This window comes from Anolis carolinensis, chromosome 3 (assembly GCF_035594765.1).
Source record: "Anolis carolinensis isolate JA03-04 chromosome 3, rAnoCar3.1.pri, whole genome shotgun sequence".
Lineage (NCBI taxonomy): Eukaryota > Metazoa > Chordata > Lepidosauria > Squamata > Dactyloidae > Anolis > Anolis carolinensis.
In genome coordinates this window covers 282,147,043-282,219,131 of record NC_085843.1, presented here as the reverse complement: position 1 = coordinate 282,219,131, position 72,089 = coordinate 282,147,043, and the positions used below count along the sequence as shown (strand labels likewise).

Sequence of the window (72,089 nt, the reverse complement as noted above, 5' to 3'; positions counted from 1 at the left end):
TGTCACGGAGCCAAAATTGGGAAGCAATCGCAGGAGCGGTTCTGCCTTGTGGGCCATTAGAGTAAAAGCAGGCAGTTTGAGCCGATTCCCGGAGAGGAGCCTTTGTGGCAGATTGGAAGAAGAAGTGGTCTTTTGTTCCGATGCTGAAAGAAACTGCCACCAACTTAACAACTCAAGAACAGAGTGCCTGATATTATAGACATTTGGGGAGTTTTGTGACAACTTAAAGACACGGCACACTTTATTTAACGTTCACCGATGCAAGAAGAGTTCTGCAGATACTGTGGGTTGATAAAAAGGCAAATACAGTAGAGTCTCGGTTATCCAAGCTTCGCTTATCCAAGCTTCTGGATTATCCAAGCCATTTTCGTAGTCAATGTTTTCAATATATCATGATATTTTGGTATTAAATTAGTAAATACAGTAATTAAAACATAACATTACTGCATATTGAACTGCTTTTTCTGTCAAATTTGTTGTAAAACATGATGTTTTGGTGCTTAATTTGTAAAATCATAACCTAATTTGATGTTTAATAGGCTTTTCCTTAATCCCTCCTTATTATCCAAGATATTCGCTTATCCAAGGTTCTGCCGGCCCGTTTAGCTTGGATAAGTGAGACTCTACTGCACATGTCTTCCAGAGCAAACCAAGCCTGAACTCTTCCTATAAGACTGTTGTAGTCTGATTATATCGATATGTTGTTGAAAACTGGACCTCCACTCCAAAAGATTTATAGTTTTTAAAGGACAATAGGCCAGAATGAAATAAAGTGGTGTCCTTTCTTTTGCATGCAATCTTCTCAGTCCTGCAGTGGACCACCAGCAGCTAATTAATTAATTAAGTTATTTACAGTACAGTAGAGTCTCACTTATCCAACATATACAGAATGTTGGATAAGTGAATATGTTGGATAATAAGGAGGGATTGAGGAAAAGCCTATTAAACATCAAATTAGGTTATGATTTTACAAATTAAGCACCAAAACATCATATTTTACAACAAATTTGACAGAAAAAGTAGTTCAATACGCAGTAATGCTATGTAGTAATTACTGTATTTACGAATTTAGCACTAAAATATCACGATGTATTGAAAACATTGACTACAAAAATGCATTGGATAATCCAGAACGTTGGATAAGTGAGACTCTACTGTATTTATATTCCACCTTTCTCACCCTGAAGGGGACTCAGGGCGGATCACAATGTACATATACCATCCATACCCAGACACAAGAGGAACTTTGGCCATTTCAACACTCCTATGGACATATCTTTATTTGGCCAGCCTGAGAACAGACTTGGGAGATCATCATTGTTCCCGGCATCCTGGACTCTCCATTTACATAAGCCAGTCATCTCCATGCCCAGACATCCATTGTATCCAAAACTACTATCTACATTTTCCAAATATGGACTGTTTGTCCTGAGGACTTCCCTCCACCCAGGGAATCTCCTCCCCACGTGAAGGGTCAGAAGGCACGATCATCAAGTTTGCAGACGACACCAAACTGGGAGGGAGAGCCAACACTCCAGAAGTCAGGAGCAGAATTCAAAACGATCTTGACAGACTAGAGAGATGATTGGCCGAAACTAACAAAATGAAGTTCAACAGGGACAAATGCAAGATGCTTCACTTCGGCAGAAAAAATGGAAATCAAAGATACAGAATGGGGGACGATGCCTGGCTTGACAGCAGTGTGTGCGAAAAAGTCAAACATGAGCCTACAATGTGATGTGGCAGCGAAAAAAGCCAACGGGATTCTGGCCTGCATCAATAGGGGAATAGCGTCTAGATCCAGGGAAGTCCTGCTCCCCTCTATTCTGCCTTGGTCAGACCACACCTGGAATACTGTGTCCAATTCTGGGCACCGCAGTTGAAGGGAGATGTTGACAAGCTGGAGAGCGTCCAGAGGAGGGCGACTAAAATTATTAAGGGTCTGGAGAACAAGCCCTATGAGGAGCGGCTTAAAGAGCTGGGCATGTTTAGCCTGCAGAAGAGAAGGCTGAGAGGAGACATGAGAGCCATGTACAAATACATGAAGGGAAGTCATAGGGAGGAGGGAGCAAGCTTGTTTTCTGCTGCCCTGCAGACTAGGACGCAATGGAACAAGGGCTTCAAACTACAGGAAAGGAAGGAGATTCCACCTGAACATCAGGAAGAACTTCCTCTCTGTGAGAAGGGCTGTTCGACAGTGGAACTCTCTCCCCCGGGCATCTGTCGGGGGTGCTTTGAATGTGATTTCCTGCTTCTTGGCAGAATGGGGTTGGACTGGATGGCCCATGAGATCTCTTCCAACTCTACTATTCTATGATTCTATGATTGGCCACTCCAGGGCTCCCTCCGTCCTGCAGCTGTGGGTAGGAAAATTCAAACAGAGACAGTATTAATGCATAGATCTTTTACTGTATAAAAATGGTTGCACCTTCTAATATGGTTATGCTTGTACATTTTGGCATTCTTTGCTGTACATTGCATCCGTTCTGCAGATTGTATATTGAAGGGTTGTTGTGTGTTTTCCAGGCTGTGTGGCCATGTTCCAGAAGTATTCTCTCCTGACGTTTTGCCCACATCTATGGCAGGGAACCTTAGAGGTTGTGACATATATGGAAAACTAAGAAAGGAAGGTTTATATATCTGTGGAAAGTTCAGGGTGGGAGAAGAACTTTTATCAGTTGGAGGCCAGTGTGAATGTTGTAATTAATCACCTTAATTAGCATTGAATAGCTTCATCTCCTGGCTTCTTCCTGCTTGGGGGAATCCTTTGTTGGGAGGTGTTAGCTGGCCCTGATTGATTCATGTCTGGAACGCCTCTGTTTTCAGAGTGTTGCTCCTTATTTACTGTTCTGATTTTGGAGTTTTTTTAAATACTGGTAGCCAGATTTTGTTCATTTTCATGTTTTTCTCCTTTCTGTTGAAGTTGTCCACATGCTTGTGGATTTCAGTGGCTTCTCTGTGTAGTCTGACATGACAGTTGTTGGAGTGGTCGAGCATTTCTGTGTTCTCAAATAATATTCTGTGTCCAGGTTGGTTCATCAAGTGCTCTGCTATGGCTGATTTCTCTGGTTGAGTTAGTCTGCAGTGCCCCTCATGTTATTTGACTTGTGTTTGGGCACTACGTTTGGTGGTCCCTATGTAGACTTGTCCACAGCTGCATGGGATATGGTAGACTCCTGCAGAAGTGAGAGGATCCCTCTTGTCCTTCGCTGAATGTAGCATTTGTTGGATTTTCTTAGTGGGTCTGTAAATAGTTTGTAGGTTGTGTATATTGAAGCTTCTGTTGATTGCCTTCAACTGGTGAGTCTTAGCTTCTTTCAGGAACATTGGAGGTTAGCTGGCCTCACCAGGCATGGACTCTTGGTATCAGCAGTCCTTAGAATTCCAAATTTTGACTTCAAAAGGAAGATATAACTCACTAGAAAAGACAGTAATGTTTGGTAAGGTAGAAAGCAGCTGGAAAAGAAGAAGAATCTGTTCCAGGTGGGTAGAATCAATCAAGAAGTTGGCAAAACCCAGCAGAGCTATTGAAGATAGAACAATTTGGAGCTCAGTCCACGTGAAGGGGATCTAGGAGTCTTAGAAGTCCAAAAGCTTCTATAAGAGGTGTGGAGCCATTGTCTTGTTTGGAAGGGGACCTCTTATGGCCTGGGGAGCGGTTTAATCCTCCCAGGAATGTGTGGAGTTGGGCTGGGGCTGAGATCCAGCTGAGTTCTGTAAAAATATGTTATACACTTATAGTTATTATTAGAGGAGGGAGGATGTGTCAATTTTTGATAACAAAAACACCCTGACAGATGGCCATCCATCCTTTGCTTAGAAATCTCAAGAAAAAGATATTTGAAAGGATGCCACATTGTCCAAAAGCTGAACATGATGATGATCAATAGCAGGGGTCCCCAAACTAAGGCCTGGGGGCCAGATGCGGCCCTCCGAGGTCATTTACCTGGTCCCCGCCCTCAGTTTTATAATATAATATATTGTATATACATATAATATTGATAATATATTATAATGTAATATTTATTTATTTATTTATTTATTTATTTATAGTATTTATATTCCACCCTTCTCACCCCGAAGGGGACTCAGGGCGGATTACAATGAACACATATATGGCAAACATTCAATGCCAACAGACAAACAACATACATTAGACAGACTCAGAGACATTTTTAACATTTTTCTAGCTTCACGATTCCGGCCACAGGGGGAGCTGTTGCTTCACCGTCCAGTAGTGATAATACAATATAACACTAATAATAATACCATATAATAATATTAATTATATATTCTATATTACATATAATATTACTAATAATATTACAGTATAGTGGTATAGTTCAATAAAGTAATATATAATGCTAATATTGTGCTATGCTAATAATATATTGTATGTACATATAATTTGTAAGCCACTCTGAGTCCCCTTTGGGGTGAGGAGGGTGTGATACAAATGTAGTAAATAAATGCAGCAAATAAATAAATAATAAATACATACATTAATTTGACTATCTCATTGGCCAGAAGGAGGCCCACACTTCCCATTGAAATCCTGATAAATGTATGTTGGTTAAAATTATTTTTATTTTTAAATATTGTATTGTTCTTTCATTGTTCTTGTTGTTGTTGTTGTTTTGCACTACAAATAAGACAAATATGCAATGTGCATAGGAATTTGTTTGTATTTTTTTTTTCAAATGATAATCCGGCCCCTCAACAGTCTGAAGGATTGTGGACCGGCCCTCGGCTTAAAAAGTTTGAGGACCCCTGATCAATAGTGTGATGCAGTTGCAAAAAAAAAAAGCCAACGTGATTCTAGGCTGCATCAACAGGAATATAGATCAAAGGAAGTCCTAGTCCCACTCTCTTCTGCTTTGGTCAGACCTCACCTGGGATAATAGTGTGTCCACTTCTTGTTACAACAATTTAAAAATTTGGGACTGTCACCCTATTTTACAACTGCCCCCAAAAGTACAACCACATTTTGTACATCTTGCCTTTTGCTCTCCACTTGGGATGTGCTGTATGCCAGTTGTAAGAGCCAAAGAAGGGTGGGAACAGATGCTCATCCCATAGGGATACCTGATACCATTTGAGCACATCAGCAAAAACAGCCAGCTCCTTTGGCAACATGCCTGCGCAAGCATGTTGATGTGCCTCTTGGTGCTTCAGGAAAGTTTGCTAGGCAGGGATCAAGAGCTCTGGTCTTGAGTTTAGAAACCCAAGGATCCTGCAGGAAACTGAGCTGAATGCAGACAAATATTAATAAGATTTCTGCTGAGCGGGAAGCAGGTGGAAGGTGCTGCCTGAGAAGATCAGTAGACTTGAAAGGGATATAACAACTGACAGTTTTTCTTAAGGCTTATTCCTATGTTGTTGTATTTGGTGATGCTATTATTGTGTCTCTTGCAGTTCAAGATCTTATACAGTCATGCCACATGACCTTGGAGGAGTCTACGGACAACGACGCCTCTTCGGCTTAGAAATGGAGATGAGCACCAACCCCCAGAGTCAGACACGACTGGACTTAATGTCAGGGAAAAACCTTGACCCTTTACCTTAACTACCACCAATTCCTCAGTACTTTATTTCCCATACCACTATACTTCGCCACAGCAATGCGTGGCCGGCACAGCTAGTGTGTATATAGGCATTGAATGTTTGCCCTATATGTATATAATGTGATCCGCCCTGAGTCCCCTTCGGGGTGAAAAGGGCAGAATATAAATACTGTAAATGAAATAATAAATAAAGTTCCTGTTACTTTTTCCACAAAGCTGAGTGGCGCGTCGTTACCCTGCAGGGTGACTTTGGGTTCACAGGCAGATGTAAGAGCTTCCATTTAACATCATCTACAATACGCAACAATGTTGTATTCCAAATGATGATATTAGCTTCCATCCAGCATGATCATTGGAGCATCCCTTTGTGCGTGTTACAGTTCACCTAAACTCATGGGGAGGAAAATGGATACGAAACCCTCCGAGATGTTCCCAAAGGAGTCGATATCTGGCTTGTTTTGCCACCTCGCATCCATCTTGGGGTCCGAAGACGTGAGACAGTGCAGCTGTGTTTCCTTCGTCCCGTCAAAGGGAAAAAATGAGATGTCACTTTGGCAGGCAACGGCCCCAAAAAGAGCCTTACAAGGCTGGCGAAGCAACTCCCAGATGGATGGTCTTTTAATCCCTCCGGCCGAGGCTATCAATCCTCTGTCTGGAAGAGACGTACACACATTGTCAAGCCGATGCATCCAGCCATTCATGTGAAATTTCAAGAAAGAGGTCCCAAAGAGGTCCCCCAATCTCCAAGTGAGATTCGGTTGCCTCGCAGTCATCCATGATGCCCTCCTTATAAACATAACAGGGTGGAAATAACACAATTAAACCCCATTGTTTCTTCTAATGCAAACTCTGACTGTCTTCCCACATATTGCCAAAGCGCAGCCAAGCTGCTGTCTCCGACGGGACATTATTATTTATTACAATTTTCCTGAAAAGAGTTATTTCTGTTTCTATTCTTATTCTGGTCTACTTCATACTGTGAGTCCATCTACACCAAGAAAAGGGAAAACTTCAGCCCTCCCTCCAGGTGCTTTGGACTTCAAATCCCACAATTCCTAACAGCCGTTAGGAATTGAGGGAGTTGAAGTCCAAAACACCTGGAGGGAGGGCCGAAGTTGGCCCATGCCTGCCTTAAAGCAAAGCTTGGCTTTGTAGTGCGTCAATGTTAGTGGCAAGAAGAGTCCATAGGTTGCAACTCCTAGCCATCTTTACTGGCTAAGGCTGCTGAGATTTATAGTCTCACGATCCCCACCCCATGTAACACTCCTGGGCGGCACGAACACTGGGAACCAACACAGAAGCCAATAACAATATAATATCTTTATTAAAGCAAATAAAGTTCCAAATGGAAATAAGCAGCAAAGTAAAAGTAGCAATTGACCTTCCAGAAAAGATCAATTTTAGTCCAATAAGATAAAGTCTTATGTCCAGTATTAGAGTTCAAAATCCAGAAACCAAAACACACTCAAACTCCATCTGAGTTTTGAGTGGGGAAAAGAGCAGGGAGCAAGAAGAGTCCTTTAGAATAAATGTCTAAATCAGGATTTCAGGGCAAGGCAAAACTTGATGTTCAGGAGCTGAAACGCAGTCCCAACTTGGCAAGAAGGTAAACCAACACCCGGTCTACTCAAGAGTAAGCGCACCGTCAGGCCGCTTGGAAATCAGGAACAAGAGATGACGATGCTTCCCAGTCAGAAGTTAAGTTGACACCGCGCCGAAGGTTTTCAGAGCAAAACTTTTATGGAAGTTCATAAGCTCCCCCAGAGCAGGTGCTGGACTCCCCAATTCTTCCCAAGAGAACTGGTCCGCCAAAGACAGCACACCAGGTGCTTGCCTCCCTAATTCTTCCCAAGAGAATTGGGCTAGCCAGAATCGCCTCGTTCCGCTAATCTGGCGCTTCGTTGCAAACCTTGCTTCTGAGAACGGTCTGTTTTCAGAAAAACCCTTCGATCAAACAGTAAACCATCCGGAGAACCCGGGAGAGGCTGTACTGTCTCAAGGGCATCCGTAATTGGCTCTGGCATGGAAAGGTCAACAGTAGGCATCTGGAAAGGAATTTAATCTTGCTGACTTGGGAAAAAAAACCAAGTCTTCTTCAGTTTGGTCAGCAATGGCCGCGGGGTCAGGGGCCAAAGGTGCCTGAGACATCACACCCCATTGCTTTTCATGCCCCATAGAACATGAGTACCAGGAATATGAACTTGCTTTTCTATAAATATGTGCCCAAACTTGAATGTTTCCGCTCCATGAACAATGATTCCTCTACAAAGGAAGTAGCCAGGCTACAAAGTTGCTCTTTGATTGAGGGTGCTACTCCAGCTCGCCAAACAGGGATTCCAATAGTATAACACAGCCAGGCATTGAAACTGCAAGGCTATTCAGTGCAATTCAACCAGACAAAGGATTAATCTTGGTAGAAGGCGGCCAGACTTTGAAGAAGAGATACTACTCTGTACTATTGAAGCTGACCAAGCAAAGATTCCCCTAGGTAGCAAGCAGCCAGGCTTGGAAGCAGCCAGGCTATTCGCTGCAATTCTAGCAGCCCAAAAAAACCATTCCCCTAGAATGCAAGTACCCAGGTGTCCAAGCAGCAACTCTATTCCGTTGCATTCCAGCTCACCAAACAAGGATTCCCATAAGAAGAAAACGGCCAGGCTTTGAGGCTGCAAGGCTATTCACTGCTATCCACCTGACCAACAAATGATTTCCATAAGCCACAGCTACGTGTGGCCAGGCAAAGCTAGTAGTAATATATAATGCTAATATTGTGCCATGCTCATAATATAATATATAGTATGTATGTACATACAATTTGTGAGCCACTCTGAGTCCCCTTCGGGGTGAGAAGGGCGGGATATTAATGTAGTAAAATGTAGTAAATAAATGTTTGATCACCAAGGAGTTTGGGGAGTCTCTTGCAAGGATTATAAATTTGGAGACTATCAGTAAAACATTCCCTTTGGGTATGTTGCCCTCTTCCCAGACCATACTGTAACACTAAGTAACAAAATTTGAAAACTTTTCTGTTCCTGGTTTGAAAGTGTTATTTCGTGTTTCATTGTGTGGCACTTACTTTGAAAGTAGTTGTCCTACTCCAGAAGTTTCGTTTTTGTGGCTGCCACAAACTAGGTTGAATTGGTTGAGACTCGAGGAGACATTCATTGAAAAACCAGAGCCAAATGTGCTGCAGGATGTTCTGCAAAGACAAAGTTTTTGCAGTTTAATAAACCTTTTCCATGTTTTTATAATAGACTCAATTAGGAAACGACATTTATGAACCAGGAACAAAAATCGTGCTACATTGTGTAATTAATCCCAGTTCTAACATGCTGGGTTGCCATGCCTAAGGTTTCACAAGCTATTATTATCATCCCGTTCTAATTGTCTTAGATCATTAGAATTTGAATTTTGCAGTGGTTTTATAAATTACACTTGCTCTCAAATGCATAATTACAGCATCAAATTACAGCTGGGAATTCTGCGCCATCGGAAATACAGATTGAAGCATAAGTGTTTGGGAAACAGGCTTGAAATGCATTTAGCCTCTTTATCAATGATTTGGATGATGGAATAGAAGAGATGCTATGAGCTGCTTTGAGTCTCCTTGTGGAGAGAAAGAGAGGGGTGTAAAGAAACATAATAATAATAATAATAATAATAATAATAATAATAATAATAATAATAAACATTGACAAAATTGCAATCTCTCAACTGCAAAAGACCACCTTACTGGAATCTGTGCGCATCATCCCAAAATACATCACACAGTCCTAAACGCTTGGGAAGTGTTTGACTTGTGATTTTGTGATCCAGCATATCTATCCTGTTTGCTGTCATACTATGTCATTGTGTCAATAATAATAATAATAATAATAATAATAATAATAATAATAATAATAATAAGAATATCATAATCATCATCATAGGGCTGGGCTGTGGCGCAGGCTGGTGAGCAGCCTGCTGCAATAAATCACTCTGACCATGAGGTCATGAGTTCAAGGCCAGCCCATGGCGGGGTGAGCACCTGTCAATCTATATCTATATATATAAAAGAGTGATGGCATCACAGCAATTCACAAAACAACAAAAGTACAGGCCCCCCAACCTCAAAATTTGACAACACAACCCATCATCCACGCCTCAAGGTTGATACAACAAAAAGAAAAGAAAAATAAAGTCCTAATTAGAGGGAGAGCAATAATTTTTTTTTATCCAATTGCTGCCAGTTTAGAGGGCTAATCTCTGCCCACTTGGTTGCCTATGAAATAATTACTGGGATAGAATAATGCAGAACAATATAATCTCTAAAACCAGGACAGTAAATAAACAGGGGAATTCCACACAGGAAACAATCAGGGCCAGCTAACACCTCCCAACAAAGTATTCCCATCATCAAAGTCTGGCAAATCCTGTTTTCTCAGGGCCACAGACAGTAGAAGCACATAAAATATCGCAAACAACATCACTCTGAAAACAAGGGTATTCCAGACAGGAAACAATCAGGGCCAGCTAACACCTCCCAACAAAGTATTCCCATCATCAAAGTCTGGAAAATCCTCTGTTTTCTCAGGGCCACAGACAGTAGAAGCACATAAAATATCACAAACAACACCACTCTGAAAACAAGGGAATTCCAGACAGGAAACAATCAGGGCCAGCTAACACCTCCCAACAAAAAATTCACTCAGGGAGGAAACAGCCAGGCTTTAAAGCTGCAAGGCCATTACATCCTAATCATTTTTCCTAATTTCAGCATTCATACTTGCCTCCAACAAACAAAAAAAACCCAATCAGAAATATTGTATATTCACAACCTTTAGGAAATAATATCCCCTGATGGCACAGCGTGTTAAAGCGCTGAGCTGCTGAACTTCTGGGCTGAAAGGCCACAGGTTTGAATTGGGGGAGCGGAGAGAGCCCCCACTGTTAGCTCCAGCTTCTGCCAACCCAGAAGTTCGAAACATGTAAATGTGAGTGCATCAATAGGTACTGCTCCGGCGGGAAGGTAACGCCGTTCCATGTAGTCATCCCACATGACCTTGGAGGAGTCTACGGACAACGCTGGCTCTTTGGCTTAGAAATGGAGATGAGCACCAACCTCCAGAGTCAGACACGACTGGACTTAATGTCAGGGGAAAACCTTTACCCTTGACCTTAACTACCACCAATTCCTCAATACTTTATTTCCCAGACCACCAGACTTCGCCACAGCAACGCGTGGCCGGGCACAGCTAGTATATAATAAAAGTGAAATGCGAGTATGTATCAGCGTTTTGATTGGCCTGGCAGAATATGTATCAGCGTTTTGATTGGCCTGGCGGAATATGTGCTCGCGTTTTGATTGGCCTGGCGGAATATGGCCCAGCTTTCTGATTGGCCTCCACTTTCACAGGCCACTGGGACAGCTGAGGCAAAAACTACTACCAACTGGCTTCGTTCGGCCTACTTCTCTCCTCAGAACGATGCTAGCTTTGGTACAGTTAACAGCTTTGGCCCACTCACACATTCACAGCATTCTGAATCCAACTAATGATGGGAAATAATTATGTTTTAATGCTTCCTTTGTTTATGAAAACTTCTACCCCCTCACCTCACCCCCGCTTCAGTGCTTCTACTGACAGGTCAAGGCCTTTGGAGGCTGCTAGGCCCTGCTAGGCCGCAAAGGAGGGGGCCATCTTCCCCCCTCAGTACTGTTCCAAAGAAGACAGGTTTTCCCTGGCTCATTGGGACACAGTACTATTCACAGACAACTAAAGAGAAAATAATGACTTTCTTTTTATTCTTTCATTTTAAGGATCGTTTACTCCCCCCCCCCCCCCCAGGTTTTTACTGAGGCAAAAAACTACCACAGAGCAGACTTTGGCCTACTCACTCTAACAGGCCTGACACATACAGTCCCCATGGCCTACTATACATCCGGGCCCTGTTTGGAGTGGGATGGACCATGGATGATGGACTTGCATATGGGAGTTGTAGTTCACCTGCCCCCACTGAACCCTGCTATTTCTTATTTATACTACTACTAGCTGTGCCCGGCCACGCGTTGCTGTGGCTTAGTCTGGTGGTGTTGGTCAGTCTACATTAGGTTGTATTTATGCTGTGACCTCCACCTTCTTTATACTCACATTAGTAGTAGTATTTGAAGTCTGTTACCTTCTTCAATTTTTGTGTTGATTGATAATTGCTTGAGATCCCTGTTGTCTTTGGTTTGTTGTTAATCGTGACGTCTGATTCTGCTGAGTGCGGTTTATATCTTATTGTGGTACAATAGTCTTTTTTTTGTTTTGCCTGTGTAGGTGTTTATTATTATTGTTGTCGTAGTGGTCATGAAGGTGATGCGTTGTTGTGAGTTTTATGGGTCCGGATTGTGGTTTTGTGGTGTGGTTGTGTTGTTACAACCGGGAGGGAAGGCTTTTGCGTTGTGTTGCCATGTTTCGTATTTCTGGGGCGTTTACTTGTGTTGTTATAGTCACGATGCTTTGTTGTGAGTTTTGTGCATCCGGATTGTGGTTTTGTGGTGTGTTTGTGTTGTTACAACCACGAGGCAAGGCTTTTGCGTTGTGTTGTCAAGTTTTGTATTTCTGGGGCATTTAGTTGTGTGCCAAGTTTCGTATTTCTGGGGCGTTTAGTTGTGTTGTTATAGTCACGATGCATTGTTGTGAGTTTTATGGGTCCGGATTGTGGTTTTGTGGTGTGGTTGTGTTGTTACAACCGGGAGATAAGGCTTTTGCGTTGTGTTGCCAAGCTTTGTATTTCTAGGGCATTTAGTTATGTTGTTATAGTCATGATTTGTTGTTGTGAGTTTTGTGGGTCCGGATTGTGGTTTTGTGGTGTGGTTGTGTTATTGTAACCGGGAGGCAAGGCTTTTGCATTGTATTGCCAAGTTTCGTATTTCTGGGATGTTTAGTTTTGTTGTTATAGTCACTGCGCCCACAACTTTATCCTTTTATATATATAGATTGCTTGACGTTACTTTTATGTTTTATTTATATGGTGGATGTTAGCACGTGGCTTAATGACCTTGCAAGCCACTTTGGGTCCATTGCAGAAAGACGGGGGAGAAGTATCAGAATTAAATAAACAAATAAATGTCTCAATCGTATGTCTGGTTGGAATGACCTTCTGTCAGGAGGGCTTGAATGGTCTCTTCCTTTGTGGCAGAAGGGGCTGGACTGGATGACCTTCAGAGACCCCTTTCAAATCTCCCAATCGTATTTATGAGTGGATGGTCATCTGTCAGGAGGGCTTGGACAGTGCCTTCTTTTACAGCAGAAGGGGCTGGACTGGATGACCTTCAGAGACCCCTTTCAAATCTCCCAATCGTATTTATGAGTGGATGGTCATCTGTCAGGAGGGCTTGGACAGTGCCTTCTTTTACAGCAGAAGGGGCTGGACTGGATGACCTTCAGAGACCCCTTTCAAATCTCCCAATCGTATTTATGAGTGGATGGTCATCTGTCAGGAGGGCTTGGACAGTGTCTTCTTTTACAGCAGAAGGGGCTGGACTGGATGACCTTCAGAGACCCCTTTCAAATCTCCCAATCGTATTTATGAGTGGATGGTCATCTGTCAGGAGGGCTTGGACAGTGTCTTCTTTTACAGCAGAAGGGGCTGGACTGGATGACCTTCAGAGACCCCTTTCAAATCTCCCAATCGTATTTATGAGTGGATGGTCATCTGTCAGGAGGGCTTGGACAGTGTCTTCTTTTACGGCAGAAGGGGCTGGACTGGATGACCTTCAGAGACCCCTTTCAAATCTCCCAATCGTATTTATGAGTGGATGGTCATCTGTCAGGAGGGCTTGGACAGTGTCTTCTTTTACAGCAGAAGGGGCTGGACTGGATGACCTTCAGAGACCCCTTTCAAATCTCCCAATCGTATTTATGAGTGGATGGTCATCTGTCAGGAGGGCTTGGACAGTGTCTTCTTTTACAGCAGAAGGGGCTGGACTGGATGACCTTCAGAGACCCCTTTCAAATCTCCCAATCGTATTTATGAGTGGATGGTCATCTGTCAGGAGGGCTTGGACAGTGTCTTCTTTTACAGCAGAAGGGGCTGGACTGGATGACCTTCAGAGACCCCTTTCAAATCTCCCAATCGTATTTATGAGTGGATGGTCATCTGTCAGGAGGGCTTGGACAGTGTCTTCTTTTACAGCAGAAGGGGCTGGACTGGATGACCTTCAGAGACCCCTTTCAAATCTCCCAATCGTATTTATGAGTGGATGGTCATCTGTCAGGAGGGCTTGGACAGTGCCTTCTTTTACAGCAGAAGGGGCTGGACTGGATGACCTTCAGAGACCCCTTTCAAATCTCCCAATCGTATTTATGAGTGGATGGTCATCTGTCAGGAGGGCTTGGACAGTGTCTTCTTTTACAGCAGAAGGGGCTGGACTGGATGACCTTCAGAGACCCCTTTCAAATCTCCCAATCGTATTTATGAGTGGATGGTCATCTGTCAGGAGGGCTTGGACAGTGCCTTCTTTTACAGCAGAAGGGGCTGGACTGGATGACCTTCAGAGACCCCTTTCAAATCTCCCAATCGTATTTATGAGTGGATGGTCATCTGTCAGGAGGGCTTGGACAGTGTCTTCTTTTACAGCAGAAGGGGCTGGACTGGATGACCTTCAGAGACCCCTTTCAAATCTCCCAATCGTATTTATGAGTGGATGGTCATCTGTCAGGAGGGCTTGGACAGTGCCTTCTTTTACAGCAGAAGGGGCTGGACTGGATGACCTTCAGAGACCCCTTTCAAATCTAGGACTCTCTCTATCTCCCAATCGTATTTTTGACTGGATGGCCATCTGTCAGGAGGGCTTGGATGGTGTCTTCCTCTTTGGCAGAAGGGGGTTCAACTAGATGGGCACCCCTTCTAACTCTAGGATTGTATGGAAGCCTTTAAACCAGGCACGGGCCAACTTGGGCCCTCCAGGTGCTTTGGACTCCAACTCCCACAATTCCAGACAGCCTACCCCATGATGCGCTTTATGTCCTGGTGCCGTTTGCAGGATGATGGAGCATGGGTGATGGGATATGTAGTACTTTCAATCGCTACGATTCCCACAGGCCACTGCGATGCCCAGCAGTGACGGAACTGGACCAAACTTGGCACACAGATGGGACATGCAGTACCTTCACTCGCTTCTTGAGACCACAGCAACTGCTACATATGACAGAACTGAACCAAATCTGGTATATATATCCCAAATGACACACTTTATATGTTGCAGCAGTTTGGGGGAGGATGGACCAAGGCGATGGGATTTGCAGTACCTTCATCCAATTCACCTCCCACAGGCCACTGTGATTCCCATGAATGACGAAACTGTACCAAACTTGATACACAGGTGCAATGTCACACAATTTATGTCCTGGTGTGGTTTGCAGAAGAATGCACCAAGGATGATGGGATTTCCAGTACCTTCATCCAATTCACCTCCCACAGACCACTGTGATGCCCATGAATGATGAAACTGTACCAAACTTGACATATAGGTGCAATGTGGCCCACTTTACGTCCTCCTATCATTTGAGGGAACAACAGACCAAGGATGATGGGATTGACAGTACCTTCACTCACTTCCCCAGACCACTGCGACCCTCACCAATGTCTGATCAAGACCAAACTTGACACATCGAGTCTCCATGACCTGCTTTACATCCCGGAGCTGTTTGGAGGGGGATCGACCATGGACTTGCACATGGGAGTTGTAGTTCACCTGTACCAACTAAAGCCAACTGACACTGGATCGAGACTAAACTTGGAACAAAGGCAAACAATTCCATTCTCAAATAACCCGGGCACCGCCGGGCCCCCAAGCTAGTTAAAAAATAAAAAATAGCCCCTGCTCGTTGCTGACCTAGCAACCTGAAAGATAGTTGCATCTATCAAGTAGGAAATAAGGTACTACTTATAAAGTGGGGAGGCAAATTTAACTATTTTATGACATTGGAATGAGGAAGTTGGAATCATCAGTGGATGATGAACCAGCTGCTCCCCCCTGTGGCCAGAATCGAACATCCCCTCAGGAGAAGGTTAAATTGCCTCTGCGTCTGTCTCTGTCTCGGTCCTATGTGTATATGGGCATTGAATGTTTCCCTATATGTATACAATGTGATCCGCTCTGAGTCCCCTTCGGGATGAAAAGGGTGGAATATAAATACTGTAAATAAAATAATAAAATAAAATAATAGTGCTTATCAGATATAGTTGTTGTTGTTGTTGTTTATTCATTCAGTCGTTTCCCACTCTTCGTGACCTCATGGACCAGTCCACGCCAGAGCTCCCAGTCAGCCATGGCTGCCCCCAGTTCCTTCAAGGTCAAGCCAGTCACTTCAAGGATACCATCCACCCATCTCGCCCTTGGTCGGCCCCTCTTCCTTTTTCCTTCCATTTTCCCCAGCATCGTGATCTTTTCCAAGCTTTCCTGTCTCCTCATGATGTGGCCAAAATACTTCATCTTTGCCTCTAATGTCCTTCCCTCCAGTGAGCAGCCATTGGGCATTATTTCCTGGAGGATGGACTGGTTGGACCTTCTCGCCAAGGTCCAAGGCACGCTCAGGATTTTCCTCCAGCACCAGAGTTCAAAAGCCTCTCTCTTCTTTCCTTCGCTCAGCCTTCCTTAGGGTCCAGCTCTCGCATCCATAGGTGACTATGGGGAAGACCATGGCTTTGACTATGCGGACATTCGTTGCCCGTGTGATGTCTCTGCTCTTCACTATTTTCTCCAGGTTGGCCATTGCTCTTCTCCCAAGAAGGAAACGTCTTCTGATTTCCTGGCTATAGGAATCATTGCACCTAGAAATATAAAGTCTGTCACTGCATCCACGTTTTCTCCCTCTATTTGCCAGTTGTCAATCAGTCTGGTTGCCATGATCTTGGTTTTCTTGATGTTTAACTGCAACCCAGCTTTTGCCCTTTCTTCTTTCTTTCCCCTTGGTGATAAGGCTCCTCAGCTCCTCCTCACTTTCAGCCATCAGAGTGGTATCATCTGCATACCTAAGGTTGTTCATGTTTCTTTCAGCAGTTTTAATTCCAACCCTGGATTCATCAAGCCCCGCAAGTTGCGTGATGTGTTCTGCGTACAAGTAGTAATTGACTACATAGTTATGGATTTGAATGGGTTCTATATGTAGTTTGACATGGTTGTGAGAGTGGTCCAGCATATCTTCTCAAATAATATGTTGTGTCCATATTGGTTCATCAGGTGCTCTGCTATGGCTGATTTCTCTGGTTGAGTGAGTCTGCAGTGCCTTTCATGTTCCTTGATTCGTGTCTGGGCAATGCTGGATTTGGTGGTCCCTACGTAGATTTGTCCACAGCTGCATGGGATATGGTAGACTCCTGCAGAAGAGAGAGGATCCCTCTTGTCCTTCGCTGACCGTAGCATTTGTTGGATTTTCTTGGTGGGTCTGTAGATAGTTTGTAGGTTGTGCTTCTTCATCAGCTTCCCTATGCAGTCAGTGGTTCTCTTGGTGTATGGTAAGAACACTTTCCCTCTGAGTGGATCTTCCTCCTTGGCAGAATAGGGATGGACTGGATGGCCCAGGGGCCTCTTCCAACTCTATGATTCGATTTGAAGGCAACAAGCAAATCTTCATGAGAATCCTCCGAATATAGTACTTTCCAAAGCAGGAAACAGGGTGTGCCTTTTATCGGAGACCCATTTATTCCAAAGGGAGTCCCTGGTGGTGCAGCATGTTAAAGCGCTGAGCTGCTGAACTTGCGGTCCAAAAGGTCACAGGTTCGAATCTAGAGAGAGGAATGAGCACCCGCTGTTAGCCCCAGCTTCAGCCAACCTAGCAGTTCGAAAACATGCAAGTGTGAGTAGATCAATAGGTACCGCTCCGGTGGGAAGGTAAATTTGTTTTATTTATTTATTTATTTACAGTATTTATATTCCGCCCTTCTCACCCCGAAGGGGACTCAGGGAGGATCACATTACACATATAAGGCAAACATTCAATGCCTTAACATAGAACAAAGACAAGACAAACTCGGGGCTCTGAGCTGGCCTCGAACTCATGACCTCCTGGTCAGAGCGATTCATTGCAGCTGGCTGCAGCTGGTTGCTCAACAGCCTGCGCCACAGTCCAGCCCATGCAGTCATGCCAGTGACACTCCATACAATCATGCCAGTGGCCACATGACCTTGGAGGTGTCTATGGACAATGCCGGCTCTTCAGTTTAGAAATGGAGATGAGCACCAACCCACAGAGTCAGACACAACTGGACTTAATGTCGGGAAAACCTTTACTTTTGCCTATTTATTCCAAACAGGGACTGTATAACATTCTTTCCTCTTTACACTTTTTTTAAATAAACCATCTCTTTGTTAAGAAATCACTCAACCCGAATGCCCAATCTTCCTCTCGACAGAAGTGAAGGCGGAGGAGGAGTAAACGCGTTATGTGAGCCGCACAAAAGCCGAGGCCACGTGGCCACCCATCGCATTAGGGCTAATGATGCCATTTCTTGGCTTGTGCAAAGAAGGGATTTGCAAAAAGCATATTCATCATCCTCATCGCAACCTGGCAGAAGGGCCCCCACCGAGAAGGAGATGGGTTTTATTGGTTCCGCTGCCATCTGTTGATGGAAGGACATTAACATTGCGAGAGATGGATTCGGTCACAGCGAGCACATTGTGCATTGTTCCCTTAAGTACAAACCAGCCAGCCTACACACTTCCCTTCCTTATTCTTGCCTTAAAATCTTTCCTGCCTTACAAACTCTGATGGGAGCCTGTGTATCGCCCTATTGAATAAACCTGTTCAATTAACAACACCTGCATGGAACCAGAGACAGCCGAAATAAACAAGTTTGTTTGGAGCGCATTGCTTGTTTTAATCCCATTTGGCTCTCCTTAGAGACGCTAAAAATCATGCATAAACCACATTTGAAGTTGTTTTTCTGACATTGTAGAATTAATGCAGTATTGACTCCACTTTAAGAGCCACAGCTCAACACTTTGGGATACTGAAAGTTGTATGAGGGTTGAATGAAAAGTAATGCCTCCACCTTCGTAACTCATCAACAGATGGCATAACTGGTCTGCGGCAGATCCTGGCTTGTTCCGTAGATTCTCCTCTACAGTTCCATTTGGTGGAAAGCCTTAGCATTGAACGGTTGTGTTGTTAAAGTGCAAAGTATGGAACCCTGTGCAGACAGGGAAGCCTTAGCATTGAACGGTTGTGATGTTAAAGTGCAAAGTATGGAACCTTGCACAGATGGTTGGTCAATGCGACTTAAGCAACATGCAGTCACTGAATTCTTGACAGCAGAAGGTTTCACTACAAAGGAGATTCATCAGAGAATGCAAGCTGTTTATGACAATTGTGTTGATGTGAGTCTTGTGCGTCGTTGGGTGAGTAAGTTTAAAGATGTTGAGGTGGGAACATCTGGCTTGTATGACAAACAAAAAGTTGGACGTCCTGTGACAGCAACCACCGAGTTTCACAAGCAAAAGGTTGACAGATTGATTCAGGACAATCGTCGTATCACTCAGAGAGAAATTTCAAGCATAATCGGCATTTCACAAGAACATGTGGGTCACATTTTTGCTATGCTTGGCTATTGGAAGATCTGTGCACAATGGGTCCTGTGAGACACCGGTTGCGGAAACAGAGTGTCGACTTCTTCAGTGACAGCTTCAGAAAACTTGTTCCTCATTGGCATAATGTATCCAATTGTCTGATGATTATGTGGAAAAGTGAATAGTGGTAGTTAAAGAGCACATTCTAAGGATTATTTCCGTGTTTGATTTATTAAAATATTCCTATCCAATCTGAAGTAACGAAGGTGGAGGCATTACTTTTCATTCAACCCTCATAGTTTTGCAAGGTCTTTTGCCTTCTCAGGCAGACTAAAAACAATACAGATCCATGGGACTGCTGAGATAGAATAAATCAGCTCTGACTGCTTATTACAAAATCACTCGATCATCTTTAGTCAACAATTAATCACCAATGGTCACACAATTAACCATAGCCACCCTCGTTTTCCTAAGCAAACTCTGCTTTCTCAGAACAAACTTTGAAAAACCAATCCGTCAGATTTTAATTAATGAGGCCGAGGATGCCCAAAACCATAATCTAACAACCTTGCCAGAGAGTTTTATTTGCCACCTTATCTGCAATAATCTGCAATTATCCCGGCTCTAAGCAGAAGGAATAATTCATAGGTAGGAGAGGTGTTCAATCTGTTCTGGCCGTGAAAAAGGCGGTGAAATCTGATTGTTCTGAATTGAAACAAACTCTCAAGCACTGAATGGATGAAGGTAGGAGGCATCTGGAATCAATAAGGAAGGGTTGCAGAGGTTGAACAGTCCTAAATATCTATCGGGGAGTTAAGCCTGCTGAAGAGTCATGGTGCCTCAGAAAACTACAGCTCCAAAGAGTTTGTAGCATTGAGCCGTGGCAATTAAAGTGGTGTTAAGGTAGGTAAAGGTTTTCCCCGGACACTAAGTCCAGTCATGTCTGACTCTGGGGGTTGGTGCTCATCTCCATTTCTAAGCCAAAGAGCCGGCATTGTCCTTAGACACCTCCAAAGTCATGTGACCGGCATGACTGCATGGAGCGCCGTTACCTTCCCACCGGAGCAGAACCTATTAATCTACTCACATTTGCATGTTTTCGAATTGCTAGGTTGGCAGAAGCTGGGGCTAACAGCAGGCACTCATTCCGCTTCCTGGATTCGAACCTGCAACCTTTCAGCAAGTTCAGCAGCTCAGCGCTTTAACATGCTGCACCACCAGGGACACCTAAAGTGCTGTTGAACTGTTTTAATTCTAGAGTGTAGATGTACTCTAAGGGAGTGAAAGACATGCCATTTTTAAACACCTGATTTATAAATACACTAGCTGTGCCCAGCCACGCGTTGCTGTGGCAAAGTGGTGGTGGTATCGGTTAAAAGTTGTTGTGGAATTTTTATTTGACGTTATTTGTATTTTTTTAATTAATTTTATTGTAACTTATCTTTTTTATTTATTATATTTTATTCTTTTGTTGTATTATTTTTAGTTATTTTGTTATAGTATTTTATTGTATTAATTTTTTAGTGTTTTTAATTATTTTTATTGTTTTTATTATTTTTATTTGTATTTATTTTATTTTTTATTCTTTTATTAACACTGGGCTGAGTGGGTTGCTAGGAGACCAAGTGGGCGGAGCTTAGCCTTCTAAGTGGCAGCAATTGGATAAAAACAATGATTGCTCTCCCTCTAAGTAGGACTTTATTTTTCTTTTCTTTTTGTTGTATCAACCTAGAGGCATGGATGATGGGTTGTGTTGTCAAATTTCGAGGTTGGGGGGCTTGTAGCTTTGTTGTTTTGTGGGTCGCCGTGATGCCATCACTCATTTATATATATAGATGGGGGGAAAAACACCGAGCTTTGGATCTGGCATTGAGAGGAGATTGCTTGGCTACAGAGTTTTGCCTCCATGCACTATGTTGCTTCATTTCACCCTCTGAATATTCAGTTACTGTTATGTCCAGGTTTTAAATTCTGTTGAGGTATTTATCTTACGATATTTTAATTTATCTATCTGTGTTTTAACCTATGTTGTTGCTGGGTTTGTCCCCATGTGAGCCGTCCCAAGTCCATTTGGGGAGCTGGAGGCAGGATACAAAAATAAAGTTATTATTATATTATTATTGCAGAATTGCATGGTTGAACCATCAAACATTCGCCATGCGTGGATGTGCAAAGCGCATGGATCACAGTGCAATCATGAGCATGGTGCGGTATGGAATCCACAATGTTGTGCAATGGCACTAGGTCCCTAACTCCCGTTTTGTAAACTTTAAGCAAATGCAGACATTTGGCATTGACCGACAAAGCACAAACCTATTTATTTATTGAATTATATCTTACTTTTTCTTCCAAGATGGGATTCAAGCCATTGGTTAGAAAACTCAGATAATATGCATTAAGATTATGAGTCTACATCGACCCTATAAAACTAATGGAGTTTGATACCACTTGAATTGCCATGGCTCATTGCTATGGAATACTTGCAGTTGTAGTTCAGTGAGTTCTTTACATTATACTTAATGCTTATTGAATTGAGCTACATATGTGTTTACTAATGTCCTGGCAGAACATACAAAGATAGGAAAAGCAACTAAGAGTTCGTTTACATTGCAGAATTAATGTGCTTTGACAACATTTGAATAACCATGACTCGTTGCTATGGAATTGTGGGAGCTGCAGTTTGTTGAAGCAGACCTTGTAAAACTACAACTCCCATCATTCCATAGAACTTGTGTTAATGTGGGATTTGTGTATTGATAGTGTTTAAATGCAATTTGTGCCATGCTTGTATTGCAACTGATTGCATCATCCAGAATGTACCATAGTGTGGAAAGAGTTAATTGCCAAGAAGCTATGATGACCTTGATGTGTGGCTGGAACTAGGGAGTATCCAGACACAAGTGTTTGTGCATAACGATTGCATCAGTTCAGTTCAGTTGAGTTCTGTCTGCCTAGAGTTCGAGTCATGTTCTGTTGGAGAACAGAGTAGTCCTGTGTTCGTCTGTTGTCTGCAAGTCTGTTTGTGTTGATTACTGCTGCATACAGTAAAACTTTGTAAATAGTTTTACCAACATCTTTGAGTGTCTCTTCGTTCTGCGCTCCACTGCTTCCATCCAACTACTGCTGCGCTGCAAATACTCTGACAACTTGGTCATGGCAATCAAAGTGGTGCCAAAACTGTGCTAATTTTACAGTGTAGATGCACCCTTAGTACAGCAACAAGTGGTGCATTTAGTCGTTTCCCTGGCATTTTGAAACTCTCAAAGGTATGGCTTGTCTGGCCAGCTTTGCATCCAGTCTTTTCTGCAATTTTTTTTTTTTTTTTACTGGAGGAGAGATTTAATTCCATTTCCCTCCACCACCAGCATTTAAAATACCTAACTTCTCCTGCAAACACCAGCCAAGCCAGCCATGCTTTAAAAGCACAGAGACTAATAAGAGAGGTCCGTTAATGAAGAATTTCCTCATGCGGCGAAAACGGAACACGTTGAAATCAAGAGAGTCACATAAAGCGAGGCTCTCAGGCTGAAAAAGAGGAATCTCAGCTGAAAAGAAGAATTTGGGAGCTGGATTAAGGCTTTCAGGGGATCTTAGGTAGGTAGCCTGTTAAAGCGTGAACATCTCAGGCAAGAAGTGATGCCCTATTGTTTATGTTTTCTTTCTGATTTTATTACTGAAGGGCTAGCAAGGCTGGCCCTTCACCCTGAGTCTGGTGCAAACAGCCATTGAATCTGCATAAGAACATTACCATTTAAAAGTGAGTTTATTTTGCTAGAACGATGGCATAGTTCAGGTGCCACAGCAGAGACAGTGGAAAGCTATTGAAGAGACATAGTAAAAGTAAAGGTTTTCCCCTGACATTAAGTCTAGTCGTGTCCTGGGGTTGGTGCTCATCTCCATTTCTAAGCCAAAGAGCCGGCATTGTCCGTAGACACCTCCAAGGTTATGTGGCCGGCATGACTGCATGGAGCGCCATTATTTTTCCATCAGTGCCTATTGATCTATTCACAATTGCATGTTTTCGAACTGCTACGTTGGTAGAAGCTGGGGCTAACAGCAGGAGCTCACCCTGCTCCCTGGATTCAAACTGCCAACCTTTCAGTCAGCCGGTTCAGCAGCTCAGTGGTTTAACTCGCTGTGCCATTGGGGACTCCATAGGGAAGAGACATAGGTTGGAATAATTGAATTCTGTGATATTTGCTAAGGATAACTGCTTAACAAGTGTAGCTTAACAATAAGTGCATAATGTGCATTAATCACTGTTTTGATTTGCTTAACACTGTATATTGATAATTTCCTAATAGCCTAACCATAATGCAGATTGATATTGATCACTGCTCTGTGCCTGTAGTTAGATGTAACAGCTTCATAAGAAAGGATGGCTTGGCCCAGCATAGAAGTTCAAGTTGTTTTGCAAAGACTTCAAAGCTCAGCGCAGAGTGATGTAGTTAGGGAGTAAAATGATTGACACAGCAAGGCCATAAATCTTCTCATAGGTGATGGGAAGAAACAAGGAGGTAGATTAGCTAGCACTGACATAATAATGAGTTTAAAACACGCATACTCCAGCAATAAGGATGACATAATGATTTTATGGTGAATGCTCAAAGAAAGGGAAAGGTTTTCACTGGGAAACAAAAGTTAAATCGTGAAACTGGACCAAGGAGTAGGGGTGGTGCTTCCTATGTTTATAAAGCTCATCATGCATTTATCTGATCAAATAAACTCACGAAACAGAGATCTCCTGTATCTAGTGACAATTTGGGAATTGGTTTTTAGAGATCATTATCCACCGTCTGGCAGATGGGAAACAGATCTGGGTAATTTCATCCTGGGGATGCATAAGACCTTCCTTTGGATCCTGAGCCCCAAATGCCCTCTGGGAACATGGGGGACCTTCCTGGGCTCCTTTAAGATTAGAAAGTGTCCTTTCTTGATGATAGGAGATGAGCAGAAGTCATTTTGTATCCACTTTCTGCTTCAGGAAGTGTCTCACCTGGCCATGCATTGGTCCTGGGGGATCCAAACTGTGATGCAAATGCCACCACCTCCTATGGGCCATATTTGAGCAAAAACACAGTTATTAAAGGGATTAAAATTTTTTGGTGAATGCAGGGAAGTCCAGATGTGATGGAAATGCCTCCTCAAACACCTGAGAAAAAATTACCCCTGGAATGTGTAATGAAGTACGAATTTTGGTTTACAGATGTTATGTTTGATTGTGTGTTTATGTTTTAAAAGGGTAAGTATTACAGTTATTGCATCTCAGCACTCAGAGGCTGGTTGCCACGGAGAAGTAGGCGAAGCCAACTGCCGTTTAGTTGAAGAAGTGCAGAGTTTAAAAAAGAGAGTCAGTCTGTGCTCTGATGAGGCACAGGGAAGATTGATTCCAGGTTGATGGGATCAAGGAAACTTGTTCATTTTGAGTTGGGTTTAAATAAGTTTGGTGACTTATTTAATGTAGTCTGTGTCCTGGTAAGGAAAAGAGAATGTGTGATAGTATATCACAGGGGTGACTGTGGTTTGAAGTCACTGGAAATTCCAAGTTTCAGACTTTGGGAACCAATCCCAGCTGGACTCACAGAGATCCATTGAAGTAATGGTTTAAAAGTAGCAGAGGAAGAAGTTTTAACTACTTTAAGTAAAAGAAGTGACATTTTAGAGAGTTGATTAATCTCATTCTAGTATTTTAACTGTTAATAAGATTACCTCTATGTGATTAACCACTAAGCTCTGTGCCTGAATAAACTTGTTATTGTTCTTCCAACATCTAAGCCTCTGTCGCATATATTCTAAACCAAGTTATGCTACCCTTTAAAGTAAAAAGGTCTCCTCCCCGAGTCTTTGGTGGTGGCATCTTTCCAAATTGGTGTTAGTTCTTTACAAATTGGTGATAGTCGTTCATAGTCCTTTACAGAGTGCATCGGCATAGTTGAATGAGGGCAGTTTGACCTTACTTTGAACAGTTATAGCCCAATGCTAGGGAATGATGGGAGTTGCAGTTTGCAAAACTACATGAAAAGACAGAGATTCTAGGAGAGGTGTCCTCTTATATTAAATATCTTCTTTAAATAGATGTTTTCCCAACTTTTGCCTGGGTCTTATGCCTCTAAACCTTCTGAAAGTGGTGGACCTACTGCACAGCCAGTGCCCGGACATCATCATCATCATCATCATCATCATCATCATCATCATCATCATCATCATCATCATTTTAAACACTACAAGATTAGGACTCAGAAAACAAGATCACTCTGCTGGCTGTTGTATTGGATCACATGTCGGACATTTCCCAAGTGTCTAGGACAGTGTGATGTATAACAATGCGTGCAGATCCAAGTAGGGTGGCCTTTTGCAGCTGATAGATGCTAACTTTGTCAGTGCCAATTGTGTTTAAGTGCAGGCCAAGATCTTTAGGTACTGCAGCCAGTGTGCCGATCACCACTGGGACCACCTTTGCTGGTTTCTGCCAGGATCTTTGCAGTTTGATCTTTAAATCCTTGTATTGTGTCAGCTTTTCCAGTTGTTTCTCTTCAATCCTGCTGTCACCTGGGATTGCAACATCGACGATCCATACTTTGTTTTTTAACATTATCATAAGGTCAGGAGTATTGTGCGTCAAAACTCAGTCTGAATTCGGAAGTCCCAGAGTAGTTTGACGACTTCTTCTTCTTCTTCTTCTTCTTCTTCTTCTTCTTCTTCTTCTTCTTCTTCTTCTTCTTCTTCTTCTTCTTCTTCTTCTTCTTCTTCTTCTTCTTCTTCTTCTTCTGGCATTATGAATGAGAAGTGAATGATTTGTTAACTCACGTATCTTTATAATCTGTTTATTACTAGGAAGACGAAGAGAGGATGGTGGGATTTATCTGCTTCCACTGTGAAAATTATTCCCATCCAACTTGGGAGTTTGTGGTGTGTGGATGGTACTGTTCCAATGTCAATGAAGCAGTGAAACTATTCTGTGTTTTAGTCTAAAATTGAAAGGAGTTCTCCAAGGTGCTGAACCTATTTGTGATGAGAAGAATCAGAACCTTGCATAAGAGTGCCAGACCTTTTCCTGGTGCTCTTTGGGTTCATCTACACTGCAGAATTAATGCAGTTTGGCAACACTTGGGCCAAACCCTGGGATTTATAGTTTGGTGTGGTTCTAGCACTTTTGGGGGGCAGATAAGACCTTATAAAACCACAACTCCCAGGATTCCATCGCCTTGAGCCATGGCAGTTAAAGTGGGTCAGGCATATCTCTTCCTCCTTTGTCTTCTACCTGAGAAGGACACATTTTGCCCACTCTCCAGCAAAATGTAGCTATTTAGATATTTTGTTATTTTTACCTCTTACCCTCCTTAGTGGCTAGCCTAGAGAGCTAGTTAGCTCCAAGAACCTTTTCTATCTACAATGGATTTCTTTTTACCTCAATAAATGAATTTTTGAACCTTCAAGGAGACTTTGCAATCCTTTGCCATCCTGAGAAACCAAGGCTTCTCCAAGCTCACCTCACGTACGTTTCTGTTGCTTATGAAGTGTGCTTCTGCCACTCTGCTGTATTTTTGAGGAATCACCTTCAAAAGAGGGTTATTTCTGAGTCTAATCGCTCAATAGATTCCCAACAGAATCTTCTTCATTGGAGGTTTTTAAGCAGTGGCTGGATGGCCATCTGTCGGGAGTGCTTTGGTTGTGTCTTCCTGAGGAATGGGGTTGGACTGCATGGCTTTTGGGATCTTTTCCAACTTTATGATCCTTTTGATTTTAATATAGACTGGATTGAGCATCCATCCTTCCTTCCGCTCACAGAAGTCAATCCAAGATGTTTTTTCTCACCGTGCAGCGTAATTTTTCAAGTTATTATGTTCTTCTTGCTAACATGTCCCTGGCATTAACAGCAAGCCATTAACAACTCTATCTTCATACAAATACTGTATTTTCAATTGCTTCCATTTATATAAGCTGGGGTTCTTATGGGGGATGCAGGCACTTGCTGGCTAGCATTTACTTGCAGGTTTGAGAGCCGTGGCCCCAGTTTAGCTTTGGCACCAATGTGATTTCCATGTAGTTGAAAGAGAAATTGCCATAATAGTAATAAAGGGGGTAAATATGCCTTTTCCTCCCCTATGGCTGCCAACATCACAGTGTGCGTCCTCACTCCTGCTTGCAAATTGCTTCTCGAATCTGGGAGTCAAATGGGCCAGTAATTATTATATGTTGCCTGGAGGGAAACTTTGCAGAATAGCAAATAAGATCTTTAAAAGAAACAAGGCGACCCAATAGAATTTGATAAATGCTTCCTTAAGATGTGACTGGAGGGGATTTATCCATATTCACTTCTTTTGTCATTCTCTCTTTCTCTCTGCTTCCCTAGACACTGAGTAATTCCACCTTCTTTTGCTTTATCTTCCTGGGGAGAATTCAAGAGAGTTGGAGGACACACCAAAGGTCATCCAGTCCAACCAAATTCTTCCAGATAGGAAAACACAATCAAAGCCCTCCTGACAGATGGCCATCCAGCCTCTGCTTACATCCCCCAGAGAAGGAGACTTCAATCCAAGGCAGTATATTCCACTGCTAACAAGCCACAGCCACTCTTCTTTTGCAAAACTGGGACTCTTATACGAGGGTTGAATGAAAAGTAATGCCTCCACCTTCGTTACTTGGGTTTGGATGGGAATATTTTAATAAATCAAACTCAGAAATAAATCCTTAGAATGTGCTCTTTAACTACCACTATTCACTATTCCACATAATCACCAGACAATTGGATACATTTCTGTCAACAATGAAAAAGTTTTCTGAAGCCATCACGGAAGAAGTCGACACTCTGTTTCCGCAACCGGCGTCTCACAGGACCCATCGTGCACAGATCTTCCGATAGCCAAGCAAATCAATAGTATGACCCACACGTTCTTGTGAAATGTTGATTATGCTTCAAATTTCTCTCCTATACGATGATTGTCTTGAATCCATCTGTCAACCTTTTGCTTGTGAAACTCGGTGGTTGCTATCACATGACGTCCAACTCTTTGTTTGTCACGCAAGTCAGATGCTCCCACCTCAACATCTTTGAACTTACTCACCAAACGATGCACAGGACTCACATAAACACAATCACCATAAACAGCTGATAGATCTCCTTTGGAGTGACACCTTCTGCTGTCAAAAATTCAGTGACTGCACGTTGCTTAAGTCTCATTGACCGACCATCTGCGCAGGGTTCCATACTTCACATTTTAACAACACAACCATTCAATGCTAAGGCTTCCTGCCAAATGGAACTGTAGAGGAGAGTCTACTGAACAAGCCAGGACCTGCCGCAGACCAGTGTTGCCATCTGTTGAGGAGTTACGAAGGTGGAGGCATTACTTTTCATTCAACCCTCGTATCTGAGCTGTGAGTGCTGACTTTTGACTTTTCCCTTAAATCTAGCTTCCAAAAACCCGAATAGCAAATCGGATGCATTTTCCAGTTCAATGCATTTTTATTCCCCTTTGTGCAACTTGCTTCTGTCTGAGCATTTTGGAGCAAAGCTTGTACTTGTTTGCTTTAGTTTATGAGGCCTGAGAATACATTGGTGCAAACAAACTTGTTTCCTTTGGTATTTGTCATGTTTTCCTTCCTGTTTAATTGGAATTTTTAATAGAATACCTTATATTTGGGATTTTTCCCCTCTCAGTTATATCTCTCTAGTGTTGGGCTTCTGCCAAGGAAATGAAAATTAAAAGCAGACAGGTTAAAATATGAAACCGAATAGCAAACCGAAAGCAATTCCAAGAATTACAGGATCATGTAATTGAGAAGGGATTACAAGAGCATCTACTTGTGCAGAAATCTATAACTTTGTTTTCTGCCAAGTTCGGGGATGGGAACATATTGAATATCTTCTTCCGCAATATCCAGAAAACTAGATGCATTTCCATAATTTCCAATTTCTATGTAAAGATGTAAAAGCTGGGAGGTGAAGCAAGCGGACAGGATGGAAACCAGTTCATTTCTAATGACCTGCCGGAGAAGAGTTCTGTGGAAACTGTGAACTGCCAAAAAGGCAAATGAATAGCTTGAAAGCAAAGCAAATCTGAACACTCACTAGAAACAAAGATGGGTAAACTGAGGCAGTCGTACTTTGGACAAATTGTGAGATCGGGAAAAACAACACTTACGGTCTAATGGTTTGAGTATTAGATTTTAGGATTTGACTTGCCACTTAGCGATGGTGATAGGTTTGCCTTAATTTATTTATTTATTTACAGTATTTATATTCCACCCTTCTCACCCCGAAGGGGACTCAGGGCGGATTACAATGAACACATATATGGCAAACATTCAATGCCAACAGACAAAAAATATACATTAGACAGACTCAGAGGCATTTTTAACATTTTCCAGCTTCACGATTCCGGCCACAGGGGGAGCTGTTGCTTCACTGTCCAGTAGTGGCTGTACTTCCTCATTCCTTTCCTCGTGTTTTGCTGGCAGTTTTATGGTGTTGTAAATTAGCCTCCCCGCATAAAGCGTCCCTAAATTTCCCTAATTGACAGGTGCAACTGTCTTTCGGGGCTGCATAGGTCAACAGCAAGCTGGGGCTATTAATGGTCGGAGGCTTAACCCGACCCAGGCTTCAAACTCATGACCTCTCGGTCAGTAGTGATTTATAGCAGCAGGTTACTAGCCAGCTGCGCCACAGGCGAGCCCCTTCTAACTTAAGGTTGCCTTAAGTTAGAAATAACGTGAAGGCACTCAAAAACAACAAGTCAAAGCCAATCTGAGAACAAACAATAAAACTATGTGACAAAATTTGAAAATTTTTCTATTCCTGGTTTGAAAGTATTATTCCTGTTTAATTGTGTGGAACTTACTTTGAAAATAGTTGTTATACTTCAAAAACTTTGTTTTTGTGGTTGCCACAAACTATGTTGAATTGGTCGAGACTTTCTGTGAGATATCCAGAGCAAAACGTGTTGCCGGAAGTCCCTCCCGCAAAAAACAAAGTTTGTGCAGTTTAATAAACTTTTCCCATGTTTTATTGTAGAACCAATTAAGAAATGACATTTATAACTCCAGAACAAAAATCGTGTTACGTAGTTGATCTGGATATAGAATCATAGAATCCTAGAGTAGGAAGAGACCCCCAAGGGCCATCCAATCCAACCCTCTGCCTTGCAGGGAAACACAATCAAAGCCCTCCCGACACATGGCCATCCAGCCTCTGCTTAAAAACCTCCAGAGAAGGAGCTCCACCAAATTCCAAGGCAGCATATTATCAGGGAATCACGACCCTGACTAATTGATGAGCTAGGTCCCACCTCAGCTCACCTGTCAGACCACTTGGCAAATGGCGAAAGTGGCACCGGCAAACAACAACAACTACACTGATTTATCCCTGCTGAAGCCAGCAGCACTAAAGCTTTATTTACATTATTTAGAGTGCTAATTGACCAAAGCTATCAGGACACATGTTGCATCCACAAGACTAAATATGGAGCACGTCCGTCTCTCTCAAAGTCCGTTCTCTCTGTACACTGTAGCACCTCCTCTGCATTCCACAACTTGTGATGCATCTTCCTGTCAAGTAGCACAAACGGAAGTCTTTGCCACTTGCTCTTCCAGCAATCAATCAGGGTTGGCTGCAATTAACCTCTTGACTGCTGGAATGCTTGCCAGAACGGACACACACAATTCAACAGCAACAATAGATAAACATTTCACTTTATATGACAAAAACATTAACACATATTCCCCTGCTTAGGACAGTGGTTCTCAACCATCCTAATGCTGCGATCCCTTAATACAGTTCTTCATGATGTGGTGACCCCCAACCATAACATTATTTTCATAGCTACTTCACAACTGTAATTTTGCTACTGTTATGAATTGTAATGTAAGCACCCAATATGCAGGATGTAGTTTCATTCCCTGGTCCAAATTTAGCACAAATACCTGATATGCCCACATTTGAATTACTTACTTACTTACTTACTTACTTAGTTCAAGGATGATTGTCTTCCATCTTGGGTGTGTGTCCGTAGATGGCTGAATGTGTAATTAATGCAGTTTGGCACCACTTTAACTGCGGTGATTCAGTGTCATGGAAACCTGGGAGTTGTAGTTTTGCAAGGTCTTTACCCTTTCTGCCAAAAGATGTCTCGTCCAAATACAACTCCCATGATTCCATAGCATTGAACTCTGGAAGCTAAAGTGGTGTCAAACTAAAGTGGTACAACAACAACAACAACAACAACAAAACTTTATTTATATACCGCTCTATCTCCGATAAGGTCTCAGAGCAGTTTACACATCATAAAAACATTCAATACAAATACAAAATACAAGAACCAATATAATAGCAATTAACAAACATGTTTAAAATTCCAACATTTTAAAACAATATAATACCTAATAAGGGCAATTGCAGTGTAGGTGCACCCCTAGATGTGCTCACTCTTAATTGGGTCATATTAACAATGTCAAGGACAGAACGCCACAAGATTCAAAGTAACAGAGTTTATTAGATTACAGAACTCAAAAATGCCCGTAAAACACAAGGGCCAGGCAGTTTTTGCCTTTAGGAGCAAAAAGGGGCAAAAGTAAATGTTCAAAAGATAAACCGGATTAAACCGGAGTTTAATCCGGGTAAAAACAAACTGCTTGCTTCAGCCTGGGTATAAACGAAACGAAAGCCAAGGAACAAAAGATACAAAGAATGCAACTAATTGGCAGCAGATTCCTCTCTGCTGCCAACACTGTGCTTAGAGTAACTTGCGTCGCTCCCCCACACACACAGCAGACAGGATCTCCAACACGAGTAAATCAGCCAAGGATTGTAGCAGTTGAGTAGACCAGTTCCGTTCCGTAGATCAAAGCCAGAAGCAGACGTTTGTAGTTTTTCCAAGTCCAAGAAGGGGGGAAGACAAGCCGTGGTCAGTTCAGTCCGAGTTCTCAAAGCAGGAGATGGCGTCCGTCAAGAAGACGACGGAAGGTCAAGCTAATAAGAGTAAGCACAGGTTTGCACAAACAAATGCCCACACAATCCCTCCCGCCGTCTGACCCTGGATTCCAATCAACTTACGTCACAGCACAGGAAAGCACACAAGTCTTCAGGGAAGCGTCCCACACACACACGGATCCCAAGCGTTTGCCCAGATTACCTTGCCCAACGCAATTTGCAATTGCTCTCAAGCCCCATTTTATGCCAGTTACAAATCTTCATCACTGTCAGCTGTCCTCCTTAACCCGGGCGTTTCCTCATCACTTTCCTCGTCAGAGCTGGAACACCTCTGACTACGCCCAACAGCATCTCCAGCTGTGGATCCCGTCCCATCCCTCCAGCTAAACCATGGGTCTAATCCTGAAGGTCCCCATTCATCTTCTGTCCCATCATGGCCAGTGGCACCCACTTCCTCCCTTACCCGAGTCCAATCCATCTCATCCTCCTCTGAGCTAACCAGCCCCTCCTCCATTCTCTCCGTAAACCCTTCGAAAGACTCCTCGTCAGATGGTGCTGCAAATATGTCTCGCAGTCTTTTTCTCTCTCGCTCCTCGAGAGTATCTGACTCTCGAGGAGTCTTACGCCCACGTCTGTCAGTAACAGAGCCATGAGGCTCAATCATAACAAACAATCCTTACACATTCCTTGCTCCATTTGGTTTTTACTCTAATTTACTGTATATACTCGAGTATAAGCCTAGTTTTTACGCTTGTTTTTTAAGACTGAAAAAGCCCCCTTCGGCTTATACTCAGGTCTTGGTTGGCTTATATTTGGGTCAGCTTATACTCGAGAATATATGGTACATTTATTATTTTACTTTATTATTGTTGCTACTATTACATTTATTTTACTCTATTATTATTATTATTATTATTATTATTATTATTATTAAAATACATTTATTATTTCACTCTGATCTTATTATTATTATTATTATTGCATTTATTATTTTACTCTATTTATTATTATTTTGCATGTATTATTTTACTCTATTATTATTAAAAGAATACATAAGCACATTTACATTGAAGAAGATGAGAATAATGATTTGATCAGAGTTGGACAGTCTTATCTTAAATTTGAGCTTTATGTAAATATTCAAAAACATTTATTAATAATAATAATAATAATAATAATAATAATAATAATAATAATAATAACTTTATTTTTATACCCCGCCCCATCTCCCCGAAGGGACTCGGGGCGGCTTATATGGGGCCTTGCCCGATAAAACAATCAAATATCAAAACACAGCAATAAAACAGTTATCCAATAAAAAACATCAATTACAGTAAAAACAATAGTTAAAATCAACATAAAACATACAATATTAACACTGGAGACTAATTCATAGAACCCAGGCTATGGGTTAACCTACTGATGCCTCAATTAATGTAATTTTATGGGTATCTATTTTTATTTCTGAAATTTACCACCCTCGGCTTATACTGGAGTCAATGTTTTCATAGTTTTTTTGTGGTAAAATTAGGTGCCTCGGCTTATATTCGGGTCGGCTTATACTCGAGTATATACGGTAATTCACATCTGATCTTTTGCCTCCCTAATTTTTATTTTAAAGAAAGATACAAGGAGACTGGCAGGTGCTACTTTCCTCTGTGTGCTTGGCAAGCCTGCATTTGTAGCCTTGCAAGTCTTTGGGAAGGAGAAATAATGTGGAGCGAAGTCAGTATCACAATTGCTGTCGAGATAAGAGAACCAATTTCCTCCTCCTCCCCTTTCCCGCTGCCCAAGGGAGTTTTTACAATCTTCATTTGTGTTCACTCTTGCCCATTGCTGATTCTTCCCACTGTACAGATAAGCAAAGACCAGCACCGTCGGTCCAGGGAGGCATTTCTTGTAATCCGAGTGAGTTTTCCAATAGTCTTTTTCGGTATTCAATTTTTGGAGATGTTTTGGTTCCTTATGAGCCAGCCTGGACCTTGAGAGCCTCGGATTTACCAAAAACAAGTCATGCCAGACTAATCTGATCTCTTTTTTCGATAGAGTTACGAGTTGGGTCGATACAGGGAATGCTGTGGATGTAGCGTACCTGGATTTCAGTAAGGCCTTCGACAAAGTCCCCCACGACCTTCTGGCAAACAAACTAGTAAAATGTGGGCTAGACAAAACTACGGTTAGGTGGATCTGGAATTGGCTAAGCGAACGAACCCAAAGGGTGCTTCTCACCAATGCGTCGTCTTCATCATGGAAAGAAGTCACGAGTGGAGTGCCACAAGCAGGGCTCCGTCCTGGGCCCGGTTCTGTTCAACATCTTTATTAACGACTTAGACGAAGGGTTAGAAGGCACGATCATCAAGTTTGCAGACGACACAAAACTGGGAGGGATAGCTAACACTCCAGAAGACAGGAGCAGAATTCAAAACGATCTTGACAGACTAGAGAGATGGGCCAAAACTAACAAAATGAAGTTCAACAGGGACAAATGCAAGATACTTCACTTCGGCAGAAAAAATGGAAATCAAAGATACAGAATGGGGGACGATGCCTGGCTTGACAGCAGTGTGTGCGAAAAAGACCTTGGAGTCCTTGTGGACAACAAGTTAAACATGAGCCAACAATGTGATGCGGCTGCTAAAAAAGCCAATGGGATTCTGTCCTGCATCAATAGGGGAATAGCGTCTAGATCCAGGGAAGTCCTGCTCCCCTCTATTCTGCCTTGGTCAGACCACACCTGGAATCACACTGTGTCCAATTCTGGGCACCGCAGTTGAAGGGAGATGTTGACAAGCTGGAAAGCGTCCAGAGGAGGGCGACTAAAATGATTAAGGGTCTGGAGAACAAGCCCTATGAGGAGCGGCTTAAAGAGCTGGGCATGTTTGGCCTGCAGAAGAGAAGGCTGAGAGGAGACATGATAGCCATGTACAAATACGTGAAGGGAAGTCATAGGGAAGAGGGAGGGAGCTTGTTTTCTGCTGCCCTGCAGACTAGGACGCAAGGGAACAATGGCTTCAAACTACAGGAAAGGAGATTCCACCTGAACATCAGGAAGAACTTCCTCACTGTGAGAAGGGCTGTTCGACAGTGGAACTCTCTCCCCGGGGCCGTGGTGGAGGCTCCTTCCTTGGAGGCTTTTAAGCAGAGGCTGGATGGCCATCTGTCGGGGGTGCTTTGAATGCGATTTCCTGCTTCTTAGCAGGGGGTTGGACTAGATGGCCCATGTGGTCTCTTCCAACTCTACTATTCTATGATTCTTTGATTCTATGATTCTAAGAGTGCAGCTGTACTGGAGAATTATCTGTGCATTTTATTCCTTCTACCAACAGTTTATTGATTACGCATCAATCCTTGTGGCTACCAAAGTGTAGCACCGTACATTTCACTCTGTTGAAATTCATTTTGTTTCAATGTGTTGTCGAAGGCTTTCATGGCCGGGATCACAGGGTTGTGGTAGGTTTTCTGGGCTGTATGGCCCTGTTCCAGAAGTATTCTCTCCTGACGTTTCGCCCACATCTATGGCAGGCATCCTCAGAGGTTGTGAGGTATGGAGAAACTAAGCAAGGAAGGTAAATATATATCTGTGGAAAGTCCAGGGTGAGAGAAGAACTCTTGTCAGTTAGAGGCCAGTGTGAATGTTGTAGTTAATCACCTTGATTAGCATTGAATAGCTTCATCTCCTGGCTTCTTCCTGCCTGGGGACATCCTTTGTTCAGAGTCGTTAGCTGCCCCTGGTTCCCATGTCTGGAACTCCTCTGTTTTCAGAGTGTTGCTTCTTATTTTTGAGTTTTTTTTAATACTGGCAGCCAGATTTTGTTCATTTTCATGTTTTTCTCCTTTCTGTTGAATTTGTCCACATGCTTGTGGATTTCAGTGGCTTCTCTGTGTAGTCTGACAGGAGAGTTGTTGGAGTGGTCGAGCATTTCTGTGTTCTCAAATAATATACGGTGTCCAGGTTGGTTCATCAAGTGCTCTGCTAGGGCTGATTTCTTTTGTTGAGTGAGTCTGCAGTGCCTTTCATGTTCTTTGACTCGTGTTTGGGCACTGCGTTTGACTCCAAACAAAGGATGCCCCCAGGCAGGAAGAAGCCAGGAGATGAAGCTATCCAATGTTAATTAAGGTGATTAACTACAACATTCACACTGGCCTCCAACTGACAAGAGTTCTTCTCTCACCCTGGACTTTCCACAGATATATATTTACCTTCCTTGCTTAGTTTCTCCATACCTCACAACCTCTGAGGATGCCTGCCATAGATGTGGGCGAAACGTCAGGAGAGAATACTTCTAGAACATGGCCAGACAGCCCGGAAAACATACAACAACCCTCATTTTGTTTCGTTAACGTAACTTTAGATTCTGACCCTGTCGTCTGCAGTATTAATTATCCCTCCCACTTTGGTCCCCTCTTCAAATTGGATCAGCATGCCTTCTATTTCATCAACCAAAAGCCATGGGAAGGACCAGGACTTCTGAGCTGCTCCAGAGTCTTTCTTGATGTTGAGGTCAGATTGAACTGGGGCTGGATCTACACCAGGCATGGGCAAACTTCGGCCCTCCTGTAGGTTTTAGGAATGGTGGAAGTCCAAAACACCTGCCCAGGCCTGATCTACACGGCTAAATATTGCATTTTTGGAGTGCAGATTAACTGCATTGAACTGCATTATAATGCAGCGTACATCCAGCCTAGGTGGTAATTGTTTGGGTCCTCCTTTTTGAAGATGGAGATTGATGAAGGTGTATTGGGAAAATATAATACTTATATTGGAAACCATATATTGAATGTAGTCATATTATAAATAGGAATAAGAATATATATATAATCACAAGCAGAATGTGTGCATATATTTCCCAAAATACATTCTGCCTAGTTTCCTCATAGCAGAGACCAAGGTTCAACCCTAAGTAGCAGAGACATCAGTTAAAGTGTCAACAAGACCAGATAAGCTTCCGTACCAGGCAACGGGAAATTAATCAAGGGTTTGGGATGTCAAAATAAGCTTAAGGTAACCTGGCGCCATGAGGGGTGCTAATGAGTCCCTAAAAGCTTAGATAGAGGGAATTCCTCACAAGTGGGACCCCTAAGAGCTGTCATACCCCAGCCACCTTTGGCTTCTGAACCTGATCCAGGAATGAACTTTGACCAGGATGAAGGTTATTCTGACCTTTTGCCCAGTTCTCCCAGCTCCTTTCAGTTTCAGCTGCCGGCTGTTGATAATTCGGATGCTTCTTTTGTCAGAGTAATTAGCAGGGCAGCAGTAGTTGTATGGAATCAGTGGAGTGCAGAACGAAGAGACATCAGAGACGATGGTAAAACTATATACAAGTTTTACTGAAAGCAGTAATAAAGACAAACAGACTTGAAGACAATGGACACAGGACTTGACTTCTCAGCAGACAGCAGAACAGAACAGATGTAATCAGCAATGCACAAACACTTGTGTCTGGACACTCCCCAGTTCCAGCCACACATCAAGGTCATCACAGCTTCCCAGTAATTAACTCTTTCCAGACTATAGTACACTCTGGATGATGCAATCAGTATGCAATACAAACCAAGACACAAATTGCATTTAAACACTACCAATACACAAATCCCACATTAACATCCTTAATGGGGAGAAATACTGGAGATGTTACTCCCGTGGCTGAACCAGATGTCCAGAGTTCCCCAGAGAATGTGTCCTTCAACCGAAGGGAGTTTCTGCATCGCCAGAGATCAGAAAAACAAGGGCTTAAAAGTAGTAACCGCTTGGCATCTCGAGGGGATTGTGGATAAGAAGATTCCCTTGGGAACTTTTGGGGAGTTTGGTCTCTGTGATGACTCATGTGCCTTGTAGTCCCGTTCCTGGTACTATTGAGGCAGATGAAGAGGAAAACTTGGGTTTTCCACCGTTTCAGCCAGAATTGGAGCCCTTGCACCTGCAAGATGTTCGCCCACAGGAAGTCAGCCAAACAAGCCTTGAGCAGAAATCTCCCCCATTTTCTCGCCGGGATTATTATAATCAAGATAGAGGCGCTCGGGAGGCGACTCGCAGGAGCGCCAGGATAGCTGCCAGACAATTAGCTGATTAAGTCTGTTTCCCTTGGGAAACTTTAAGGAGTCATGCATCTGGACACAGTATGGGTTTCGTTTCTTGTTCCCCAGGGAAAGTGTTCCTTGGCGGGAAAACAAGATCCTATATAGGTGTTTGCCTGCAAAGAAATCCTTGCGGAGTCAATTCGTCAGCTTCGGGAGTAAATCGTGTGTGGACTACGCTACTCCAGTTCCCTCGGACCTTGTTCCAGTTCCAAGCCTGCCTTGTCCCCGGATCTTGCCACGGACCTCGTTCTTGCTTCTTGCCTCTTGTTGCCACGTATCAAGCCTTGTTTGCCAAGAATCTAGTTTGCTTCCAGCCTTGTTGTCAAGCTCCATTGGACTAAAGGACCCTGTCATTTCCCCACACTTTGCTTGGCAAAGTGTGTGTTTCGGTTATTGGATTATAACTTTGGACTCTAATATCTCATATTGGACATTGTTTTCCTGGACTATATTTGACCTTTCCTGAAAGGTCTACTTCTGAACTATATTCTTCACTTGTTTTTATTAACTTTATATATTCCTTTAATAAAGATATTAGATAGATTCTGGCCTCTGCGCATGGTTATTGGTGCTCTGCAGCCTGGGTCTTGACAGTCTCCCTGCGTTGGGATCTGATCTTCGTTCCATAAAAGTGCCTTGCACTGCAGACAATTTGTGGTGTCAACGTAGCGTTTTCCTGAGAACACTTCACCGACTCCAGTTCCCTGATTTCACCAAGCCAAGCCTCCTGTTCCTGGCGGCCAAGCCAAGCCGCAACTCCCGTTTTAAACTGGAGTAAATTCGCTTCCTTGCCTTGTTCCTGAATCAAGTTTGATCTTCGCTTCGTCTTGTTCCTGCTTTGATATCCACGATCTCCTAGTGACTTGGGACCTTGTTATTCAGCCTTGCTTCCTTGTTGTTCCCTGCTCAAACTTCCCAACAGTTTGAGCGTGTTTCGGTTTTGGACTTATAATATTGGACATTTTCCTTCATCTTTTTGGATTTATTCATACCTCATCACAAAGGACTATTTCCCACTCATCCTTTCTGCTTATGCATTTCTGAATTTATATTTGCTTTAATAAAGATATTATATGATTATTGGTCTCTGTCTAGTTTCCAGTGTTCACGCTGCCTTGGGGTGCAACAAGAGCCAAGATAGGGTTTCCTTAGATAAGGCCTAATGGAAGGGTCAGAGGTCTTGAAAGTAGCCTATGTTTTAGAAAAATTACTTTTCATTCAACCTTCGTACATTATCTGCTTTGAACTCGATTAAATGAGGCTACACTACCATATTATCCAGTTCAAAGCAGGTAATCTGGGTTTTATATGTCAGTGTAGAAGGGGCTGCTGTGAGTGACTTCCATGTCAGTGGGACAGCGGATCCGCTCCAGATTTTAATACAAAATTTAAAAGGGCTATCCAAGATTTTGAACCTATTTGTACCAAACATCAGGAGGTACAATTGGATGGGTGGATGAGCTCGTTCAGTGCAAAGAGGAGCCTTTGAAGAAAGCATCTTACCAACCCAACTCCCTTGATCCTCTAAGGGTGCATCCGCACTGTAGAATTAATGTAGTTTAACACCACTTTTAACAGATGTGGTTCAATACTATGGTATCGTGCATGTTGTACTTTGGCAGAGAAAGCAAAAGACCTCGTAAAATTATTACAACAATTATGATTCCATAGCATTGAGTCATGGTGGTCAAAGTGGTGTCAAACTGCATTAATTATACAATGTAGATGCAGCCAAAGTTTTGGAAGGAAAAGCCATGAAGGAATGAGCTACAATCTCGAAGTGTTAAAATAGGGGACACTATGTAACAAAATTTGAAAAAAAAATCTGTTCCTGGTTTGAAACTATTGTTTCCTGTTTAACTGTGTGACACTTACTTTGGAAGTACAGTAGAATCTCACTTATCCAAGCTTCACTTATCCAATGTTCTGTATTATCCAACGCAGTCTGCCTTTTAGTAGTCAATGTTTTTGTTGTAAATGTTGCAATGTTTTGGTGCTAAATTTGTAAATACAGTAATTACTACATAACATTACTGTGTATTGAACTGCTTTTTCCGTCAATTGGTTGTAAAACATGATGTTTTGGTGCTTAATTTGTAAAATCATAATGTAATTTTACGTTTAATATGCTTTTTCTTAATCCCTCCTTATTATCCAACATTTGTACTTATCCAAGGTTCTGCCGGCCCGTTTATCTTGGATAAGTGAGACTCTACTGTAGTTGTTCTACTCCAGAAACTTCATTTTTGTGCTACAAACTCGGTTGAGATTTGATGAGATATTCGTTGGAAAACTGTAGCAAAATGTTCTGCATTTTGATGTCCCTCCCGCAAAGATAAAGTTTTGCAGTTTGATAAACTTTCGAGATGTTTTCATGATAAAACAATTAGGAAATGACATTGATAACCCAGGAGCAAAAATAGTGTTACATAGTGTTATTAAACACCAGTGTCAGAATAATCCACGCCATTCTGATTTCTGATTTCTCCAAATAGTGATGAAAGCTGGAGAGTGAATAAAGCGAACAGGAAGGAAGAAGTGCCATTTGAAACGTTTTGCAGGAGGAAAGTCTTACAAATACTGTGGGCTACCAAAATGAGCAATAAATGGATCCTAAAGGAAATTAAACTCGGCCTCTCCCTGGAGTGTTTGCATCCAAAGTGGTGAGTTATTGCTAAGACACACACAGTCCAAGTTCAAATCTCTGCCAAAGATTGAATCAGCCTGGAAGAAGAGCCAGTCCTTTTAGCCAAGGAGGAGATGATTTCAGAGCAAACGATGCAAAGAGGCCGGAGATGGAAGTGTCTCTTTTGCTGGGACAGAATATGCTCCAAGGCTCCCAAAACAGGAGCTGTAGCTCCCTGTATCCAATCCCAAATCCCATTATACGAGGGTTGAATGAAAAGTAACGCCTCCACCTTCGTAACTCCTCAGCAGATGGCAGTCCTGGTCTGCGGCTGGTCCTGGCTTGTTCAGTAGACTCTCCTCTGCAGTTCCATTTGGCGGGAAGCCTTAGCATTGAACGGTTGTGTTGTTAAAGTGCGAAGTATGGAACCCTGTGCAGACGGGGAAGCCTTAGCATTGAATGGTTGTGTTGTTAAAGTGCGAAGTATGGAACCCTGCGCAGACGGGGAAGCCTTAGCATTGAACGGTTGTGTTGTTAAAGTGCGAAGTATGGAACCCTGCGCAGATGGGGAAGCCTTAGCATTGAACGGTTGTGTTGTTCAAGTGTGAAGTATGGAACCCTGTGCAGATGGTCGGTCAATGCGATTTAAGCAACGTGCAGTCACTGAATTCTTGACAGATGAAGGTGTCACCCCAAAGGAGATTCATCAGAGAATGCAAGCTGTTTATGATTATTGTGTTGATGGGAGTCTTGTGCATCGCTGGCCAAGTAAGTTTAAAGATGTTGAGGTGGGAACATCTGACTTGAATGACAAGTAGTTAGATATCCTGTGACAGGAACCACCAAGTTTCGCAAGCAAATGGTTGACAGATTGATTCAGGATGATCGTCGTATCACTCGGAGAGAAATTTCAAGCATAATCAGCATTTCACAAGAACATTATCGCTTTGCTTGGCTATTGGAAGATTTGTGCAAGATCTGTGAGACACTGGTTGAGGAAACAGAGTGTCGACTTCTTCCGTGACAGCTTCAGAAAACTTGTCCATCGTTGGCAGAAATGTATCAAATTGTCTGGTGATTATGTGGAAAAGTGAATAGTGGGAGTTCAAGAGCACATTCTAAGGATTATTTCTGCTTTTGATTTATTAAAATATTCCCATCCAAACCCAAGTAACGAAGGTGGAGGCATTACTTTTCATTCAACCCTTGTAGTTTTGCCAAGTCCTTTCTCTAAAAACGGCACTCAGTATCCCTTGATGGTCTATCATCCAATTATTATCCAGAGCTGACACTGCTTATTTTCCAAGATCAGGTAGGATTTGGTGCTTTTGGGGCATTTAGTTTCCCTTTTATAGAAGAAGAACATTTTATTGATTAGCCCTTAGGCCATATCAAAGTACCAAGCCAAACAACCAGGCTTGAAAAGACCTGATTACATTCTATACAAAAATTAGATAAAACACTTGTAACAATACAATAAATAAATACGATAAAACTGAAGTTTCCCTTTTATATTATTTCTGCGTGCCTGCCATAGATGTGGGTGAAACGTCAGGAGAGAATGCTTCTGGAACATGGCCATACAGCCTGGAAAACTTACAGCAACCCAATAATGAATAGTTGGATATGTTTGGGATTTTCCCCCTTCCTATTCTAAACTATTGTCCCAATTAGATAAGATGTGCTATTTAGGGCTTTTAAGGAGAAATGAAGTTATTAATAAATACTCTCCGGGGTAATAAAGAAGCAGAATTTTTTTTAAAAAAACATATCCCAAGCGAGGTCTTTCACTTAGATCTTGACGACAAGGCCAAGAGACTGGCGTGTTTCTGTTTTATATAAAAATGTATTTAGATAAAGCTGGAAAATTCCCTCTTGGCAGGATAATAAGTATTGCAGCAAATCCATTTGAAAAAATGACAACGGCAACAGGGAAGAGCCTGCAGCCCACAGAGCCGGCTGTCATCGCAATTTAGGTTCGAAAGACGAACAACTGTATTTTCTGGAAGAAAAATGGCTTTGGATGGAAGGGAGCAAAGCGAATGCTCTGGATGGCCAAGTTGTCTGGGGAGAAAGTGCTTTCGTTTAATGAAGCTACTACTTAACCCTCAAATCAATTGGAACGCACCTAGGAAAGGAAAATAATTGCAAATAATTCTTATCCATGAAAAAGTAAATCAGATACAACTGAGGGAGAGAGAGAGATAGCAATTGTGTTGTCGAAGGCTTTCATGGTCAGAATCACTGGGTTGCTGTGCGCTTTCCAGGCTGTATGGCCACATTCCAGAAGCATTTGCTCCTGACATTTCACCCACATCTATGGCAGGCATCCTCAGAGCTTGTGAAGTCTATTGGAAACTATACAAGTGAGGTTTATGTTAAGGTGGGATTTGTGTATTAGTAGTGTTTAAATGAAATTTGTGTCTAGCATGTATTGCATCATCCAGGAAATGCTATAGTGTGTAAAGAGTTAATTTGGTAAGAAGCTGTATTGACCTTGGATATGTGGCTGGAGCCAGATAGGAGTGTCCAGACTACAAGTGTGTTTGTATATAGCTGATTGCATCAGATGAGATCTGTTTTCTGCCTGCTGAGAAGGCTGTTTGGCTAGAGTGAGAGTCCTGTGTCTATTGTCTGCCAGTCTGTTTGTTTTGTTCAGTAAAACTTTGTAAATACTTTTTAACATAGTCTCTGACGTCATTCATCTGCTGCTACGTTGTGCGCATTACTCTGACAGTTTATATATCTATGGAGTGTCCAGGGTGGGAGAAAGAATTCTTGTCTGCCTGAGGCAAGTGTGAATGTTGCAATTGGCCAGCATGATTAGCACTGAATAGCTTCACAGCTTCAAAGCTTGGCTGCTTCCTGCCTGGGGGAATCCTTTGTTGGGAGGTGCTAGCTGGCCATGATTGCCTCATGCATACAAGAATTTTTTCTCCCATCCTGACCATTCTACAGATATATACACTACACTTGCCTAGTTTCCAACAGACCTCACAACCTCTGAGGATGCCTGCCACAGATGTGGGTGAAACCTCAGGAGAGAATGCAACATGGCCAGACAGCCCAGAAAACTCACAGTAACTCATTTGGTCTAAATCAGGCATGGGCAAACTTCGCCTTCCAGGTGTTTTGGACTTCAAATTCCACAGTTCCTAACAGCCTACTGGCTGTTTGGAATTGTGGGAGTTGAAGTCCAAACTGGAGGGCTGAAGTTTGCCCATGCCTGGTGTAAAGCATCTACACTGTAGAATTAATGCAGTTTGATTCCACTTTAACTGCCAGAGCTCAATGCTATGGAATTATGGATTTTGCAGTTTGGTGAGGCACTAGGACACGTCCAACAGAGAAGGCTAAATACCTTATAAAACTACAACTCCCAGCATATGTTGATTTTCCCTTGAGGAGAGCTAGTTTTCTGCATGCAAGGACTGATGGATACATGGGATTTATTTTTCCCAGAAAAGTAGGAGAGCGTTTGAACAGGAGGAGCTATGCTATTTTATTTTAGCGGCTGCGTCAGTCATTTTGCAATAATAGAAAGTTTGGGAGCTTTTCCAACAAGCCGGTTGAAACAATGGCTTGTGTAGAACACAATGAGACCGCTTGCAGTCCAATAAATAACCGAGAAGACGTTTTGCACTTCTTCCCTATTTGGACAAATAGGAACACGGTTTTTGTGGACACCGTTTTGCCTATAGTTCACATCTACGTAGACATCAAAGTACCTAGTGTAGGTTGGAAATACAATGTCCATAGTTTGATACAATTTTGATTAAAAGTGCTTAAAGTTGTATCAAACTGCATTACCGTATATACTCGAAGATAAGCCGAGTTTTTCAGCCCTTATTTATGAGCTGAAAAAGCCTCCCCCGGCTTATATTCGGGTCAAGGTCAAGCCAGCAGCAGAGCCTGGAGGCCACAGTATGTTTTCTTTTCCAAAACCTCCCTCCTCTGCTTCTCCTCCCAGGCTGGTTATCTTATATTTTTTTGAGAGAGAGGCAGAGAAGAAGCGAATGTTTTCAAAAGCGAAAGGAGAGTGTGAGAGAAACCCTTGCAAGCCAGATTGCATGGGTAGAAGGGGGAGAAAAAAAGATATTCTTGCAAATTTGCACGATTTATTGTTGTTGTTGTTATTATTATTATTATTATTATTATTATTATTATTATTATTATTATTATTAATACTATTATTGCAAGAACATTTGAGTCCAAAGGGAGGGAAAAGAGAGCAACAGAAGGTATTTCTTTTTATTCCTAAGGAAACAAAAATGAGGTGGGTTTTTTTGGGAGGGGGATAGAAGTTTTAAAAAGACTTTTCTGGCTACTTTTAGAGTTTGAAAAAGGGAGAAAAAAAAAGAGGTGGGAAAGGGCAGGAGAAAAGAGGACAAAGTTGTTTTTGGGGGGGCTTTGCTTGCATTTCTTCCTTGGGTAAATGCATGCCCCAAAGCTTATGAATATTTATATAGATGTTCCCCCTACAAATACATTAATATATGAATTTTCCCCTCATATGTTTACAGGTCTTTGCAAATCCTATGTAAATATAGATAACTAGAGATTTCCATGTACCTGTATATCTGTTCCTATATGTATACATTAATTTTATATATGAATTTTATATGAATTTTACCCTCACATGTTTGCAAGTGGAGAGGGAAAATGCGTGTGCGCAAACACACACACACAGATGTCTAGATATAAACATTGATAAATCGGGCTTGGAAATATTGCAGGAGGAAAATGCACATAGAGAGAGGATTTGCAAAGGTTTCAGGGGGAAATACACATGTGAAATTAGTATATATAATGATAGATCTATATCTAGCTCTGCATTGTTTATGTAGGCATTACATGTTTGCCTGTTACTATGTTGGAAGCTGGCCTGAGTCCCCAGGGGGAGATAGGTGATGATGATTATTATTATAAAGTTAGTGTTGCTTTTCCACTTATAGAGTTAGTTTACTGTTTTTCTTTGAAATACAGTAAATATTCAAAACATTTAACCCACTGATGCCTCAATTAATGTAATTTTATTGGTATCTATTTTATTTCTGAAATTTACCACTCTCGGCTTATACTTGAGTCAATGTTTTCCCAGTTTTTTTTGTGGTAAAATTAGGTGCCTTGACTTATATTCGGGTCGGCTTATACTCGAGTATATATGGTAATTCTACAGTGTAGAATTGAAGCCTAACCTGAAGCCTAACCCTGCCAAGACACAAGTGTGTGCTTTCCACCTACGTAACCGCGAAGCCAACAGGAAACTGAAAGTGACTTGGGAAGGCCAAGAGCTTGAACACTGTTTCCATCCTAAATACCTTGGTGTCTCCTTTGACCGAACACTAACATATAGGAAACACTGAACGAACACCAAGCACAAAGTAGCTGCACGCAACAACATCCTGCGGAAACTGACTGGCAGCGCATGGGGAGCAGACCCACAAGTAGTAAGAACATCAGCCCTGGCCTTGTCTTTCTCAACTGCGGAGTACGCCTGTCCTGTTTGGCACAAGTCTGCCCATGCAAAGCAGGTGGACATAGCACTGAATGAAACATGTAGAATCATCACGGGATGCCTTAAACCTACTCCTGTTGATAAACTCTACAAGTTAGCTGGCATTGCCCCTCCTGACGTGCGACGGGAAGTTGCTGCTAACGGTGAGAGAAAAAAGGTCGAACATTGTGAAAGCCACCCACTGCATGACTATCAGCCTCCTCCCAGTAGACTCAAGTCAAGAAGGAGCTTCATGAGAACCACCACTCCTCTTGATGTTCCTCCAGCAGCAGCAAGGGTGTCTCTCTGGGCAGCCAAACCAGGCAATCCCAACTGGATAGCCCCCCATGAGGGTCCTCCTTCTTCCAGGGGAAAACCAAGAATGGGCAACTTGGAAGTCCCTGAACAGACTGAGAAGCGGAGTGGGCAGATCAAAAGACAACTTGGCAAGGTGGCACTACCTGGAGGAATCCTCCACCTTGTGTGACTGTGGAGCTGAACAAACAACTCCGCATATGTATGCTTGCCCACAATGCCCTGCCTCATGTACGGAGGAGGAGTTGTTTAAAGCTACAGACAATGCGGTTGCTGTTGCCCGCTTTTGGTCCAAAACTATTTAGTTGCTTGTGATTTCTTTTTTCCCCCCCATCATTTTGAAATGTATTTGTTGTACAATGCTTTTGACACGAAATAAATAAACAGTGTAGATGCACCCCTTGCTGTCAAATTTGTTTTTGCAATCATGAATAGAGAGAGCTGTCTATTTGCATCACTCAGAATACATAGCACTTGTGAATGCAATATGCAATTTATTTAATTGTTTAAATACACAATGACATCCATGTTCACTGCGCTTTTGCAGCATGCGCCAGAACGTTGGGTCCCTGCCCCAATCCCATAGGAGTCCTGCGGGGCTCTCAAAGGCACGGGGCTTCGTGCTCGTGGGTGTTCTCCCCTTTGAGGTCCATCTCGTACTCTTCCATGTCGGAGAGGGGCTGCCCGTTGCCCCCCGTGATGTTTTCGGAGAGGGTGCTGCGCATGGTGGCACGGGTGCTGCTGGGGGAGCGCTTGCGGGACCCCTTCCCCTTGGAGCGCTGGTGGCACATCACCTCCTTGAACATCTCCTGGAAGCGGGTGGACATCAGGTTGTAGAGGATGGGGTTGGCCGCCGAGCTCAGGTAGAAGAAGACCCCCGAGATGATGTGGATGTACTGGAACATGTGCTGCATGGTCTCCGTCCAGTGGGTGATGAAGCTCCAGACCAGGCGGTCCGTGTGGAAGGGCGCCCAGCAGATGCCAAAGACCACCACCAGCACAACTGGGGAGGGAAGAAAGAGCAGAATAGTTACAAAGGGATCTGGATAGCTTGAGCTTGGAGAGAAGAAGGCAACGGCAAGGTCTGAAAGCAGAGTCCTATGAGAAGCGGGTTCGGGCGCGAGGTCAGTTTAGCTTGGAGAAAGGTGTTGGAAAAAGCAACCTGTATTCTATGTATATGTTGATTGCCAGTTGATTGCCTCTTTGGTATGGGAGGGGTTATAGACATGTGATTGTACTGAGCATGTTCAGACTCAGGACTCCATTTTGTATTCAGTATGTGTTTGTCTTCAGTGAAAGCAGGCCTATGTGCTCAGACCTCAGTGGAGATGGATGCCTGTATCTGTTTAGAGACTTCCATGGATGCATGTATGCTTATGGACTTCAATGAGTAAAAATACCATATATACTCGAGTATAAGCCAACCCGAATATAAGCCGAGGCACCTAATCTTACCACAAAGGGAAAACATTGACTTCAGTATAAGCCGAGGGTGGTAAATTTCAGAAATAAAAACAGATACCAATAAAAATACATCAATTGAGGCATCAGTAGGTTAAATGTTTTTGAATATTTACATAAAGCACAAATTTAAGATAAGACTGTCCAACTCTGATCATTATTCTAATTTTCTTCAATGTAAATGTGCTTATGTATCCTTTTAATAATAATAGAATAAAATAATACATATAATAATAATAAATACAGGAAAATAATAAATGCAATAATAATAATAAGATCAGAGTGAAATAATAAATGTATTATTAATAATAATAAAAATAGAGTAAAATAAATGTAATAATAGCAACAATAATAGAGAAAAATAATAAATTTACCATATACAGTAGAGTCTCACTTATCCAACATAAACGGACCAGCAGAACGTTGGATAAGCAAATGTGTTGGATAATAAGGAGAGATTAAGAAGAAGACTATTAAACACCAAATTAGGTTATGATTTTACAAATTAAGCACCAAAACATCATGTTATACAACAAAATTTGACAGAAAAAGTAGTTCAATACGCAGTAATGCTATGTAGTAATTACTGTTTTTACGAATTTAGCACCAAAATATCACGATGTATTGAAAACATTGACTACAAAAATGCGTTGGATAATCCAGAACGTTGGATAAGCGAATGTTGGATAAGTGAGACTCTACTGTATTCTGGAGTATAAACTGTCCCAAATATAAGCCAACCGGGACCCTGAAAAACTAGGCTTATACTCGAGTATATACAGTAACAGCTGCATTTGAAAGTTTACTTTTGCTACTCTGCTACATTTTTGGTGGAATCTCCCCCAGAGAGGGTTAAATTGAGTCTAACCGCTCAGAGATTACACCAACGGAATATAGACAGCACTGAATCTCTATCAGCAGATAATAAAGGGGAAGTGGTACGGTTTCCATTTCTCCTGACAAAAGATAACCCCACATTGGTGTCACTTGACATTTTAGCAATTTTAGAGAAGTAAATATTATTCGTATCAGAACCGAGCTCTGTCAACAAGTGCCTTTTACGACTGAAATAATCCATGAAGAAACAGCACTTTCCCCTCCAGCCCTGTGCACTCTGAAGCATCTATAATAAAATTTCTTCGCTTAGCACTCAATGTGACTGGAAGGCCACACATTTCCACTGATGAAGGTGTATTGGAAAAATATAATACTTGTATTGGAAACTATATATTTAATGTAATCATATTAAAAATAGGAATAAGAAAATATATAATCACTAGCAGAATGTGTGCATATAGCTTCAAAATACACTCTGCCTAGCAAATAACCGTCTCCCCATAAGCAGAGACCAAAATTCACCCTAAGTGCCAGAGACATATGTCAAGTGTCAACAAGAATAGATAAAGAATAGACAAGACTAGAATAGGCCGGGCTGTGGCGCAGGCTGGATAACAAGCCAGCTGCAACAAATCAACAAATCACTCTTACCAAGAGGTCATGAGTTCGAGGCCAGCCTGCATCTTGTCTCTGTCTCTGTTCTATGTCATGGCATTGAATGTTTGCCTTTATGTGTGCAATGTGATCTGCCCTGAGTCCCCTTCAGGGTGAGAAGGGCGGAATATAAATGCTGTAAATAAATAAATAATAAATAAATAAAGCTCCATGCTAATGGACAAAAGACAAATTAAGGGATATCAAGATAAGACCTGGCACCATGTAGGAGTGCTAATGACTCCCTGACAAGCTAAGATAGGAGAGAATTCCTCAATTAATGGATCCCAGAAGGCCTAGATAGGAATTCCTTAGATAAGTAGCCTATATTTTAGGAAAATGCAAAAGTAGCTTTTAGTAAAGTGCAAAGTAAGACTTTTTTGACACTAATTGGTGATGGATAATGCCTATATGACGTAGGTAGATGGAGGGAAAATGGTATAAAAGAACCTGTGTTTCTTTGTTCTGTACCCTTTTTTCCTGGAGACAGGAGGGTCTGTATTCTCTCTGGCCACTGAGAATAAACTTCTTTTTTTCTACAGCCACCGGAACTCTCTTTGTCTCATTACCTCAAAACCTTTGTCTGCCATTTCACCACCTTCTGACTTCTTGGGCCCTTGCGCTCAACTTACACAGCATGTTGGTCACCTGCCTCCTCCTGGCCTTCTTCTGCCGGAGGCGGACGTTGTGATAGTCGCACCCGCCTCCGGACTTGGCCTCCAGAGCTTCGAGCATCTTCTCCTTCCGCAGCTGGAGCCCGATGAGGAGGTAGAGGACGCTGATGACGCCCATGGGCAGGAAGAAGAAGACGATGGTGGTGACCTGGATGATGAGGTTGTACATCAGGCGGGACTTGACCAGGGTGCAGGTGGCCGAGTCGGGGACCACCCCCCAGCAGGGCACGTAGAGGGTCTGGATCCCGTGGAGGCTGGTGTTGGGCACGGAGCAGAGGACGGACAGCACCCAGACGGTGACAATGACCCGCTTGGCGTGGGTCTTGGTCACCACGTACTTGGCCTTCAGCGGGTGGACCACGGCGATGTAGCGCTCCACGCTGAGGGCCGTGACGTTGAGGATGGAGGCAAAGCAGACGGCCTCGAAGAGCAGCGTCTTGAAGCAGCAGCCGCCGGAGCCCAAGAGGAACGGGTAGTTGCTCCACATCTCGTAGATCTCCATCGGCATCCCCAGGAGCAGCACCAGCAGGTCGGAGGCGGCCAAGCTGAACAGGTAGTAGTTGGTGGGCGTGCGCATGAAGCGGTGCTGGATGATGACCAGGCAGGTGAGCATGTTCCCCAGCGCCCCCACCACAAAGATCAAGAGGTACGCGGTGCAGACCGGGATGAAGAAGCCCGACTGGCGGGGACCCAGGTACTTGAGCCGGAGCTGCTCGGCCGTCATGTTCAAGACCTCGGGGTCACAGTAGCTGTGGTTCTCCTCTTCCAGGTTGCTGCCGTTGCAGAGGTTCTCGTGGTAGGTCGGCCTCGTGGAGAACATCCATTCCCAGTTGGAACAGTTGGCAAAGGAATGCATGGCCTCGGGCTGGAACAAGAGCAGAGCGGTTAAGACAGGCATGGGCAAACATGGGCCTTCCAGGTGTTTTGGACTTCAACTCCCACAATTCCTAACAGCCGGTAGGCTGTTAGGAATTGTGGGAGTTGAAGTCCAAAACACCTGGAAGGCCCAAGTTTGCCCATGGCTGGTTAGAACATGGGAAGCTCAGGGAGGAATTTGGATGCTGTCACAGACATCTTCCTATATTTCCCAGGATATTGCAATTAGCAAACTTGAATAGCATTGAGTAGCCATGAAGCCGCAAAGCCAATCAGTGAGGGTATCTGCATAGAAGTAACCTGACCTGTGTTGCCTGGAGGCATCTTCTGTTTGGCACTTGGTTGTTTGCTGAGTCCCTCTGGGGAGATAAAGCGGAATATAAATAAAGTCTATTAAGTGGAATGTATATACCTGTGGAATAATGTCCAGGGTGAGAGAAAGAATGCTTGCCTGTTTGAAGCAAATGTAAATGTTGCAACTAACAAGCTCAAATAGCATGAGTAGCCATGAAGCTGCAAAGTTAATAATGGGCCGGGCTGTGGCGCAGCTGGCTAGTAACCAGCTGCAATAAATCACTACTGACCGAGAGGTCATGAGTTCGAAGCCCAGGTCGGGTTAAGCCCCTGACCATTAAATAGCCCGGCTTGCTGTTGACCTATGCAGCCCCGAAATTGCATCTGTCAATTAGGGAAATTTAGGTACACTTTATGTGGGAGGCTAATTTAACTAATTTACAACATCATAAAACTGCCAGCAAAACACGAGGAAAGGAATGAGGAAGTACAGCCACTAGTGGAGAGTGAAGCAACAGCTCCCCCTGTGGCCGGAATCGTGAAGCTGGAAAAAAATGTTAAATGCCTCTGTGTCTGTCTATATATGTTGTTTGTCTGTTGGCATTGAATGTTTGCCATATATGTGTTCATTGTAATCCGCCCTGAGTCCCCTTTGGGGTGAGAAAGAAGGGCGGAATATAAATGCTGCAAATAAATAAATAAGTGAGTGTATCTGCATAGAAGTAACCTGGCCTCTGTTGCCTGGAGGCATCCTCTGTTTGGAAGGTGTTCACTGGCACTCTGTTGTTTGCTGTCTGGAGTTCCTCTGTTTCTGAGTGGTGTTCCTTATTTATTGTCTTGATTATGTTGTTTTTTATAATATTGGTAACAAGTATTTCTGTGTTCTCATAATATGCTGTGTCTAGGTTGGTTCATCATGTGCTCTGCTATAGCTGGCTTCTCTGCTTGAATTAGTCTGCAGTGCCTTTCGTATTCTTTGATTCTGGGCCACTCTGACCACCATCATGCCAGACTACACAGAGAAGCCATTGAAATCTACACTCAGGTCAACAATTTCAACAGAAAGGAGGAAACCATGAAAATGAACAAAATACGTGTTTTACCAGAATTAAAGAACACCAGGATCAAGGCAGTAAATAAAGAACACAACTCAGAAACAGGAGAACTCCAGACAGCAAACAATCAAGTACTAATTAATACATCCCAAGCACAGGATGCCTCCAGGCAATAACAGCCAGAATACCTCTACGCAGATACCCTCACTGATTGACTTTAATAATAATAATAATAATAATCCCGGTGGTCCCGGTGGTGATGGGCACATTGGGTGCTGTGCCAAAAGATCTCAACCGGCATTTGGAAACAATAGACATTGACAACATTACGATCTGCCAGCTGCAAAAGGCCACCCTGCTGGGATCTGCACGCATCATCAGAAAATACATCACACAGTCCTAGACACTTGGGAAATGTTCGACTTGTGATTTTGTGATACGAAATCCAGCATATCTATCTTGTTTGCTGTGTCATAATAAAATAATAATAATAATAATAATAATAATAATAATAATAATAATAATAATAATAATAATAATAACGGGGACTCAGAGCGGGGACTCAGAGCGGTTCACATATCATACAATCATATAATATCATAAAATCAATAGTTAAGACATCAAAGAATGCATTTAAAAACAAATTAACAAGTCATGATTTAAAATAGACATAATTAAAATATTAAACAATCATTGCAGCTTCATGGCTACTCAATGCTAATCAAGCCTGCTCATTGCAACATTCACATTTGGTTTAAACAGACAAAGAGTTCTTTCTCCCACCCTGGTCATTATTCTAGAGAGAGATATACACTCCACTTGCTTTACTGCCAAGAGACCTCTGAAGATGCCAGCCACAGATGCAGGAGAAACGTCAGGAGAGAATGCTGTTGGAACATGACCACACAGTCCGAAAAACTCATAGCAACCCAAATATGACATGTATATGACAGGATGGATGGATGGATGGAAGGAAAAGTATAAGGGAGGGAGGGAATGGGGAAGAGAGATAAAAGGAAGGGAAGAAGGAAAGAATGAATGAAGGGAGGGAAAGAGAAGGGAAGAAGGGAAGAAGTGGGCAGGCAATATTCCCAACAACACCTGGGCAATGCCAGATATATATGTTAGTGTCACTATATATTTCAATTAGTTAACTTCTCCTCTTCAAAGACAATGATCACAATAATACAGTTAAAATGGACTTCTCACCTCTTATTTTAGGCTGGATCTACACTGTCTTGTATCCCAGGATCTGATTCCAGATTATCTTCTTATCCCAGATTACCCGGCAGTGTAGACTCACATAATCCAGTTCAAGGTAGATAATCTGGGATCAGATCCTGGGATACAGGGCAGTGTAGATCCAGCCTAAATCCCACACTGATTTCCAGCCGATCAAATTTTCTCTCGGCTGGACATTTTATTGCTAGTGAGATAAACTTGTGGAGCAATGGAAAAATCTTTGCAATATGTCATTATTACTAGTCAAACTTTAACACTTCTAAAAAACATGCAATGTGTTTGATGTAATAGAAGTCTTAGTACCTAAAATAGGTTTTTAGTATATTTCTGAAACTAGAAAGGATACTTGACTTTTTTATTGAAACATTAAGAACAAGTATAACTATTGAAATAAGGTTTTGTTATATTGGCAACAGAGACCCCTTCTACACTGCCGTATAAAATCCATATTATCTGCTTTGAACGGGATCATATGGCAGTGTAGACTCATATAATCCAGCTCAAAGTAGATGATGTGGGTTGTCTGCTTTGACAATCTGGATTATATGGCGGTGGAGACGGGGCCAAGCTGCATTCATTCTTGGATTTTTTTGCATTCATAAAGTCACAATAACTTTAAACTGACTTGACTGCAGACAGCAACAAGACGTGAATTATATATAAAGGTGAATGACCTGAAAAAGTTTTACAACAACATGAAAACCCAGTAATAAATCATAGCCATCTACATCTATATCTATATAAAATGAATGTCATTGTGAATAAAGGTAACATTGGGCTCTGAAACCCATTTGATGTATGACCTTCCTGCCATATGTATGTATTATTTATTATTTCAATGGTCAGAATCAGGATTTGAGGATAATAATAATTATTATTAATAATATAATTATTATTACAGATCTCAGCCGGCATTTGGAAACAATATGCATTGACAAAATTACGATCTGCCAACTGCAAAAGGCCACCCTGCTGGGATCTGCGCGCATCATCCGAAAATACATCACACAGTCCTAGACACTTGGGAAGTGTTCAACTTGTGATTTTGTGATACGAAATCCAGCATGTCTATCTTGTTTGCTGTGTCATAATATAATAATAATAATAATAATAATAATAATAATAATAATAATAATAATAATTTTACCTGCCTCTTCCCAAGGCTCAAGCCAGGTTACAACATAATTGAACTCCAATAGAAAACAACATCAAACAATTTAAAACACATAGATTAAAAAACATAGACAGTCGTCAGAAAGTGAAAATGGTTGAAAAGTGGAAGTATCTTTTTTCAACTTGCAAATGCAAGACTGGCCACTAGATAGCGCTGTGTGAACCTATACAAGGAAAACACATTTGTGCCTAATACTGTTAAACAACTTGCTCAGATGGAAAGACAAATTTCCCCATAAATATGACCCACTTGTGCTCAGAGCATAGCAGCGGTCAAAAGGGCAAAACAAAGGTTGAAAGAGCAGTACATAAGTATAATTTTCAACTGTGAAACAGCATAACATGGGGGGGAAAGTCATCCAAAGGCCAGGGATGGAGGTACCTTAATGAACGCAGCATGAGTGCAAAACATTAAAACTTCCACTAGCACAACTGATTAAAATTCAGTGACTTCTTAGGATGGAAATCCAGCTACAGATTTCCTGCAGAATATGGAGACTCAATTAGTAAGGCCTTGCAATAATGCGATTGTCTGATTACTACAGACATATACTAGCCTGAAAGATTCTTGGACCTGACTTGAGCCTTGGCTGCAATGACACAATTTCCAAACACAGCTTTCCACAGGATGGTCCGAACAGAAAGAAAGAAGGAAGGAAAAATACAGCATAATGGAAAGTGTTTTCCTTTCCATTCCCTGTCAGACAGATTTCCAATACAGACCTTGGAAAAATGGAAAAAACCCTTTCCATTGGTAAGATTTTCCCAATATTTGCACCCCCGTCCATTTCTGAGTGCAAACAAAAGATGTTTAGAAATGGTCTGAAAAACAAATTTCCCAGAACCTGGAAAATTACTTGTTAAAAGCAATCATTTATGCTGATAGGTGAGAAGACCTCAAAAGGATTCACTCTTTTGTTATGCTGTATTAAAAGTAGCTTTTAAAACCAGCTTTCTTGCAATTAAATGGATAATCTCTGTTGAAATGTATATATTAGAATGCTACAAGCTTGTGGCACTTTTTTTCCTTTGATAAATATAAAGGAGGAAATCTCTAGCAAGTGGGATTTTAGCACTTAATTTTTTTTTAAATTGCAACAGCCTATGTGCAATGTAGTTACGCTTTCATGGCTGCAAAATGGAATGAATTACAATCCTTAATTGTTACTATTAACTAACTACGCTTAATTATAGAATCATAGAGTTGGATGAGACCTCCCTGGCCATCTAGTCCAAATTATTACTGTAACTAATAATTATTACTAATAACTAGTTTGCAAGCCCAGTGCAATACAAATCTGTTGGATATGCAGACCAGGAATAATTAGGATTTCTAGTCCAACCCATTTGCAGGGCACAATTTTGTCTCTTAGGAGTAATTAGTGATGTAAGGTGCATCTAGAATTAATACAGTGAGTTACTGTGAGTTTTCCGGGCTGTATGGTCATGCTCCAGAAGCATTCTCTCCTGACGTTTTGCCCACATCTATGGTAGGTATCCTCAGAGGTTGTGAGGTCTGTGGGAAACTAGGCAGGTGGGGTTTATATATCTGTGGAATGATGTCCAGGGTGAGAGAAATAACTCTTGTCGGTTGGAGAAAAGTGTGAATGTTGCCATTGGCCACCATGATTAACATTGGATAGCCTTTCAGCTTCAAGGTCTGGCTGCTTACTGCCTGGGGGAATTCTTTGTTGGGAGGTGTTAGCTGGCCCTGATTGTTTCCTGTCTGGAATTCGCCTGTTTTCTGAATGTTGTTTTTTATTTACTGTCCTAATTTTAGAGTTTTTAAATATTGGTAGCCAGATTTTGTTCATTTTCATGGTTTCCCACTTTCTATTGAAATTGTCCACATGCCCCCATCTGCATAATAGACTTTTGTTTTGGTGTCCTCATTCCGATTGGTTGCATCTCGCTTTGTCAATTTCCTGATACAACTACAGGGTCCACCCCACCCCAAATCCTCCACGATTTTGTAGCACTTTATTAACTACCTCATGTTTCATAACACACTTATCGCACTTTTGCCCAGTTCATTTTTATGATTTTATTGCTGTATTTTAATATGTTTTTACCAAAAAAAAATTATGTTAATGTTTATTTTCATTTGTGTGTGGTTTTTTTCAGTTTGATGTGTTTTATGTTCCTTATTGTATTTGCTTGGGCTTTCGCCCTATGTAAGCCACCCCGAGTCCCTTCGGGGAGATGGGTATAAGAATAAAGATTATTATTTTATTATGACACAGCAAACAAGATAGATATGCTGGATTTCGTTTCACAAAACCACAAGTCGAACACTTCCCAAGTGTCTAGGACTGTGTGATGTATTTTTGGATGATGCGCGCAGATCCCAGTAGGGTGGCCTTTTGCAATTGGCAGATCGTAATTTTGTCAATGTCTATTGTTTCCAAATGCCGACTGAGATCTTTTGGCACGGCACCCAATGTGCCCATCACCACCGGGACCACCTGCACTGGTTTCTGCCAGAGTCTTTGAAGTTCAGTCTTGAGGTCCTGAGAGCGGCTGAGTTTTTCCTGTTGTTTTTCGTCAATGCGACTGTCACCTGGGATGGCAACATCAATGATCCAAACCTTTTTCTTTTCCACAACTGTGATGTCTGGTGTGTTGTGTTCCAGAACTTTGACAGTCTGGATTCGGAAGTCCCACAGTATCTTTGCGTGCTCATTCTCCAATACTTTTGCAGGTTTGTGATTATTATTATTATTACTATTATTATTACATGCTTGTGGATTGCAATGGCTTTTCTGTGTAGTCCGACATGGTAGTTGCTGGAGACAATCAATCAGAGCCAGCTAACACCTCCCAACAAAGGATTCCCCCAGGCAGTAAGCAGCCAGACTTTGAAGCTGAAAGAATTCCAGTGATTCCGGCCATGAAAGCCTTCAACAGTAGAATTAATACAATGTGTTGTCGAAGGCTTTCATGGCCGGGATCACAGGGGTGTTGTATGTCTTTCGGGCTGTGTGGCCATGTTCCAGAAGTATTCTCTCCTGACATTTCGCCCACATCTATGGCAGGCATCCTCAGAGGTTGTGATCCATACCTCACAACCTCTGAGGATGCCTGCCATAGATGTGGGTGAAACATCAGGAGAGAATACTTCTGGAACATGGCCACACAGCCCGAAATACATAGAACAACCCCAGAATTAATACAGTTTGATACCAATTTAAACTGCTATGGGTCAATGCAATAGAATCCTGGGATTTTAAATTTGGTGAGGCAAAGAGAAGGCGAAAGACCTTGCAAAATTACTAACCCCATAATGGCAATACACCATGGCAGTTAAAGTGGGATCCAACTGCATTAATTCTATAGTCTGGAAGCAGATTTAGGTTGTAATTCTGCATAGAGTGGACTTAACTGGGAAGTTGCCAGCAAAAGAAGAAACGCTTTGGTTGCGAACTAGGCTTGATTGAAGTGCCATGCCATTAATCTACGGCACTCAGCAAACATCACAAACTGGAGATACACATTGACGTGATGAATGCCTTAATGAGGCTGTGATTAGTTATTTATTGGGTTAAAGGAAAACTCAGATGACAGTTCCAATTAATCACAAGCAGCTGATGGTAATCTTGCTTTCTGTCGATACCAAAGCCTGGCTGATTTGTCTTCCCTTTGGCAGTATCTGGACCCAAACGGTTATTTACATCTAGGTTGTGTCAATAGGAATCGAGTGTCTAGACCAGGCATGGGCAAACTTGGGCCCTCCAGGTGTTTTGGACTTCAACTCCCACAATTCCTAACAGCCGGTAGGCTGTTAGGAATTGTGGGAGTTGAAGTCCAAAACACCTGGAGGGCCCAAGTTTGCCAATACCTGATACAGACTCTCCTTTGCTTGCGGATCTTTCCTTTCCCTTGTTTAAAACACCCAATTTAAGTGGACTGACAGCTCCATCCATCAAGTCCCAGCAAATATGTACCTGCTTCTCATCCGGCTTCTCAACAGACTGTCTTTGTATTGACTGCCGAAAATAAATTGGGGAGAGAGCTTCTCCAAGGGACAGGACGATTTATGCCTTCTCATCCTGCTAGGAAAAAAAATAACCCTTTGGTCGCCTTTTTTGGTAGAACATGGCTTTGGGTGCATCTATAATGCAGTTCGACATCCAAATTGCCCAATTCTATCATTGGTGGGGTTCAGAACTATAAATTCCAGCAACTACAACTCCAGATATCAAGGTCTCTTTTCCCCAAACTCCACCAGTATTCAAATTTGGGCATATTGAGTATTTGTGCCAAGTTTGGTCCAGATCCATCATTGTTTGAGTCCACAATGCTCTCTGGATGTAGGTGAACTATGTTACTATGTTGAGTGTGTAGCGGAATCAGTAGCATCCAGTGAACACCATGTGCAAAAGACTCAGACCAGGCAGAGGAATTTAAATGAACAAAGGAACTTTACTCTTGCTTGTAGAGTTGAAATACAAAACAATTCTGCAATCATACAATGTCCATGTAGTTGCATAAGATCAATAACCTAATCAATCAGCATCAATATATATACAGCATAGCATATTAATCAGCTACTTAACCGTAGCTATTAGAGAGCTTTCTTTTTCCTGTGCTCTCCCAGCAAGCTCAAATCCCAACTGTCAATTTCAGCCATCTGCTCTCAAAACGATACATTGTTTTAGGCGTGGTTTAGCTCTCTGCAAAAGCTGAGCTCCCTTTTTGCAGAGATCATAATCCAAGCAACTTTGCAAAGGATTTCTTTACACACACACATGTCAATCTGGCGTAATAAACTACAAATCCCAAACTCAAGGTCAATGCTCACCAAACCCTTCCAATATTTTCTGTTGGTCATGAGAGTTCTGTGTGCCAAGTTTGGTTCAATTTCATCATTGGTGGAATTCAGAATGCTCTTTGATTGCATTCTGAAATATAAATCCCAGCAGCCACAACTCCCAAATGTCAAGGTCTCTTTTTCCCAAACTCCACCATTGTTCACATTTGGACATATTGAGTATTTGTGCCAAATTTGGTCCAGATCCATCATTGTTTGAGTCCACAATGTTCTCTGGATGTAGGTGAACTATAACTCCAAAACTCAAGGCGAATGCCTACCAAACCCTTCCAGTATTTTCTGTTGGTCATAGGAATTCTGTGTGCCAAGTTTGCTTCACTTCCATTGCTGGTGGAGTTCAGAATGCTCTTTGATTGTAGGTGAACTATAAATCCCAGCAACCACAACTCCCAAATGTCAAGGTCTCTTTTCCCCAAACTCCACCAGTGTTCACATTTGGGCATATTGAGTATTTGTGCCAAGTTTGGTCCAGATCCATCATTGTTTGGAGTCCACAATGCTCTCTGGATGTAGGTGAACTACAGCTCCCAAACTCAAACCCAATGCCCACTAAACCCTTCCAGTATTTTCTGTTGGTCATGAGAGTTCTGTGTGCCAAGTTTGGTTCAATTTCATCGTTGGTGGAATTCAGAATGCTCTTTGATTGTAGGTGTACTATAAATCCCAGCAACCATAACTCCCAAATGTCAAGGTCTCTTTTCCCCAAACTCCACCAGTGTTCACATTTGGGCATATTGAGTATTTGTGCCAAGTTTGGTCCAGATCCATCATTGTTTGGAGTCCGCACTGCTCTCTGGATATAGGTGAACTACAAATCCCAAACTCAAACCCAATGCCCACGAAACCCTTCCAGTATTTTCTATTGGTCATGGGAGTTCTGAGTGCTAAGTTTGGTTCAATTTCATCGTTGGTGGAATTCAGAATGCTCTTTGATTGTAAGTGAACTATAAATCCCAGCAACTGCAACTCCCAAATATCGAGGTCTATTTTCCTCAAATTCCAACAGTGTTCAAATTAGGACATACTGAGTATTCGTGCTAAGTTTGGTCCAGATCCATCATTGTTTGAGACCACAGTGCTCTCTGGAAGTAGGTGAACTACAACTCCTAAACTCAAGGTCAATGCCCAGCAGACCTTTCCAGTATTTTCTGTTGGTCATGGGAGTTCTGTGTGCCAAGTTTGGTTCAATTTCATCGTTGGTGGAATCCAGAATGCTCTTTGATTGTAGGTGAACTATAAATCCCAGCAACCACAACTCTCAAATGTCAATGTCTCTTTCCCCAAAATTCCACCAGTATTTAGATCTGGGCATGCTGAGTATTTGTGCCAAGGTTGGTCCAGATCCATCATTGTGGGATGCGGGGACACGAGAGAAGCCTCCCACAAGGATGGTAAAAACATCAAAACATCCGGGCGTCCCCTGGGCAACGTCCTTGCAGACAGCCAATTCTCTCACTCCAGAAGCAACTCCGGTTGCTCCTGACACGAAAAAATAAAATAAAAAATTGTGGGATGCTACATCATGGCTGGAACATGTCAATTTTGCTGTTGAGCAACCAACTGCAACAAATCACTCTGACCAAGAGGTCATGAGTTCGAGGCCAGCTCGAAGCCCCGTGTTTGTCTTATCTTTGTTCTATGTTAAAAGGCATTGAATGTTTGCCTTATATGTGTAATGTGATCCGCCCTGAGTCCCCTTCGGGGTGAGAAGGGCGGAATATAAATACTGCAAATAAATAAATAAATTTACATGCATGCAGTTGAGTAATGGAACCAGCATGATGTAGTGTCGCGTTTCTCAACCTGGGGGCCGGGACCCCTGGGTCCACAGCAATCTCTGGATGTAGATGAACTACAACTCCCAAACTCAAACCCAATGCCCACTAAACCCTTCCAATATTTTCTGTTGTTCATGGGAGTTCTGTGTGCCAAGTTTGGATCAATTCCATTGTTGGTGGAGTTCAGAATGCTCTTTGATTGTAGGTGAACTATAAATCCCAGGAACTACAACTCCCAAATGACAAAATCAACCCCCTCAACCCCACCATTATTCAAATTTGGGTGTATCGGATATTTGGGCCAAATGTGGCCCAGTGAATGAAAATACATCCTGCATACCAGATATTTACATTACGATTCATAACAGGAGCAAAATTAGTTACGAAGTAGCAATGAAAATAATTTTATGGTTGGGGTCTGCATTAAGGGGTCCCGGCATTAGGAAGGTTGAGAACCACTAATCTATAGTGTAGATGCATTCTTTGACTTTTCTGTCTGCAATCCTTCATGATCACAGGACTCCATAGCATTGAACCATGGCAGCTAAAGTGGTGTTAAACTTAATCTATTCTGTAGTGTAGATGCTTCCACGGGGTTCTGCTTCTACTCTCAGATAGGAATGATCTTCAAAGATCACTTATATTTAGCTGTCATTATCCGCTGCTTTTAACTACTTATGTCATTTTAATTGCAGCCCCCGGTGGTGCAGCGGGTTAAACCCTTGTGCCGGTAGGACTGCTGACTTGAAGGTTGGGTTGCTGACCTGAAGGTTGGTGGTTCAAATCCAACCCGGAGAGAGTGAGTGCAGCTGAGCTTTCTCTGTCAGCTCCAGCTCCATGAGGGGACATGAGAGAAGCCTCCCAAAAGGATAGTAAAAACATCAAACATCCATCCCCTGGGCAACGTCCTTGCAGACGGCCAATTCTCTCACACCAGAAGCGACCTGCAGTCTCTCAAGTCGCTCCTGAAACTGAAAAAAGTTTTAAAAATTGTTTTAGCTCCATTCAGCAACTGTAACTGGCCCAAACTATGAGATACATTGTTATTAAATTTCAGTTATTTATTGATTTCTACTTGGAACTGTTGAAATGATTTGAGAGATCAATGATAAACGAAGCGTTTTAATAATACAGGTACATATAACCTGCCAAGCTTTCTGTTTTCAGTTTATATAGTTTTAGTTAGAAACTCCTCTGTTACTCTGTTGTTTGCAGAGTAACTGAGATAAGTATGAGCAACAAGGAATAGGAAGCAGCATACACAGCACAAGTAATGTGAGCAAACAGCCAGAGTTTCTAAAATAATGTTGCTCACTGCTCAAGCTGGAGATAACTGAAACAGACTGGAGCAGAATGGGAGTAAAATAATATAAAAATATTAAAAGATAAAAGTAAGGAAAACTATGACGATACCGGAGCTCAGCTGAATGCCTCTTAGCTCTCCCAACCTTAAATCTTTGATTACAGAATCGTAGAATTGAAAGAGACCGCAGTGGATTCAAATTGCAGGAAAAGAGATTCCGACTAAATTTTGGGAACGTTCACCATGGAAAGAGACGTTTGACAGTTGAATCGCTTGTTTGCTATTTGGTGGAGTTTACTTCTATGAAGGGTTTTCAACCAAGGCTGGATGGCCATCTGTTGGGAGGTTTTTTTCACGGTGTCTTTTTCAATGGCAGAATGGGGTTGGACTAGATGGCCCTTGGGATCCCTTCCAAATCTATCAGACTGGTGCAAAAAGGTGGGAAGTGAGTGCAAACAAACAACAATTATTTCCAAATCTGTTGTTGAAGGGTTTCATGACCGGAATCACTGGGTTGCTGTGAGTTTCCCGGGCTGTATGGCCATGTTCCGGAAGCATTCCCTCCTGACGTTTCGCCCACATCTTTGGCAGGCATCCTCAGAGGTTGTAAGTTCTGTCGGAAACTAGGCAAGTGGGGTTTATATATCTGTGGAATGATGTCCAGGGTGGGAGAATGAACTCTTGTCTGTTGGAGAAAAAGTGTGAACTTGAATACTTCAAAATGGTCCACGTCAGTGGCTGAGATGACATTTCCACTTTCTGGTGGTTCAATGCATACAGATTTGGCTTTGTGCACAAAATTATTAAAAAATATTGAATATAAAAGAACATGTGCATAAGGTGTCTATGAAATATAAATGAATTTCATGTTTAGATTTGGGTCCCGTTTCCAAGACAGCTCATTCTATATACGTAAGCATTCCAAAACCCACATATCGCATATTGGATATTAGGGATGTTCAACTTGTTCTTAACTACTCACTGTCTGTCTCCTTTCTTTCTCCAATTCTATTTATCAAGTCACACTATTTCCTATCATCCTCATAAGTTGGGTGGGTTTGCTTCATTTGTTCCAAAATTCTGCTCTGGAAATCTCTCATTTCTTTTTTTTACTTCTAACTATTTTTGGCAGGAGAAAAATAGTTGCAAGTAACATAGTTACCTGTAAGAAAGTAATTCCTTTTTAGGGGAGCTACGACAGTGAAATAAAGCTGTATTTCTAATGTCATGTCGCAAGAAAGAAGAAGGTGAATTTATTGGTGCAAAGAATGTCTAGGTTTCTATTTCTTTCGGAAAGTTGCTTCGAAAAAAGCGGTCCTTGGTGTCTCTCTCTCGAACTAGCTGGAGGATGAGTCCACTTTGAGGCTAAACTGCTTCTACGCTGCCATATAGTCAAGCAGATAATCCACATTATCTGCTTTGAATTGGATTATATGCATCTACACTGCCATATAATCCAGTGCAAATCAAGATGCCAGGAGCCCCCAGTGGTACAATGGGTTAAACCCTTGTGCCAGCAAGACTGTGGTTCGAATCCAGGGAGTGGGGTGAGCTCCCATCTGTCAGCTCCAGCTTCCAATGCGGGGACATGAGAGAAGCCTCCCACAGGATGGTAAAACATCAAGGTATCCCCTGGGCAACATCCTTGCAGATGGCCAATTCTCTCACACCAGAAGCGACTTGCAGTTTCTCAAGTCGCTCCTGACATAAAAAAAAATCAAGATACCGTAATATGGGTTGTATATTGCAGTGTAGAAGGGGTTTGATGGAGGGACACATTTGCTTTCTGATGTTCAGTGTACACAAAATTGGTTTTACACACAACGTTATTGCAAATACTATGAATAAAATCACCATTTCTTGTCTATCAAACATCAGTTAATCCCATGTTCAGACTTGGGCACAAACTCCAAAATATCTTTTATACATAGGCAGGTATGTATATACATACATATATATACACACACACACACTTATCCAACATTCTGGATTATCCAATGCATTTTTGTAGTCAATGTTTTCAATACATCGTGATATTTTGGTGCTAAATTCGTAAATACAGTAATTACTACGTAGCATTACTGCATATTGAACTACTTTTTCTGCCAAATTTGTTGTATAATATGTTTTGGTGCTTAATTTGTAAAATCATAACCTAATTTGATGTTTAATAGGCTTTTCCTTAATCCCTCCTTATTATCCAACATATTCGCTTATCCAACATTCTGCTGGATAAGTGAGACTCTACTGTACCTTGTAGGATCTCCTATTGCGATTGGAGCTTGCTTCCTAGTTTTGTCACAAAAAGGACATAGACTCATAAAGAAACCCCCAAGGGACATCCAGTCTAGACCCCTTCCGCCAGGCAGGGAGACACAATCAAAGCCCTCCCGGCAGATGGCCATCCCAGGCTCTGCTTAAAAGCCTATACATTTAGGGTCAGGGAACAGGTTTTCTCACAAGAGGTAGAATTAGCAAGGCTTCCTTTTTGGAGGCTTCAAGGCAACCAAGGAAGCCACTCACCTCGGTTTCTTCCTCCGTCCGCCCCGTCCATCCAAGAAGAAACTGTGCGCCTTGAGCCGCTTTTTCAGCCTACGGTCCGAAGGCGCGAAAGGGAGATCTCAAGGGATCCAGAAGCTTAAGGATCGCACGGAGAGGGATCCAGAGGGTTCAGGGTGGCGCTCATGTCCTCGCTGGAGGAAAGGCTTGGAAGAAGAAGAACAAGAAGAAGGAAAAGGAGAGGAATCTGTTGCTGCCTAGGAGTCTGTTGAACTCTCCTTCTCTGGAGGTTTTGGAGCAGAGGCGGGATGGCCATCTGTCGGGAGGGCTTGGGTGGTGTCTCCCTGCCTGGACTGGGTGGCCCTCGAGGTCTCTTCCAAGTCTAGTTTCCTCTGCTTTTATGAAAAGGAGCAGAAAGGGCTTGGAAGTCTTGGCGCATCCTTCCTTGCGCTCCAACAGAGAGAAAGAGAGAGAGAGAGAGAGAGAGAGCCCGGGTCTGGTGTTTGCTGCGGTTTTAAAGCGCCACTAGAGGGCGTGTCCGCACTCAGGCCGCCTCCTTCTCAGGCTCCTCCATGTGGAAGAGACCCCCAAAGGCCATCCAGTCCAACCCCCTTCTGCACGCCACTAAAGCCCTCCCGACAAATGGCCATCCAGCTTCTGTTTGGAGAGCTCCAGAGAAGGAGACCCAAAAATTCCACTGTTCTTAATATACCAGGGTTGAATGAAAAGTAATGCCTCCACAAGGTTGTTATATGTCTTTCGGGCTGTGTGGCCATGTTCCAGAAGTATTCTCTCCTGACATTTCGCCCACATCTATGGCAGGCATCCTCAGAGGTTGTGAGGTATGGAACATGGCCACACAGCCCGAAAGACATACAACACCCCTGTGATCCCAGCCATGAAAGCCTTCAACAGTAGAATTAATACAATGTGTTGTCGAAGGCTTTCATGGCCGGGATCACAGGGGTGTTGTATGTCTTTCGGGCTGTGTGGCCATGTTCCAGAAGTATTCTCTCCTGACATTTCGCCCACATCTATGGCAGGCATCCTCAGAGGTTGTGAGGTATGGAACATGGCCACACAGCCCGAAAGACATACAACAACCCTGTGATCCCGGCCATGAAAGCCTTCGACAACATAATGCCTCCACCTTCGTTACTTGGGTTTGGATGGGAATATTTTAATAAATCAAATGCAGAAATAATCCTTAGAATGTGCTCTTTAACTACCACTATTCACTTTTCCACATCATCACCAGACATAATCACCACATTAGAAAACGTTGACCATTTCCGCTACCTTGGCAGCCACCTCTCCACAAAAGTCAACATTGGCACTGAAATACAGCACCGCCTGAGCTCTGCGAGTGCAGCATTTTTCAGAATGAAGCAGAGAGTATTTGATGATTGGGACATCAAGGTGCTTGTTTACAGCTAGATAGCATTAAGCTAGAATTAAGGAATTCCTTCCCTCATTCCTGAATGTCCATTGACCTGGGCTGTGGCGCAGGCTGGAGAGCAAGCCAACTGCAACCAGCTGCAATGAATCACTCTGACCAGGAGGTCTGAGTTTGAGGCCCGCTCGGAGCCTGTGTTTGTCTTGTCTTTGTTCTATGTTAAAAGTCATGGAATTTTTGCCTATATGTGTAATGTGATCTGCCCTGAGTCCCCTTGTGCCCTGAGTGAGAAGGGCGGAATATAAATGCTGTAAATAAATAAATAAATAAATAAATAGATCTATCTGTTTTCTCCTATCCTAATTGATGAGGTAGAAAGGAATTTCGTTAGGATGTATATCCTTTTTGTTTTAGGACCTTGCGGTCATTCTGCCTTCCTTGGGCAACGTCCTTGCAGACTGCCAATTCTCTCACACCAGAAGCTACTTGCAATTTCTCGAGTCTCTCCTGACACAAAAAAATTGGCTAATATTATATAAAATTATGAAAACATCAGGCACTTTTTGTGATTTTCAACCCATCTCTGAATGTATTCCCTGCTTTTCTTTCTCTGGCTGTTCAGCAGTGGAACTCTCTGCCCCGGAGTGTGATGGAGGCTCCTTCTTTGGAGGCTTTTAAGCAGAGGCTGAATGGCCATCTGTCAGGGATGCTTTGAATGTGATTTTCCTGCTTCTTGGCATGATGGAGTTGGACTCTTCCAACTCTAGGATTATATGATTCTAATCCCTTTTCATTCTGACCTCTGTGTGATTGAGAAAATGTAGTATTTAGATATTTGTCCTTTTGTTTGACCTTTAGAAGTAATGGAGTCAAAGTTTAGATCCAATCTTTTCTATCAAAAAATGTAGTACGGTAGAGTCTCACTTATCCAAGCCTCGCTTATCCAAGCCTCTGGATTATCCAAGCCATTTTTTTTAGTCAATGTTTTCAATATATTGTGATATTTTGGTGCTAAATTCATAAATACAGTAATTACAACATAACATTACTGTGTATTGAACTACTTTTTCTGTCCAATTTGTTGTATAACATGATGTTTTGGTGCTTAATTTGTAAAATCATAACCTAATTTGATGTTTAATAGGCTTTTCCTTAATCCCTCCTTATTATCCAAGATATTCACTTATCCAACATTCTGCCGGCCCGTTTAGCTTGGATAAGTGAGACTCTACTGTACTTATATTTTAAAAAATAAACCTTTTGAAACCTTGAGGATTAAACTCTGCACCTTTACCTCCTTAAACTCAAGAATTCTTTTACAGCCACAATGCTACACCTTCTGTTTGCTGTGAGCTAAATTGCTCAGTGAAGTATCCTGTTTTGCATTTTTAATACTCTGCTATTTTGGGGATTTTGGGGCCCAGTTCACCCCATTTTGACACGCGGGAAAGCACCACCCAAGCCCTCCCAACAGATGTCCATCCATCTTCTGCAGCATCCCTTATGACCTTTGGATAAAATATATCCCTTACAATATAGGGCACCCAAACACTATAACCTGCTGCTTCTCCAGATATGTGAGCATATTGCAAATGAAAGGGTTGTGGAGGAGTATTATGTCCTGATATGTTTCATACCTGTTTGGAGAGCTGTCTGCTTTCTCATGAGGATTTCAGCACTGGGCGCTGATGTGGTGTAAGGCAATCTTGGCCTTGCTCTGGCCATGAATAATTCTCACTCCTTCTGAGGTTCTTTGGCTGCCTCGCAGGTGGAGAGAAGTACATTACAGCAAAGGAGGGAAAAGGAGCCGGTCCCCTTGTGTGGCAGAATCCAATATTTGCCGTGCCGCTTGGAGCAGGATGTGATTAAAGGGCTCCGCCTGCCCAGCCCTTTCCTCTCCTTCAGACCTTGTAGCCAGCAGCTGTTTCCAGAGCAGAAAGTCCTAAGATGTGTGAGAAAGAAACTCATATCTTCACTTCACTTCACTTTATTTCTTAATTAGTCGCTCTCCACCAGACTGCTCCGAGCAACTTACAATTTAAAATATCATTCCACAATATAAAAAACATTCAACATAAAAACATTCAACCTAAAAACATTCAACAGTGACTATTTGGCAAATTAGATCTGATTTACTTAAATGTCAGAGCGCGCGGTTTGGATAAACACACATGCAGCGGAAGATCAACGAAGAATCACTGGCACCAATAAAGAGGCTGAAGCCTGTTTGGCTATCTACAAAAAGTTTACTAACAAACGGACAACTCTCAAGACAATATATACAGGCAGAGTGCAGAGAGACAGAGAGCAGAGGGCAGAGAGAAGACACATAACACAGGGAGCTATTTATAACCACCTCTGCTGTCTGATGCAATACACAGTTAACTCTTTACACACTTGCATAGTGGACAGCAGACAGTGCATGATGCAATCTCCAGTTCACATTGCAACACTATAACTCAATTACATTTAAACAACTCTATATACAATCATTCCCACTTCAACATTAAATGCACAACCAAACAGCCAAGTCTTGAGCGCTTTTCCAAAAAGTCGCAACTCCAACATTGCTCTAACATATGGAGGCAGTGAGTTCCACAGAATTGGAGTATTGGTCGAAAAGGCTCTACGCCTTGTACCTTCCAGGTGTACCTCCCTAGGGCCCGGTACGTATAGGAGATTTTCCTGGGAGGATCGAGGTGACCACAGATGGAAGGAATGAGGCGGTCCCTAAGATATAATGGTCCTTGGCCATTTCGAGCTCTAAATGTCAGGACCAGTATCTTGTAAGAGATCCGATGTTCTATTGGTAGCCAATGCAGTTGTTTCAGAATCGGTGTAATATGGGATCTTATAGATGATCCTGCTAGCAGACTGGCCGCCGCATTTTGGACCATTCGGATCTTCTGGGTTTTTGTCTTCGGAAGGCCGGCGTATAAGGCGTTACAATAATCCAACCTAGTGGTGACTGTTGCATGGATTACCGTTGCCAATGCTTCTGTCAAAAGGTAGGATGCCAATTTCCTTGCCTGACGAAGATGAAAAAAGGCCTGCTTACTTATGGCAATGATCTGGGCATCCATGGTCAGCGATGAGTCCAACACAACCCCAAGACTTTTAACAGTAGCAGACGGAACCAGAACTTCCCCATCAAAATCAGGCAGGGACTGAATTAACTCTGGTGTCTGGCCAGGCCAGAGTATCTCAGTTTTTGCGGGATTCACTTTTCGTCTACTCGCTCGCAGCCAACTCATCACTGCTTCCAAACACACCTTAAAGTTCTCGGGAATCGTGGTTGTCCCAGGTTCGAGATGCAAGAGTAGCTGGGTATCATCTGCATACTGGTCGCACTCTAGGCCAAAGCTCCGCACAAGTCCAGCAAGTGGTCGGACGTAGATGTTAAATAACAGGGGAAATGTTGCCTCTACAGCAAGTGAAATCATCTGCAGTAGCTGCTCCAAAGATTCCTTATGAGTGGTCTACACCTACTAGCCCTAACTAAATACACTGTGCTCAGGACTGATTTGTCTCAGAGGCAAGCTGGAAAAATAAATCTATACATAGCAGAATCCTTATCAGTTGTCAGCAGAGTTTCTCTGCCTTGTTCTGTCCACTGTTTAAGACTACTCTTTGACTCAGTTTTATTCATACTCACAGTGGGGGCTTCTAATCTCGATTTGTTGCTGTGGCACACCTGGTTAGTAGCCAACTGAAATAAATCACTACTGACCAATAGGTCATGAGTTCAAATCTGGGCCCCTGCTCCAGAGTAACCTGTGGTTTTTCTGGTATTTATTTATTTATTTATTTATTTATTTACAGCATTTATATTCCGCCCTTCTTTCTCACCCCGAAGGGGACTCAGGGCGGATCACATTACACATATAGGCAAACATTCAATGCCTTTTAACATAGAACAAAGACAAGACAAACATAGGCTCCGAGCGGGCCTCGAACTCATGACCTCCTGGATTCATTGCAGCTGGTTGCAGCTGGCTTGCTCTCCAGCCTGCGCCACAGCCCGGGTCCAGTTTTTGGTAATGGATCAAAAGCTGGAAGTGGTACTTCTGCTGTGGAATAGGCCTTACATCACATGAATTGCTTGCAATGGGGTTAAGGTTATTCTTGAACACCACTACCCCCACCCCTAATAAAAAGGATTGATAGTTTTCCATGGGGAACAAGCCAGGCGAGATGATTGATTAGGCCCATGTAGAGATGAGGATAGTTACAATTGACCTAGCTACAGCCCACCTCCTGATCTGGCCCTTCAGAAAGGTACGGAGTTTCTCCTTCAGCCCCTGGATGATAGCCAGGCTCCTGTAGAGTATTGAAAAATCTCTCTGTTTACCCAGACTTACAACCTGAAAGCCAAGAGGCATAATTCTGTCCATATATCGTTCCGATAAGGGTTAATTACATCGTGCCTATGATCAGCTTAGCCGGTAGAGTGGCAGGAAAGACCCTGCGGCCAGTTCCACACTTGCTCCTTTCAGGCTGCATCAACTCTGTAGAATTAAATGCATTTTGACACCGCTTTAACTGCCACGTCAAGGATTTATGGGTTAGTTTGGTGAGGCACCAACACTCTTGGGCAAAGAAGGCTAAAAACATAGTTAATTTAGCCATCTTTACCAACAATTTCAGGATCCAGTCCTCAACTGAAGGTGTTACTACCATCTTTGAACATGAACCAATCTGGTCACTATGAGCATTCATTTAACTTTTCTTGTCTTTTGATTCACCCATCTATCACAATAACAACTATTATGGCTAAAAGCTCATTTTCCTGTTTCCATTTCACCTTGTGGATTGATTCCCAATATTTTTTGTTTTTTGGTTTTTTAATGCAACCTTTCTTGCGTTTCACACTTCCAATATTTTTTTCTGGGCACGCTTAAATAAGTTTTGCCTATCCTAAGTACTTGAGATGAATCAGGCATTAATATGCCAGTTGACAAACACACCGATAAATAGCTAAGCAGCTGGACCCAGATGTGGCTGCTCAACTCAAACCTGCCTCTGCAGCAACAGCTGGGTTGGAAGGAGGAAAAGGAGCGATGCCAGAGCAATTCAGGAACAACCGTTTGGAGCAATTTTGGCACCAATTAGGTCTTCCACTCTTGGTCCGTGAGTCAGGTTGACCTGGGCAGCTGGACCGCAAGCCATTCCAAAAACACAGAGAAAAGAAGAATCTGCAGATAGACTCCTTTTGGTGCCTTGAACATATGTAAGTTCCCCTTCAGAATAAGATGAGCGTTCTGCTTGGTGCACAATATCATCATTCAGTTCAAGGTGATGGACACGCCGAATTGTAGAATCATAAACCTGGAAGGGACCTCAAGGGCCATTCAATCCAATCCCCTTCTTCCTTGGCAAGAAGATGTCGCACCTCAGGATAGTTTCACCTTGCTATATACACCAGGCTGCACACAGGTTGAAGTCTTTTGTAGTTTAGGGGGCGGGCTGTGGCGCAG

At 42.5% G+C, this 72,089-nt stretch overlaps 1 protein-coding gene and 1 long non-coding RNA gene across 3 annotated transcripts in view; both read right to left on the bottom strand.

Moving 5' to 3' along the window:
- Window positions 1-9,339, bottom strand: part of LOC134297922 (uncharacterized) — a 10,170-nt gene extending 831 nt beyond the window's left edge. The window contains exons 1-2 of the long non-coding RNA XR_010004896.1: window positions 8,638-9,339; window positions 1-2,357 (exon numbers count right to left, since the gene is read on the bottom strand). The exon at window positions 1-2,357 is cut by the window's left edge and continues 831 nt beyond it. This is a non-coding gene — a long non-coding RNA (uncharacterized LOC134297922). The remainder of the gene's footprint in view (window positions 2,358-8,637) is intronic.
- Window positions 9,340-37,330: 27,991 nt separating this feature from the next.
- nmur1 (neuromedin U receptor 1) lies at window positions 37,331-65,805 on the bottom strand. Of its 2 annotated transcripts, none has more exons than XM_008117860.3 (3): window positions 65,241-65,805; window positions 50,124-51,030; window positions 37,331-47,542 (listed from the first exon to the last, which is right to left on the bottom strand). In XM_008117860.3, exons 2-3 carry the CDS (start codon window positions 51,019-51,021, stop codon window positions 47,142-47,144), a joined length of 1,299 nt encoding a protein of 432 aa, XP_008116067.1. In that variant the 5' UTR covers window positions 51,022-51,030; window positions 65,241-65,805; the 3' UTR covers window positions 37,331-47,141. The 2 variants fall into 2 exon arrangements, with proteins under 2 accessions (XP_008116067.1, XP_062832961.1); XM_062976891.1 differs by lacking the exon at window positions 65,241-65,805 and adding an exon at window positions 58,750-64,567.
- Window positions 65,806-72,089: the final 6,284 nt, after the last annotated feature.

Excerpts from the sequence above, each read along its gene's own strand:
- nmur1 (XM_008117860.3), bottom strand. The coding sequence starts at position 51,021 with ATGCATTCCTTTGCCAACTGTTCCAACTGGGAATGGATGTTCTCCACG. Across the intron at positions 47,543-50,123 it reads GCAGGTGACCAACATGCTGT|TTGTGCTGGTGGTGGTCTTT; the intron begins GTAAGTTGAGCG and ends TTCCCTCCCCAG.